The 72089-nt window shown below is 36.6% G+C and overlaps 2 protein-coding genes and 1 long non-coding RNA gene across 3 annotated transcripts; 2 read left to right on the plus strand and 1 right to left on the minus strand.

The window, feature by feature from the left end:
- The first annotated feature begins 20440 nt into the window (after positions 1-20440).
- Positions 20441-34867, plus strand: LOC109019192 (conserved oligomeric Golgi complex subunit 5). Its single transcript, XM_019001438.2, has 4 exons — positions 20441-21545; positions 31715-32188; positions 33495-34549; positions 34663-34867. The coding sequence occupies exons 1-3, from the start codon at positions 20478-20480 to the stop codon at positions 34422-34424; spliced, it is 2472 nt and encodes an 823-aa protein (XP_018856983.1). The 5' UTR covers positions 20441-20477; the 3' UTR covers positions 34425-34549; positions 34663-34867.
- Positions 34868-36398: 1531 nt separating this feature from the next.
- LOC118344263 lies at positions 36399-37285 on the minus strand. Its single transcript, XR_004797990.1, has 3 exons — positions 36849-37285; positions 36718-36758; positions 36399-36611 (listed from the first exon to the last, which is right to left on the minus strand). It is a non-coding gene; the product is annotated as an uncharacterized LOC118344263 (long non-coding RNA).
- A 9675-nt stretch (positions 37286-46960) lies between these two features.
- Positions 46961-51266, plus strand: LOC109019008. The gene is made up of 10 exons (XM_035690689.1): positions 46961-47002; positions 47280-47465; positions 47834-47868; positions 48053-48272; positions 48653-48844; positions 48898-49016; positions 49060-49750; positions 49837-50070; positions 50283-50645; positions 50730-51266. Exons 1-10 carry the CDS (start codon positions 46961-46963, stop codon positions 51264-51266), a joined length of 2619 nt encoding a protein of 872 aa, XP_035546582.1.
- The last annotated feature ends 20823 nt before the right edge of the window (positions 51267-72089 follow it).

Consider the following 72089-nt stretch of genomic DNA (forward strand, 5'->3'; position numbering starts at 1 on the left):
AAATGTCTTTAGTTGCAAATGGTTATATAAACAAAAATATTATATAATATTATATATTATATAATGTATTATATATATATATGATCCATTATAAACTAATGAAAACAACATTAGAACCACAAACTCTTATTACTAGCCCAAAATGATATACTTCATTATTACAATCTAATACCCAAAATTCTAGTGTACAAATTTCTAAATAGATTGATTGGAATCAAATTACTCTCCTTAATGAATGACAATTATATTAATTGGTTTTTTTTGAATTTGTGAGTGCTAGTTATATTTCTAAAGTTTAGCAATATGTTTATACATATTGTTGTGATTTTATGCTAACTCTTGAAATAATTGTGATTATTATTTGTGAATTTTGTGAATAGTTTGTGAGTTTATGGTGTTCATTGATGAATTAGTATGTGTAGAAATATTGTTATGGGAATATTGTTGTTGTTGTGATATGGATTTAAAATATTGTAATTATTATTTTTGGATTTTTATTGAACATGTTTAACAAGAAAATTATAAGTTTAGGATCTTAATTTAAGTAAAGATGGTTGGATGAAGTTGAAAATCATATATTTAGATGAAGTTGAAAGTTATATAAATTATGACCCTCAGAGATGATACCCAAATACATACTTTTTGTAAAGAAGAATTTAATAAGTAACAAAGAATATCTTGAATAACCGGGTTATATGAAAGAAGAAAATAGTGACAAGAAGTTAGTTTTGTTTTCAACTTTTTAAAAGAAAAATTACATTGAAGAGAATATTATGAGTATCTAAAAACAAATACATATATATAACTATTATATTAAAGAATACTAATTATTGAATAAAATTGACGTTTGAACATGATTTTTTAATGTTCGAACTTTAATAATGTATTCCCGCTGGATTTTTTCATTTCTGTGATGATCATTACACGTTCGAACATTTAAATTTCACGTTTGAACGTTAATGGAGATACATGAGAGTTCATTTTCATGTTCGAATGTAAAATAATAATACGTTCGAATACTAGAAGAAAAATGCGGGAAATTTCCTGCTCGATTTAGACACCTCTGTGATGAGTTGAAACTTTCAGACGTTAAAAGGGTACGTTCGAACGTAAATTTCTTAACGTTCGAATATGAAAATAAAAGTGTGGGAAATTTCTTGATCGATTTAGGTATCTTTGTAATGATCTGAAAGTTCAGACGTTTAAATTTTACGTTCGAACGTTAGTCGATGAAAATCACTGGGAATTTATAGACGTTCGAACGCTAAATTTCTTAACGTTTAAACATGAAAATAAAAGTGCGGGAATCTTCCCCCTAGATTTTGGTCGCTATCATAGGAAGATATGCTCGAACATTTATAGAAAACGTCTGAATGTTCAATTATCCTCTTTTTTTAACGTTCAAATGTTATCTAAAAATTGGGCGGGATAATATAACATTTGAACGTACAACTTAAACGTTCAAACGTTCCATCTAATAATTTTCAAACTTAATGAATACACGCACGGGATGTAGCGGCTCATTTCTACTTCTCCTGTGCACGTAACAGAGAGAGAAGTGAGAGAGGGCCGGTCTTCATGCATTAGAGAGAGAGAGGGTTAGAGTGAGAGAGAGTTGAGTGAGAGAGGGACATAGTTAGACAGAGCGAGAGTTAGAGTGAGAGAGAGTTGAGTGAGAGAGGGATGTGGCCAGATTAGAGAGAGAGAAACAGTTAGAGTGAGAGAGTGTTAGAGTGAGAGTTGAGTTTTGGTAAAGAAAAATTACTTTTCTTTTGTATTTTCTAGAATTTTATGATATTTGTCTTGTGCTTTTGTTATATATATTTCTGATAAGTTAGTATTGTGTTTTTTTGAAGGATTGGTTGTTTTGGCAAGTTAGAAGCTTTTGATTTGTAAGAGGATATTATGAGTGCCATGTATATTTCTAAAGTTTAGCAATATGTTTATACATTTTATGCTTACTCTTGAAATATTATGATTATTGTTTGTATAGTTTGTGAATAGTTTGTGAGTTTATGGTATTCATTGATGAATTAATGTGTATAAATATTGTTTTGAGAATATTGTGAATATGTTGTGATATGGATTTGAAATATTGTGATTATTGTCTGTGAATTTTGTTTGAATATGTTTACATGGTTAATTAGAAATATATTGTCTTTAGGTTTTGGATTTATGTGAAAATCTTTATATAATATTTTTTGGTTTTTTTGAATTTGTGAGTGCTAGTTATATTACTCAAGTTTAGGAATATGTTAATACATGTTGTTGTGATTTTATGCTTACTCTTGAATTTTGTGAATAGTTTGTGAGTTTATGGTGTTCATTGATGAATTAATATGTGTAGAAATATTGTTGTGGGAATATTGTTGTTGTTGTTGTGATATGGATTTGAAATAATATGATTATTGTTTGTGAATTTTTATTGAATATGTTTATATGGTTAGAAATATATTTGTTTAGGTTTTAGTATTTATGTGAATTTTTGATATAATATTTTTTTTTGTGTTTTTTGAATTTGTTCTTTAACAAGAAAATTATAAGTTTATGATTTTAATTTAAGTAAAGATTAAAAACATTTAATATGAGACTTAATATTTAACATTTAATAAATATATATAATATATTCATACTAATTTAGCTAGAATATGATTATTATTCAAATTATAACTATAGTATAAAACTTGCTTTTAAAAAAAAGAAAAAAAAAGTATATAACTTAAGTATATATAAAGTATAATATATACATACAATAACTATAATTAATAATTACTTATTAAATATAAATAACTCACTCATTTAAAATTATGTAATAACATATGAAATTAAGTATAACAATTAAAATGATACTTTAGGAATGATAATAATTAAAATTATATTATAACCTTTGAAATTAAATATAACAATTAAAATGAGACTTTAGGAATGACAATAATTAAAATTATATTATAACCTTTGAAATTAAGTATAACAATTAAAATTATATTATAACTTTGAAATTAAGTATAACAATTAAAATTATACTTTAGGAATGATAATAATTAGAATTATATAATAACCTTTGAAGAAATTATATATAATAACTATAATAACAATTAAAATTACATAGGCATCAATTAACAATGTCCTAATATATATAATAACAATTAAATTATAATTGTGATGCATCCGAGATCAAAAAATTAATATTTCGTATATGATAGCCCCAACCAATCCAAAATCACTATAAAAACTTTGTTGCCTATTGAAAAATCTGAAGTTTCGATTCCGTAACTATTCATTTTTATTTTATTTTATAAGTATAATAGTATCACCTTCGTATTGTGCTATATTGTTAAATTAGAGAGAGATGAAAGAATATGTGAACAAGTTTCGTGTCTTGTAGACAACGAGGGAGTATGATCTTGAAGAAATGTTGAAATTTTAGTTTAATTGTTTGACTGTTAAAGTCTCCCCGGCCTTTAGAGTTGCAAGGTCGGACAGTTTGTGACGGTTAAGTAATTAGACTAAAATTCAGACATTTCTTCAAGATCATTCTCCCTCGTTATGTACAAGACACAAAACTTGTTCACATAATCTTCAATCTCTCTAATTTAACAATATAACACTAGTACTAGAAGGTAACATTGTTAATTTAAACAACATGGACATATTGTTTGTAGTGTTTTTTGATAGATATGGTGTGACATTGCATAAATAACCTTAGACCCGTTTGAGAATTAGTATACATTTATGTGTCCACTAATTCCTGAATTGTCCATTGTGGACAGTTTGAGATTATATTATCTGTATTGCACATTTTTGTTACTCCTACTTGCCACGTTTAATATGAAGTTTTGGTGTCTTCTTCTACTATTCTTCGGGTATACTGTTCGGAGGGTCACAATCCCTCTATTTGAACATGTATACTTGGAAAACTATGGGGAGATACTGCCGAAATTTCCACTAACGTAGAAAGTAGTAGAGTGACGAGATTTGTGCAATATGGAGAATATAATCTCGATTGGGATAGGTCCAACTACCTTATAAAAAAAGCAATGAGAATTGGAGCATGACATGCATGTGAATTTCAATGTACGTGTTATTAATAGATAGATGTTTTTAGAAATTGACAAAAATTGGATGCGTTTGGGCAATAGACCTGGAAAGGATTACTTACCCTATGTGCGTGGAGTAAGAACCTTCATTGATTTTGCACAGGCCTCTACTAATAGTTGTGGTTACATTAAGTGTCCATGTCGAGGGTGTAAAAATTTGTGTGTGATAGGGTTGGATGAAGTAGAAAGTCATATATTTGTGAACGGTATGGATCTGGGGTATACTCGATGGGTACTGCATGGTGAACTGTATGAACAGTCAGCACATGTATTGGTCGATCATCACAATTATTTGCGGCACATGGATGATGATTATGAGCAGGATGAGATGGATGAGATGTTGGGTGACATTAGAACGGGGATGTTTATGGATGAGGTTGACGACAATGCCTCAAGTGGTGGGGGGATTGATTGTGATAATTTTGCTTCAATGTGGGAAGATGCAAAGTGTGAGCTTTATCCAAGCTGTACAAAACATTCCAAAATGTCGTTTATTGTGCGGTTGCTTCACATTAAGTCATTGTGTGGGATGTCGATGAAAGCAATAAACATGGTATTGGACTTATTTAATGAGGTGCTTCCCGATGGGTCTGCATTTCCCTAGAACTTTTATGAAGCGAAACAGTTGAGAAAGAGATTAGGATTTGAGTACAAGTCCATACATGCATGCAAGAATGATTGTGTTTTGTTTTGTTTTGGAAGGAGAACGAGGAGAAACAAGCATGTCCTGTATGCAGAGAGTCAAGGTGGAAGGATAAGAAAAACGTGCCGGTTAAGGTGTTGCGGTATTTTCTCTTGAGACCTTGGTTGCAAAGACTATATATGTGTAAAAAAACAGCACATGATATGAGGTGGCACGAGGAGAACAGAGTTAAGAATGACGCATATATGAAGCACTCAGCTGATTCACTTGCATGGCAATCTTTCGAAAATCAATATCCAGAGTTGGGATAAAAGCTCGGAACGTGCGCTTGGGACTCACAACCGATGGCTTCAACCCTTTGGGAATATGTGTACAAGTTATAGCACTTGACCCATAGTGTTGATTCCGTACAATCTTCCACCATGGAGGTGCATGAAGGCGCCTAACTTTTAGTTAACTTTAGGGCAGGTTTGGGACCAAAAACAAAACACAAAATTCTCATCTCATCTCATCTCATCATTACACATTTTTCAAATCCCCATACAAAATATAATAAACAATTCAACTTTTTCAAATCTCAATACACATTTTTCAAATCCCAAAACAATAATAATATTAAAACTTAATATTTTAAACTTCAAAACAAAACACAAAATTCTCATCTCATCCCCCAAACCTACCCTCATCCCAGGCCCGAGATCACCTGGTAATGACATTAACGTATTCATGCAGCCGTTAATTGAAGAGCTAAAAGAGTTATGGGAAACAAGCGTTAGAACTTATGATGCATCCATGTTGACATCTTTTCAGATGCATGCTACGGAAATGTGGACCATGAATGATTTCCCGGCATATGGGAATCTTTCCGGCTGGAGTACGAAAGGGAAGTTAGCATGTCCGACGTGTAATAAAGACACTGCTAGATGTAACAGCCCTCTAGAAATTCATTGGTGAAATTTCTATTGACTTTAGGAATCTCGTAAAAACCCCATAAGTTTTTATGAATCAACCAATTGCATAGGTTTTAGTCTGTCAACATAGTCAGTGTTATCACTCACTATGGTGCTAGAAATATAAGTTTTATTTATTTGAGGTGGTTAGAAGTGTAAGAATGCATTATCGTCCACGCCATTAGACTCAGTGGATTATTTAGGATTTTATGGTGCAATAGCTTATTTTCATAATTCCGGACGAAACGTCTGTTGGAAATTGTGAAATTATTTTTAGGGGCACTTCGAGGTTGAATTTCGGTATAATATTTTCACTGTAGGTTAATATGAATATTTAGGAATATTTAGTGTTAAGTTTATGATTCACTTTTTCGGAGTGAATAGTAACCTCGATAAGCGCACCAATTGCAGTATTTCAAGATCATAGTGTGGAATGTCCAAATTAGATTAGAGAAGTTTTATTTAGATACTTGGCAAGATCTTAGCCACACTTAGTGAATAATATTAGACACTTGGCACCATGATGAATGTTTGTTGGATTTGAAGGAATCAAGGTATGAGATCATGCCACTTAAGCAAAACCTTGTTTCATCTGCTCAACCAAATTGTGCCAGACCAAAGAGGTTTTCAATCCTAGTGAAACCCTAAATGGTGGGAATCCAATTGAAAGCCCAAAAGCTTTGTTGAAATCGAAACCCTAAACGGTTTCCCCAAAACCCTAAAGTTGGCCTCTAAACATTTTTCTAATCCGATTTATAGCATTGTGTTTAATCACTTGATTAAATCACTTCCACATGCTATTAATCCTTCAAATTTGTGTTTGAACATCATTATCCAACCTTGTTAAACTTGAAAATTTGATTGGGCCAAGTGATATTGGATTTGGGCTTGATAACAACCCAAACCCTCTTTAAACCCCAAAATTTAGGCCCATTCGGTGTAGGCCCATTAAGGCCCACGAAATTGGTCACCATTAGCATTGCTTCATGGCTAAGTTTTGTACCCCCACTTGGCTGGCCAGATCTATACAAGAAGGGCCTAGAAGGTTCTTGAAAGACAGCTAAAGGGCCACCTCACTCTTTCACTCTCACACTCCACCTTGAGAAAAGATCTTGGTCTGATTTTTATGAGAAGAAAAGGCCAACACTCAACCATTCTTTCAGTCCTATAACTTTACATAGCTTGTGTAAGAAGCTCTCCAGTCCACTTCCCACGAAAAACAGCTCTCCTTTACACTTTTCCTTCATAGAACACAAAAGACACTCTTGGACAGTTTTTCGTACCTCTTTTGAACGCCTGTTTCGAAGCTTTTGTAAGTGTTTTCTTGCAAATTTTCCTTCATGAAAGTTCTTTATTTTGGAGTCTAGTTTACGTGGATACCTTATTCGTTCCATTTGGAGATCATTTGATCGGTCAAAAGTTGTTTAGACCCCAGAAAGGTCATTCTGGGCGATAAACTGGAGAGTGTGTTATATTTTGGAGTTTTTGACCAAGCTAATGAATAGATCTTGGTCCGAAATTTTTATGGAGTACTGTTAACATGTGTATATGATTATTGGTTGAGGATTTGTTGCATGATTAAAAGTTTTGGTGAAATATTTTCTTAGGTCTAGAAACTTAGAAACTGGAAGAGGAAAAACAGTTTCTGTTTTGAGAAAGTTTAAATCTTTTATGGTTTAATCTTATTCCAATGGCTTTGATATTTTTATTGGAAGATCCTAAGCCTCTTATATACATGTTAGAATGTTATTTTGAAGATATTTGATGTTAGTTTTGAAGATATTAAATTTTATGCAAGGAGATATTTGGTTAGGCCAAAGTGATGATGTTCTTGGCTAAATTTATGTTTTGGTTGATGTTTAACCATGTGATCTTGAGTTTGAAGCTTGGATCTGTTTTAGGACACCTTTTTAAACCATGTGAGGTTTTGGTTTGAAGATCACTTCTTTATAACTCATGGATCAAGAGGTTGATCAAAACAAGTTAGAAACAAAATTCTGTTTTGAACTTAGAAGACAAACCAAAAAGTTCAAGTATGGTTTTAGTGATTTTGATGACTTTTGTTCGTGATTCAAAACATGATTATTCTTAGGAATATGTTATGTGTGTAGTAGAAGAAAAATTTTGGTTTAATCACGAGTTTTGAGATTTGAAAGAATTACAACAAAAAGCAAAAGAATTTGCCTTGTAAGTTTCGGCCATATAGAGTTTTGATGGTTGTATTTAGTTTTAAATTTTTCTGAATTGATATTTGAGCTTAGGACAAAATTTACATAAGGTGTGTAAATTTTGGTGATTTTTGGAGTTAGGATGGAAAATCCTTAAGTTAGGGGTAAAATAGTCATTTTCCCACATAAAGAGGGTAAAATGGTAACTTTACTCTAAGTTGATATTTTTCCATATTCATAATTGTTAGTGATTAAGTTCTAATTTTTAGAAATCACTACTTTCAGTTTTTCATGATTGCAGTTGAGTTTTGTCTCGAAGCACGAAAATCGAGGTAAGTTAGCTTTTAACTTACTATCAATTTAATGTGTATGTGTGATAAGTAAGGAAACTAAATTGTATGTATGCATGTTATCATATATGCCATGCCTAGTTATTACATATTTATCTGTTACATAGAATTTATTCTGTCATGAATTATTCATCTGTTACATAAGATATTCTGTCACGTATTGCTTTACATTGCTATACATTCAAGTATGTCATGTTAAGTTAAGTATGCCATCTGTTACATGTATTTCATGTCACTTAATATTCACTGTCACATGTTATGCCATGTTAAGAAATGTTGTCTGTTACATGGTATGCTATGTTACGAAATGTTGCCTGTTACATCTATGCCATGTTATGAAATGTTGTCTGTTATATTTATGTTTCAAAGTATGTCATGTCTGTCTTCTTACGTTCATGTCACGTTACGCTACGTCAAGATTTATGTCTTTTATGTCATGTTCATATTACGTCACGTTACGAAATGTCATGTCTGCCGGTTAAGTCATTTATGTCAATCACGACCCTAAGTGCTAGGATGGGGTAATATCCTAGTGGAACTCCTTTGTTCATGCTGGAGTGTCTAAATAGGTGTGAAATTCCCTGGGTTGACGAAGTACAGTCAGCAGGTTACGAATGAGACCTAATTAGCTGGTCATCGGAGCACGCCAGACACTAATGTCGATGGTGTCACACATTATGTTACGTGTGTCCACAGCAAGTGTGGCACAAACAAATAAGTCATGGGGCCAGAACAATTGTGGAGCATGAAGTATGGGGCCATAACAACTGTGGAGCATACACTACGTGAGACACAGCAATTGTGACACGTAGAATACGTGGGGACACAAGAACTGTGGAGTACGTATTAACGCACTCATAGCTGGTATAGAAACCTGTGATGTGATGCGGTAATCGGCAGGGACACACGGCTCAAGGGGACCTGTGTAGCACCCATATGGTCACATTAATGGTTAAGTCTATTAAATAAGATTCCAAGTTCAAGTCATGTTTCACGTTATGTTATGTTCAAGTTTACGTTCACGCAATCATGGTAATCCCATGAGACAAGAATATGTTTTAAGTTCATGTTATGTTATGTTCACGTTTACGTTATGTTCCAAGTTCACATTTATGTTATGTCATGCTCAGGTTCAAGTTATGTTCAAGTTCATGTTCACGTTCATGGTATGTTTCAAGTCTATGTAATGTTTCAAGTTCACATTCATGCTATGTTTCAAGTCCATGTTATGTTTCAAGTCACGTTCATGCTAAGCTTCAGTTTCAATTTAAGTTATGCCAGTTATGTTATGTTGTATGTCAAGTTATGCTATGATTACTTATGATTTGATTATGCATTTATACTTTTACTGCCATGCATGCATCATTAACCTGTGTGGAAGTTTCCTGTTAACTTGCTGAGATTTGTAATCAAATCTCACTGTGGTAGTCCCAACTACCATTCTCCCGAATGGTAGATCTTATTACAGGATCTGAAGGAGAATCGAGAATCGACCAATCTGGAAATGGTCGACTAAGCGACGATGCGATGTAGGTGTTAGTACAGTAGTTACCTCAGATTACTACTTGTATTTGTGGAGTTCAATCTCCATCACTCTTTTGATCACAACCTTTTCGGACTAGTGTTGTGATATCAGTTTTTGAGTATGTCATTATGTATGAAGAATGTTTTAAGTATTTGAGATATTTCAGTTTGGTGCATAGTATTGCTGAAGAAAAAAAAAAATTATCCGCTGCGAATATTGCATAATGCTAGATGCATGTTAGGAATATTGCATCTTATATGTCATGAACGGGGGCAGGTAACCTTGTGTTGCATGTCTCGACGCTTCAAATGTCCGTCCGATCCCAAGCGGAATTTGGGGGCGTCACAACTTTCCACTGCGATATACTGCATAATGCTAGTTATCACTAAGTGCATTGCATCTTATCTGTTATGTACAAGGGGTATGTAATCTTGTGTTGCATGTCTCAGCGTTTCAGTTTCCGCCAAATCCCGAGGCTGGGGGCGCCATAATGCCCCTGCCACATTTATAGACATGATGAACTGAGTGTTCAAACCTTATCTGGATAGTTTTGTAGTCATATTCATTGATGACATATTGATCTACTCTAGAAGAGAATGAGAGCATAGGCAATATCTCCGTTTGGCTTTGGAAAGGCTGAAAGAACATATTGTACGTCAAATTTAGTAAATGTGAATTTTAGCTTAAGGAGGTGAGATTTAGTCAAGGAGTATCAGTTGACCCCAGCAAGGTCAAAGTTGTGGTAGATTGTAAGCATCCGACTAGTGTGCATGAGATCCAGAGTTTCCTAGGATTAGCTGGCTACTATCGACATTTCGTAAAAGGATTCTCCAAGCTATCAGGACCTCTTACTGCCCTAACTAAGAAAGATGCTAAGTATATTTGGACAGAGAAGTGTGAGCAGAGTTTCTTGGAACTCAATGAAAGACTCACAATCGCACCAGTATTAGCTTTACCTAAACCCCATAGGCCTTACGTTGTACTTTCGATTCGTCCAAATTAGCACTCGGATGCGTCCTTATGCAAGATGAGCTAGTGGCTACCTAAGCCTCATGGAAACTGAAGAATCACGAGCAAAATTACCCCACTAAGATTAAGCTACATAATGATTTGAAACTTATGGTTTAATCAATATTATTGGGATGATTTAGTTATTTTAGCATAAGTTCTTTTTCACCCTTGCTTTTCGCTACGATTATTGCATATTGCTAGCTGCATTTCTAGGATGCATTGCATACCATGTGACGCCCTCAAATTCTGTTTGAGATCGGACGAACATTTGAAGCGTCGGAACATGCAACACAAGGTTACCTGCCCCTGTTCATGACATATAAGATGCAATGTTTCTAACATGCATCTAGCATTATGCAATATTCACAGCAGATAATTTTTTTTTTTAGCAATACTATGCACCAAACTTATAATATCCCAAAAAGTTAAAACATAATCCATGCATACTTAACTAAATTAACAAAATAAACATCCATGATTATAGCACGAGTCTCAGAAGACTGGAATCTCAAAAGAACGGAGATTTGGCTCCATAATTACATTGCCAAAATATACTATTTGGATAGTTCGTTGAATAACTTGCGTAACTCGACTAACAATGTCGAAATACTATCCAAAGACCTAATTATGGAGGCTACAAGTTTCGTGTTGCATCTACGATGTCTAGTCAACCTCTTTCAGCCTGCCAGTGTCTACTCCCTGCTATGATCCTGACACATCACCTACCATTCGGGGGGAATGGTAGTTGAGACTACCATGGTGAGATTTGATTACAAATCTTAGCAAGTTAACAGGAAACTTCAACACAGGTTAATGATGCATGCATAGCAATAAAAGAATGAATACATAATCAAAGTCGTAAGTAAGCATAACTTAACTTGATATATAGCATGGCATAAATGTTATAACTTGCACTGAAACTGAAACTTAGCTTGACGTGACATGACATGTATGTGAACTTAAAATATAACATGGACTAGCAACATAGCATGAACGTGAACTTGAAACATAACATGGACTTGAAACATAGCATGAACGTGAACATGCATAATTTGAATATGAACTTGAATATAACATGAACCTGAGCATAACATGACATAAACGTTAACTTAAAACATAAAGTGAACGTGAACATGACATAACATGAATATGAATATAACCTGACATGAACGTGAACTTGAAATATAATATGGACTTGAAACATAGCATAAACGTGAACATACATAACATAAACGTGAACTTGAACATAACATGAACGTGAACATAACCTGACATGAACATGAACTTGAAACATAATATGGACTTGAAACATAGCATGAATGTGAACTTGAACATAACATAACATAAACGTTAACTTGAAACATATTCTTGTGTCATGGGGTCACCATGATAGAGTAGCCATATCTTATGGGGTTACCATGATTGCGTAATCTTATCACATGGGGTTACCATGATTGCGTAATCTTATCTCATAGGGTTACCATGATTGTGTATTCTTATCTCATGAGGTTACCATGATTGCATATTCTTATCTCATGGGGTTACCATGATTGAGTATTCTTATCTCATGGGATTACCATGATAGTGTATTCTTATCTCATGGGGTTACCATGATTTAACAAAACTATGAACTGAACAATAACTTAATTGTACAAAGACGTACATGAACGTAAGTTGAAAGGCATGACGTACTTGACAGAAAATATTTTGTAGCTTGACATAACATGTGACAGACAATATTTCATGGCATGACATAACATGTAATAGTTAATGTTTACATGACATGGCATACATGTAACAGTGAACATTATGTGACATGGCATACATGTAACAGATGACATAACGTAACATGATATGCTTGCAACTTATAGCAATACGTGACATAATAAACATGTAATGACATGACATGGTATATATAATAACATATGAACATAAATTGTAGTTTTCTTACTCATCATACATACATAGTCCTATAATAGTAAGTTAAGAGTTAACTTACCTCGATCGTCGCGTTCTACGATAATAAAGCGCAAAACATGAAGAATTGAAAATAGTTATTATAAAAATTAGAAATTTAATCACTAACAATTAGAAGCATGAAAACAAATTAACTTAGAGTAAAATTACTATTTTATCCTCTACATGTGGAAAAATGATTACCCCTAACATAAGGATTTCACATCCTAACTCCAAAAATTTTTAAAATGTACATTCCTCATTTAAATTTTGTCCAAAACTCAAATATCAATTTAGAAAAATTTAAAACAAATCACAACTATGGAAAACACACTATGGCCGAAACATCCATAGGATTTTTCTCCTGATTTTTGTTGCACTTCTTCTAATTTCAAAACTCATGATTAAACCAAATTTTTGCAACAAAGATTTTCCTATCCTAAGTTTAAAAACATACTTATAATATCCAACAAGAACTTTCTAATCATCAACCCAAAACTTTTTAGTAAAAGGATCCAAACTTTTTAACTAAAAACAAACCCTTGAATCATAAGTTTTAATCTTATTCAAAACATCTCTAAGAATTCTAAAAAATCAAATCTTACTTCTAACATATTCATAACATCATCCTAAGATCAACCATGCTTTAAATTATCAAACAAAAGTCCCCAAAAATCACAAAATAACACTTGGAGTTTTTGGTTTTACACTTAATCCAAAAACAGAAACTTTTCTCTCAACTAACTTTGATCAATCTCTTGATCCATGGCTTAAAGACGTGTGATCTTCAAAAAAAACTATCAAATGATTTTAAAATGTATCCTAAAGAAGATCCAACCATCAAACTTAAAATCACATGGCTAAAATTCAATAAAACATGGATCTAACCCAAAAAATCAAATCTTAGGCCTAATCGAAATCCTCTTGCATAAAAAAAATCATATCTTTAAAAATAATACTAAATATCTTTAGAATAACATTCTAACATGTATATAAGAGGTTTAGGATCATCACATAAAAATATCAAAGCTTTCGGAGTAAGATTAAACAATGAAATATTCAAATTTTCTCAAAACAAAAATTATTTTTTCACCTCCAGTTTTCAAATTTCAAGATCTAAGGAAATCTATTATCAAAAGTTTTAGTCATGCAATAAAACCTCAATGACCATTCACAAACATATGCTAACAATGCTCCATTAAATTTTCGGACCAAGATATGTCCATTAGCTTGGTCAAAATTTTCAAAACATAACATACTCTCCAGTTTCACTCTTAGAATGACCTTGTCATGGTTAAAAATATTTTTGACTGATCAAATGAGTATAGAATGAGACTAATAAGATATTTACGAAAACTACACTGAAATACAAACAACTTTTATGAAGGAGTCATTGTGCAAAAATACTTACAAAGGGTCAAAAATCTCCATGCAAAAAGATTCTGAAATATACCCGAGAGAGCTCTTATTAGTTTTTCTCTAAGAACGGGGTGAAAAAGTGATGAAATGGAGTGAAATTGTCTTGCACGACTTTAGAATTCTGGAGGGGGAAGTTATGGGCTTGAATGACCCTTGATTGGAGGTGGCTATGTGACATAAAGTGGAGAATAGTGATAGGCAAGGACTGCCTGCAGCAGCTGTGAGGTATGAAGGTTGATGAGGTGGATTTATCCTTCACATCAAGGCACTATTGGGTGCAGCCAAGGGCAGTGGATGGCCTGCCATGTGGGGGAGGAAATTTAAAAGGTTGGATAATGATGTCATAACAAGTATTTGATTAATTAATAGCATGTGGAAGTGATTTACTCAAGTGATTAAACACAATGCTAGAAATTGGATTAAAAAGGGTTTAGAGGCCAACTTTAGGATTTAGGAAGCCATTTAAGGTTTCGATTTCAACCAAACTTTTGAGGTTTCAATTGGATTCCAATCATTTAGGGTTCCGCTAGAATTAAAACCCTCTTTCGTCTGACACAATATGGTTGATCAGATGAAACAAAGTTTTGCTTAGGTGGCAAGATCTCACACATTGATTTCCTTCACAAATCTATCTAATGGTTACTCATGGTACTAAGTGTCTAATACTATTCTCTATGTGTGGCTAAGATCTTACCAAATGTCCAAATAAAACTTTTCTAACCTAATTTAGACATTCCATATTGTGATTTTGAAAACACTGCACTGTGTGCGCTTATCGAGGTTACTAGTCACTCCGAAAGAATGCATAATAAACATAGTACTGAAAAATCCTAAATATTCATATTAACCTATAGTGAAAATCGTTTACCGAAATTCAACCCCGAAGTGCCCCTAAAAAGAATTTCACAATTTCGAATAGGTGTTTCGTCCGAAATTATGAAAATGAGTTATTGCGCCATAAAATCTTAAATAATCAACTAAGTCTAATGGTGTAGATCAAAACACATTCTGATACTTCTAACTATCTCAAATAATTAAACTCATATTTCTAGCACCATAGTGAGTGATAACACTAACTATGTTGACAGACAAAAACTTGTGCGATTGGTCGATTCGTAAAAATTTATGAGGTTTTCACAAAGTTTCTAAAGTCAATAGAAATTCCACCAGTGAATTTCTAGTAGGCTGTTATCTACTAACTATCATGTATGTGAGTATGTAACCTTATGTTGCATGTTTCGACGTTCTAAGTTTTCGTTATATCCCAAGCGGAGGTTGGGGGCGTCACAAGACTCTATTGAGGGTTGAGAAAAAAAAATTAAAGAAAAAAAAACTGACACTTTGTGGAATCCCATAAAGGGATCTCTTTGTATCCCTAGTATTTCTCTTTTACTTGTATCTTATTGTATTTTCTAGGGAAAAAAACAAAAAAATAAATAGAACCACTTCTCATAAGTCACTGTTTCGTATCAGCCAAGACACACCTTACGTGGCAGCAATTTTATTTTTATTTTTTTCCCTCCTCCCTATCACACGTTCCTCTCTCGCCCATTTGAAATTTTTTGAGCCCCGTCGCCCGTCCCCATCTTCTTATCGCACCACCCTCGGATCTCAAACTCCGATCATCGTCACTGGTGGTGCTGCTAATACCAACAATAGAACTCCAAAGAACCGGATCCGAAACCCGGACCCAAGTTCTATCATTGGTACGTGGTATTAGAACTCCAAAGAACCTGGGTACCATCATCTCTCTCGTTCCGGGTCTGTGTTGGGTTAGTTTTGTGTGAGGTACGTGGAAACCATGACTGTGCAATATTCGTGATAAAATAGGAATGGTTAGTTTTGGTCATATATTGATGCATTTCTTGTAATCTCGTGTTTTGGTTATGCAATAAAAGAGGAATAATCAACGATGTTGATTTGGGATTTTTTTTATATATATATTTGGGATTTTGGATTATATATTCACATTCTTTGATTTTTGAAATCTAGAGGACAATATCTTTTTATTTTTGTTTGATACATCTTTGTTGTTCCTTTATTATCTGCTTTTAGTAGTTAAGAATGTAGAATGTAGCTTGGTGTACTCTGTTTAGGATCAATTACATTTCTGCTACATTCTTTTAAAGGTTTCTTATAACTGTGAACCACCTTGATCAACTAGTTTAGTTTACAAAAAAGCTGTGACAAAATTTGGATATTTGTTTCCCAAAGCGTTGAAGTGAAAAAATGAATTTAAATTTTCAGTAAATATAAAAGTCAGACCCATTGTGTGGATACTGATGTTGTACATTCATGCCAAGGAACAATATTTCAGGGAACAATTCGTTTTAAGAATCGTGTGCTGTTTTCTATTCTTATATTAAGAGGGGATTGAAAAGAAGATATTAAACAAGAATGAAATAAGAATAGCAACTAGCTCTAGCAAGAAGCATATAGGAGATCAAACAGTCACAGACAAAGACAGTGCTTTGATATAAATCAACAAATTATGTGAGACTAGTGTTTTATGGTCAAGATCAAGAAAGGAATAGATATATGTACTATTCTTTTTTCCATCTCTCTTTCTAAAATAAAATGCTCATCTTCATCCAAAATAGAATACATATATGTACTATTCCCAGTGATCGCATTATTATGATTATGGATTTTCCCTTTTCTTTTTCTTTTCCTTTTGGTTTGTTTACTTCTTGTGAGATTACTTCACAAAATGTCGTTTAATGTCTGCTTTTTTTTGTTAATTATTAAAACAATGATATTATAAATTAAATATCCATTATGTCTGCTTTTCGTTTTTTCATACTCTTTGGTTATTATTGTTTGATTATTTATTATATTGTGTTTGGTGGTTTTTATTACTCAATAACATATAGAAGAAGATTCTGTGAGTTGTAATATCAGTACAACCCAAGGGATTGGTGGTGACTCCTCATTTATTCCAGTGAATGTGGAGGAGCATGGGAGTCTTCCAACTCCTTCATCCACATATACACAACATACTACCCGTTCCATCCCACCTTTATCCAAGAAAAAAAAAAATACCTAGTAACCAATCGGTGATTTGGGAACACTTTACTAAAGTGTAACTTATTGACCATGATAACCCAAGAGCTCAGTGCAATTATTGCGCTAAGCTATACAGTTGCCACTACAAGAATGTCACTTCATCTATGATATACTACCTCCAGAATGCATGCGAAACTTCCCCTCTTAAATTTAAAGGAGTTGAAAAAAGTCAATCATCTAGTATTAAAAGGGATGTAGAGGGAAGAATGTGTAGCCCACAAGGTCTAGTGAAATATGACTCAAAAAAAACTTAGGGTGTCAACCGCTAAGTTTTTTAGTAGGTGTTAATTGCCTTTTAGGCTAGTGGAGAACAAAGAGTTTGTTGAGTTCGTGACTGATTTAGAATTTCGATTTACTTTGCCATCCCGAATCACTGTAAAAATGGATTGTATTAAGCTATATAATGAACATAAGATACAGCTAAAGAAATTGTTGGATGACCAAAGAATCTGTCTAATCACCGATACCTGGACATTGGTGCAAAATATGAACTATATGTGGATTACTACACATTTTATTGATTGCAACTGAAAATTGCACCAAAAAATAATAAAGTTTTGCCAAATTCTCAACTATAAGGGCGAAATTATTGGGAGGGTGTTAGACTTGGGATTACATAATTGAGAGATTAATAAAATTTTGACCATCATAGTTGATAACGCCTCCTCTAATGATGTTGTTATTGATTACATAAGAAGAAGGATAAAGGAAAGTGATTGTACGATATTGGGAGGTGAGTTTCTTCACATGTGGTGTGTTGTACATATATTGAATTTGATTATTATGGACGGTTTGAGATATGTTTATGAGTTTGTAACAAGGATTAGAGATGCCGTTAGATATGTGAAGTCTCATCGTCAAGGTTTGTCAAGTTTAAGGCTTGTGCGACAAAGGAAAATATTAGTGGGATGATGATTTGCTTGGATGTTTCTACTAGATGGAACTCCACATATTTGATGTTAAGTACTGCTGAAAAACACAAACAAGTCTTTGAACACTATTATATGTATGTGGATAGTGAATTTGTAAACCCCACTATTGATGATTGGAAAAAAACATATATTTTTATAGAGTTGCTGAAAATATTTTATGATGTTACATTAAACGTTTCCGGTTCTTTGTATGTGATGGCTAATGTATACTTCCAATAACTCTGCACAATTGAAGACATATTAAATGATATGTGCAATAGTTATGATATTATCACTATGACCATGAACATAAATATGAAAATTAAGTATGAAAAGTATTGGGGTAGCACAGATAGGTTCAACTTGATGATATATATTACTTTTATACTTGATCCACGATATAAAATGATAGTAATGAAGTTTTGGTTGAAACAGTGCAAAGGGAATGAGTTGACGGATAAGATAGAGGCCTAGGTTAAACTTTTGTTAAACCGCTTGATTGAACAGTATAACAAATTTCGTGTGGGTAGTGAGGGGAGTTCTAATGCGGCTCAAGAGAGGCCAAGCACTACTTCTACTTCCACTACTATATTGACTAAATTTGATATCAAGTTAAAGGAATACCTTCAGGAGCAAGGGTTTATAGAGTTTAGATCAGAACTAGATGAGTATTTGTCGAAGTGGTGTGCACAAAAATCACTCAATTTTGATATTTTGGATTGGTGGAAAGTTAATGCCACCAATTATTTTATTCTTGCTGAGGTAGCACGTGATGTGTTAGCCACCCTCATTTCCACTGTTACCTCGGAGTCTGCATTCAGTATTAGAGGACACATCTTGGATTCTTTTAGGAATTTATTGTCTCCAGAGACTGTTGAATCCCTCATTTGCATTCAAAATTGGTTAAGGACCAAACTTGTCGACATTCGAGAATCGGAAGAATACATATAATCGATGGACCTTGAAGGTAAGTTTGAAACTTGAAATATTGTTTTAATATCTATCTATCTATCTCGGTTTATTATATATCTAACTCAAATTTTAATATTTTTTTAGATGATCATCAAGTTTCATCTTTAATAGAGGCTGTTGTGAGTCTCTCTTCCTATTAATGTTGAAAAAAATTTAGAGAAAACACTTTCTCCTTTTTATCAAGAAAGTATGTATAAATAGTATACTGAAAATCATGTTTTTCTGGTTTGATGATTCCACTTTTGCTTAAAATTACTGGTTTAGCTACTGCAGAAAGAACTAATTGTTGGAACTGTGGACAGCTACCCGTGCTGCAACATGTAAGCATTTCAGTGCATCCTAGTGAAGTGGTTGCAATTGTAAGAAAATATTTCTATTTTACTTTATTTGATTTCTTGCATCCAACAATGAAATTAGAAATAAACTATTGTTCTGATATTGCTTAGGTTGGTCTTAGTGGCAGTGGAAAAAGCACATTGGTGAATATTTTTCTTCGTCTTTTTGAGCCCACAAATGGTCAGGTAGTTTCTCTAGTCTTGGTTTAAGCTGGACTCATGTTTAAACAGTTTCTTTTAGTTAAAAGAGAAAAGGTTCTTAACAAGGACAAATAAATACCATGACCATAAACGAATTATCTTTAGATAGTGAAGTCAAGAGATTTGAAGAGATTGAAGGTAGAAATTAATGAACTTATTTTGTTAGTTAGTTTTAAAAGTTAAACATTTTTTAGAACTCATTTTGTTTTTTTAGGTTCATTTCTCGTGACACTTCAAGAGCACAAAAACAGTTGAATAGTTTGCCAGTTTCCAACTTTCAATTAGAATATTTTGTAATTTTCATATATTATAATTGTGTTTTGTAATGTAATGTAATGTAATATAATTTAATATGTAGTGAATTATATTATTGCATACATTTTACGTGATAAATTTTGATTTTTTTTAAAAATGCATTTAGTTAAGAAGGCAATAATTGTTTTAAATATAAAAATATACTTTTCTACATTTTTTTTTTAAATAATTGTAATTGAATATAAGCTCTTAGATTTAAAAAAAATAAATAAATAGATGAGTTTTACTAGGCACAAGTAGTTTCGCTAATTAAATTACGTATTAACATTTACATAATTTTTTTTATTAAAAAATAGAAAAAATTTAAGAAAAAAATAAAATTATCTATCTCACAAAAATTATTTTTATTTTTAATTTATATTATTTCATTAAACAAATTTCTCATATTTAACATTAGTGTATAGTTTGATGTACGAAACTACTTGAAAGAAGATTTTTCCTAAATTTAAAAACAGCAGCGGAGGAAACGAATGCCATACAGCTGTAGATATTGGATATATATATATATTTCTGCCCCCGTCTCAAAGAAACCTTAAAAAACATTTTGCTAACTCAAAAATGGCCTCACCGGCATCACCACTCCAAAGAGCCTCTTCCCCTCTCCAACGCCTCTCCACATTCAACAACCCTATCACTTCCTCCTCCGCCGCAGCCTCCGCACTAGACTCCATCGCCTCCGACCCCATCCTCTCTGCATTCCTCTCCCCTTCCTTCTCCACTACCTCCTTCTCATCCGCTGCCCTCTCCTCCGGCTCCCCCGCCTCCACCGCCGAGAAGCTCCACTCCTCCATACGACTCCTTGACTCCCAGCTCCGCCACGAGGTCCTCTCCCGCCATGACGACCTCCTCTCCCAGCTCTCCTCCCTCCACCACGCCGAGCTCGCCCTCTCCACCCTCCGCTCCTCTATCTCCTCCCTCCATTCCTCCCTCCGCAAGGCTCGCTCCGACCTCTCCGATCCCTTCCGCTCGATCCACGCCCAAACCCTTCAGCTCTCCAATCTCCACTCCGCCTCCCATCTCCTCAATCACTCCCTCCGCGCTCTCCGCCTCTCCCGAAAGCTCCGCAACATGGCCTCCGTCGATGAACCCGAAAAGCTGGATCTCGCCAAGGCCGCCCAGCTCCACTCCGAGATCTTAACCCTTTGCCACGAGTATGACCTTGCCGGTATCCGCGTCGTTGACGAAGAGCTTAGATTCGTCAAAGAAACTGGAGATAAACTCCGATCCGAAGCGATGAAGGTATTAGGAAGAGGAATGGACGGCTTGAATCAGGCTGAGGTGGGGACCGTTTTGCAGGTTTTCTTCAATTTGGGCGAGTTGAGAGCCACCGTAGATCAATTGATCAATAAGTATAAGGGGATGGCGTTGAAGAGTATCAGCACGGCCTTGGATATGAAGGCGATAACGGCGGGCTCGGGTGGAGCGTTTGGGCCGGGAGGGGTGAGGGGCAGCGGGACACCGCAGATAGGCGGAGGGGCGAAGGCGAGGGAAGCACTGTGGCAGAGGTTGGGGAGTTGCATGGAACAATTGCATTCCATTGTTGTAGCGGTCTGGCACTTGCAGAGGGTGTTGTCTAAGAAACGAGATCCGTTTACGCATGTTTTGCTGCTCGATGAAGTACTTCAGGTGAGTGATTTATAGTGAATTTTCGTGCGTGCGTTAGACTAGATTTGCTTATATTCTGAGTAATGCCAGAAAAAGAAAAGGAACTGAGAATAAATATATTGTATTTAGTCGCTTTTGCTTCTCTATGTTTAGCTTATATATTTATTTTGGATAATTTGTAACAAGAAACAACTAAATTTCACAACTCTGAAGATGAATCCTTGCCCACATGAAAAAATGGATGTACAGATGAATCCTGTGGTAACTCCAACTTATATGCTACTTCCCCAATACACTCCAATACTTTGAAAGGCCCACAATACCTTGTTGCTAACTTAGGATTAGCCACTTGAGTGAAACTCTGCTGCTTATTCTTCTGCAACTTCAAATACACCAGATCTCCAATCTGAAACTGTCTCTGTGTGTGATGGTTATCATATTGTTGCTTCATGTTGGTTTGAGCTGCTAAAAGATTCTTCTTTAGGACTGCTAAAATTTCTTCCCCTAACTTCAACTCAGAATCCATTGCCTCATTTTGAGTTGTACCTGCTAAAAGATTTTGCATTGTACCTGTTATACCACCACTCTACCCAAGGAAGCCAATTAACCTACTATTTTGGCCTCTCATACACAAAGCACCTAAGATACTGCTACACACACTTATTGACTATTTCAGTTTGCCCATCTGACTGAGGATGATAGGCAGAGCTTAAATGCAACTTAGTGCCATGTAGTCTAAACATCTCCCTCCAAAAATTACTAGTAAAAGTAATATCTCTATCTGTCACAATAGTTGATGGCATACCTTGCAACTTGAAGATCTGGGACACAAAAATCTTGGCCATTGAAACTGCGTTGTAAGGATGAGATAAGGGCAAAAAATGAGCATACTTTGTAAATCTATCAACCACAACAAAAATAACAGAGAATCCTTTTGAAATAGGAAGGGCATCATTGAAATCCATGGAGATATCACTCCATGATCTCGTGGAAATTGGCAATGGCTATAGCAAGCCAGCAGCTTGTAAATTCTCCACTTTACACCTTTGACAGATTGCACATTCTCGAGTAAACTTCTTGATGTCTCTTCTCATACTAGTCCACATAAAATCAGCCTTGGATTTATGCAAAGATTTCTGATAACTAGAATGCCCCCCAAAAACACTGTTGTGAATAAACTACAACACTTGTTGCTTGAGAGGAGATAGGTTGACAGAAACAACCTACCCTTCTTAAACAGTAGCCCATTCTTCACCTCGAAAGATTGACCTGTAGCCAACCCTTGTTATAGCTTACTGCAAATTCCAAAAACTTCCTCATCATGCAAATAAGAGCATTAGCATTGGATTATGCAAATGCAAATGTAAAATTTGCATAATATGACATCATTTTGCATTTGGTTATTCCATTCAAAACTAATTCTCACATTGGATTATCTATCTATTAGTCAAAATAATAATAAAATATTATTAATTTAATATTTTTATTATTTTTTTACCTAATTTATTTTTATCATATTTTGCAATTCTATAACTCATATCTTAATTAATAATCAAATTATAATTAAATTATTTCATCTAATTGCACCAATTCAAGCAAAACATACAACCTTTAGAATTTAAGCATCAATTCAAGCAAAACATATTAGCTTCATTCAATATGCAATTAGAACCTGAACTCTCCAGTTTATAACGGGAGAAGTGAACATAACAGCATGCCGACTTACAAAAAAACTACGGAAATATAATTGACAAAAGAAATAACAAACGAATCGAAGGTTTCAAGCAAGATTGACTCTCACCAAGAAACCAAAAGCTACCAAACCCAGTTATCATCTGAACCGTGCAATTCTTTAACTACCGTGACTCGTTTTGAGGAATAATCTTGGACTGTGAGCTTGGCCGCGTGAACTGCTAGTGACGAATAGAACGAAACAATTTCAAGTGGTGGATCGGGTAGAATTTGTATTAATCAGGAAAATATGGAGCTGAAACTTGAGAAATCGGTCACACCCTTTCGATATTCAGCCATGAACCAGTGGATGGACTCTTGCAGCATGAGTTGGTATGGGTCTGCTGGGTTTGGGTAATTGGAAGGCTTTAATTGAATGGGCACTTCTTACTCACAAGAGAAACAAAATACTGAAGCAGGTAATTACCATAAACATCAGAAACAAGTAGGATTGCAAGCTTGGAATGACGATGGCCACTAACGTAAGCCTTGTGGCCTCCAATTTTGTGTACTGACCCAGCTCCATAGCTGGAGTTAATTACTGGAGGGTTCTCCAAGCAATGATGGCTTAAGGTGCCGTCCTCAGAATAGAAACCGAGAGGAAGAGAAAGAAGGATGGATGTGCGTCGATTTTTCTTTGAGAGATGGATGTGCAGAAATTGGAGAGAAGTGGGAGAGAAATGGGGGACTTTGTGCGGAAATTGGAGAGAAACGAAGAGAAGAGGGAGGGAAAGAGGGAGGCTTGGGAGTTGGGAATACGAGGGAAAGGGGGAGAGAGGGGGAGTTAGTCTGGACGGTACTTTTTTTTAATAAAATATTCATTTGGTCTGTCTACAGTGTTAATCCAAATATGACCAGTGGAAAGAGATCACTGTAGCTCAAAGTCATAATATTATGCATTTGGCTAATTCAATGCAGACATTTTTAAGATAAGTTATGCAAATATTTGCAAATACTGGCATTTGGATAATCCAATGTCAGTGCTCTAAGAAGCCTTCAATTGCTCAAGCCATATAGGATCCAAAACTATAATAGCTAACAAACCAGGCTCTTCTTCCACCACCTCATCCCTTCTTGAAAGAGCATCTACAACAATGTTTTCCTTACCCTTCTTGTACTCAATGGTAAAGTTATACCCAAGTACCTTATTGATCCACTTCTGCTATGATGGGGTTCCTATCTTTTGCTCCAATAGAAATTTAAGAATCTGCTGATAAGTTTTAACAACAAAAGTAGACCCCAAAAGGTAAGGCCTCTACTTCTTAACAGCTAACACCAAGGCTAACAAATCCTTTTCATATGTATAGATCTAGTGCTTTGCCTTTCAATGCCTGACTAAGGTATGCCAAGGGCCTCTCATTTTGCATCAATATAAACCTAATACCTCTTCCTGATACATCACACTCGACTATAAAAGGACTAGAAAAACCTAGAAAGGCTAAAGTAGGTGGGCTAGTAAATGTCTGTTTTAATTGCTAAAAAGCTTGTGAAGATTTAGGGCTAGTTTGGGTAGTGGAGTATTTTGACTATTCGTTATTTTATTATTACTTTTTACCTACTTTTCATTATTATTCACAACTATTCAATATTTTATCATTACTGTTTCACTATTATTCACAGAATACCTGAGATCACCTCACTACCCAAATGCAACCTTAGGCCTCCAAACAAATGCATATATTTCTTCAATAATCCAGGTAATGGAGCAGCAATCAACCCATAATTCTTCACAAATTTTCTATAATAGCCAGTTAATCCAAGGAACCCTCTTAAGGATTTAATGGATTTTGGCACAGGCCATTTAATCATGGCCTTTATGTTGGATGGATATGCTCTTACCCCTCTAGCAGATAGTAAATGTCCAAGATAATCAATCTCTCCACACCCAAATTTTCATTTACTTTTAGCAAAAAGAGTATTATTTGCTAAAACTTCCAACACAATTGATAAGTGCTGCAAATGCTCCATCATGTTCTTTGTATACACGAGTAAATCATCAAAGAAAACTATAACAAATTTTCTTAAAAATGGCTGAAATACCTCATTCATCAATTACTGAAAAGTAGTTGGAGCATTGGTCAAGCCAAATGGCATAACCAAAAACTCATAATGACCTTAGTGTATTTTGAATACAGTCTTCTCAACATCCCCTTCCTTCACATAAATCTGATGGTATCCAGATCTGAGGTCAAGTTTAGAAAAAACTGTTGCTCCCCACAGCTCATCCAATAAGTCATCAATGATTGGAATTGGAAACTTATCCTTCACAGTTTCCCTATTAAGAGCTTTCTAATCACTACACATACGCCATGATCCATCAACCTTACTCACTAAAAGGACAGGTGAGGAAAATAGAGATTAGCTACTTCTGATCACTCCAGCATCAAACAACTCTTTAACTATTTTTTCAATTTTTGATTTTTGATAAAAATGGTATCTATATGGTCTTACCGAAGGTGGCAAGGTGCCTTGAGAATGATTTGGTGATCTTTAGATATTTAGTCAATACAGTCTCTATATTTGAATCAATCTGCCCCACATCTTTGCATTGCTTCTGCTGTACAATCTATAACAACAACCCTTTCCTCTCAATGGTAGTTAATTGGCATATTTGCAGATCTTCCACTAGTTCAAACTTGTTAGAGTTCATACCTTAACAGTCACAGATTTCTTGTTATGTTCAATGGACATAGTAAGACAATTAAGGTCCCATAATACAGGATCCAAAGTCCTTAACCATTGCATTCCTACCACTACATCACAATTTAGGGCTGTACGGGAATCGTCCAAACCGGTCAGAAACCGATCAAACCGACCACTAGAGCACGGAACTGGCCAAAACCAGTGGAGAACCAGTTGGCGTGCGGCAGCAAATAGAGAAGACCGATATCGGCCGGTTCGGCGCCTGTTTGAATCATTTGAACTTGGTTCAAATTGCTGAGCTGGCTGATTAAAGAAAAAATATATGTTTTTATATATATTGTACTCAAAACAACGCTGTTCCACTTAAGTTTAAGTGGAACGACGTCGTTTTAAGCTTGTAATTGTGTTTTAAACACAATTGAAACAACGTCATTTTATTCATAACGTATCTAACCAAATAGTGTTCGAAATTAGATCGTCTTCTTCCCTCCCTTCTTCCCCAATTCACTTATCATTTCTCTCATCCTCTCTCTCTCTCTTCTTTGCAACACTCTCTCCCTCTACTCTCTCAGACGAAGCTCGTTGCTAGGGGGCTCGAGAACCAACCGTGAACTGCCAGAGTCGATATAGCCAGTGTTTCTCCTCCCCATCGACCAGTTACGGTCGGTTGTTCCTCCCTTTTTCTCTCATCGGTTGGAGTCGGTTTTTCCCAAAAATTTCACCGAAGGGGTCAGTTTTTAGATAGCCCTTAAAAATGCTATTTGAAAACCGCGCCGAATTGTCCAAACCAGTCGGTTTTCATCTTTTAAGCCACTTAAAAAACAACTCAACTTATAATTCTCAGATAGCCCTTTCAATCTATTCAAGATTACTTCAAACCGAGTCTTATGGGCAGCAACTGTAGAATTTTGCCTCAGTTGTGTAAGTACTTCTATGCGATCATCATAGGATGAATTCCCAAATCTCATTTGTAAAGCCTCTACAAAAGAACCCCCTGTGTTGAAATTTTGAGTCTCCTCAGCATCCTGGAACCAGATCAACGCATTGCCCTCTATATAAAATGAGGACATTAAAATTTTCTGCCCATCTTGCATGGGGTGTAAGGCAAAGTAGTGATTCGCCGTATAAATCCATCTAGTTGGATTTTCCCCACTGAATCTTCGAAAATCTAACTTGATGGAACGAAATTGCGTACCTACAAAAACTCCCGAGAACTCAGAATTGATACCCTCCTCATGTCTCCCATTGCCATTGTTGAATCCATTCCTTGTTCACAGCTTCTAGCAATACATCAATCTTTGAATTCAACATCTCTAATGAACCGTGATGATCCTCAACCCTCTTCTCCTAGTGTTCTTGGTGTTACCATAGTACCCAGAACGAGAAATTTTTTTTTCCCAGAAATACGAATTGCTCTAATGCCAATTGTAACAAGAAACAAGTAAATTTCACAACTCTAATCTTCGAGGGATCAAATTCCTCCAAGAAACTCTCTTTATTACTTCTTCGATGCTTATTACAGGCGAAAACTTAAGGCTCATTTGGATGATGAGATGAGATAGGATGAGATAGTTTTAGATGAGTTGAATAAAATATTAGTAGAAAATTATTTTTTAATATTATTATTATTTTGAGATTTGAAAAAATTGAATTGTTTATTATATGTTGTGTGAAAATTTGAAAAAGTTGTAATGATAAGATGAGATGAGTTGAGATTGTTTCTGTATCCAAATGAGCCCTTAGTATAAATACTAGAAAAATTTTATTATTATCGTTATAGGGATAAGGGAAACATTGTAATCTACCCTAAGTAAAAGAGGCTAAACATGTACATTCACATATTAAGGTATCATGTGCTCCTTAGCTGCTTAGTAGCCCACAACTCTCTTGATGTCCTTCACGTGCCTCGAATCTCCTCTTATGCTTACACTCCCACCCATGTCATTGCTATTGTAATGCCCATAACATAATTACATGATAGATCCACTGGTCTGACCTTGGTTTTTGATCGAGATATGAAGTTTCGATGGCATCAATGACAATCTTATAGTTTCAGGATTGTTGCAACTAAGAACATTAACAAAAGTTTCAAATCCAGCATATCCAGATTTTGCACTAAATTTTTTGTTTTAAGGATCGATCTAAACAAGGAGTTTATATGATTAAAGTATTGATATACTGAGTAGTATCATGTAATGCCCCAATGAAAGACTCAATCCACATGACTTGTACTCTAAAAGGACTAGTCAATTGTAGCCCCATTAGAACCTTATAAAGAGCAAGAATTTTTTCTTCCCAAGTAATGTGAGATCTCATTCACTACCTACTCTTATCCTTATCATATGCGGTATCACAATCTCCCCTTAAATTTCGATCGTTCTCATCAGGCCTGTCCTTCGTAGGTGGCACGGCTCAAGTCCCACATTTCTGGTTGGGATAGGTTCTGATACTATTTGTAAAACTCTAATGAAAGACGCAGAGCGCATGGACTATATTCCAAAAAGACTAGTCAATGATACCATTGGAATCCTATAAAGAGTAAAAACTTCTCATTCCCAAGCAATATGAGATCTCATTCACCATCTACCCTTATTTTTATCATAAGGGTTATCACTATAAAAATTTGGACCATTTCACGATTTGTGCGTGTAATTTTCCTTACCTGTGACATGCAACGCAAGAGAGAGAGGGAGAAAGGAGACTAATCGGGAGAGAGAGTTTGGCTGTGAGAGAGAGGGAGAGAGAGATAGAGATGGATTATTGAGAGAGAGCTGGCTTATAAGGTACCGAACCGAGAGAGGGGAAGGGTGGTTTGCGGCTAGCGTACGTCAAGCTTGCTTTTCTGTGAGTAACAACAGCTTGATGCAGCAGTGGCAATGGCACAATGGTGCAACGCTCGTGGTGGTTGGGCAGCTTGCGGAGGAGCCGTGCTTGACAGAAAAGTCGTGCTTTGTTTTTCCTGCTTAGTATAGGGGCCTCAATGATGGTGGTTTTCGTTTGGATTGAGGTAGCATTTTTGTGTTGGACGACTGAGGAGGGCTGTTGGATTTCCATGGTGACGGGCAGCGCACAAGAGGGTTGATCCTCGGTTTCTACAGGTTGAGTAGCAGGCGTGTGGTTGGCCACGAGATTTGGGTGGGGGGTGGGACAATTGGTGTGGAGGCTGGTTCTCAGAGAGGCACATGGTTGTGCTGATTTGGTCATCCACTGTTTTCGGTGTTGTCTCTCAGTGCACACAACTATGCTCTGGAGGATGGCCTTGGTGGCTACGGTGTAGGTTAAAGCGGCTTATGGTTTGGGTGTGCAATTTCTGGCTTGAACAACGGAGGTTGGTGGTCGTTGTTGTGGAGGTGTTGCATGAGGAAAGCATGGCAGTCCTTGGTGCTACAGTGTCTGTTATTGGGTTTCTTTCGATAGTTGGCTTAACTTCTTTGCACCAAGGAGTGGGGCTTGCTGTGTGAGGTTCTAGCTATGCGGTTTGAAAGGAACTGACATGCGGCTTGCATGGGGAGGTGTGGTTGCTGCGATGACTTGTGGTGGAGAGAAACCATAGGGCTGCGGCAAGGCGAGGAGTGAGGCATGTGCTGATGATTAGTGCGGCAGTATGGAAGATGATTCCGCTGTGTATCATGTGGTGTACTTGGATGGAAAGGAATGCGCGCTGTTTTGAAGACAAGGAACGTACAGTGGTGGAGCTGAAGAATTTCTTTTTTAATACTTTATTGCTTTGGTTTTCTGCTATTGTTTTAGTTGGGGATAATATTCATGACTTCTTGTCTTTAGTTCATCACTCTTAGAATGTATTTTTAGGTGTTCTGTGGTATACTACTTGTGTACATGGCTTTGGCTTTTTTCATTAATAAAATTTATCTCTTACGTATCAAAAAAAAAAAAGATAATATTAAGGCAACGAAAAATAATACAGATGAAATCTAACTAGGTTCGAGTTGTCACATAGAAGGTATTTCAAATTTGAGAATAGTGGTTAAAAGCAAAAGGCTTTGTTGATTGGGTGGGACAGTGGCAGTCATCATACCATTTTCAAGGAATTCCAAGCTTGATTTCGGTTTGAAAACTAAAGGCCCTGAGGAATGACTTAAAGACTTGGAATGAACAATTCTTTGGCAATGTGGAGCATCGGAAGAAGTCTCTCTTGGAGGAGTTATAGGATTTTTATTGGGTGGAAGAGGAGGGAGAGTATTGCCTGAGGAAGAGAATCTAAGAAAAAACCCAGTGTGCATTGATCTACAAATGGTACATGTTAATGGAAGAACTGTCTTTGAGGCAGAAAAGAAGGGCCTATGGTTAAAAGGAGATAAGTTTGATATGTATTTGTCCGTGTTTTGGATTTTGTGGATGGTTTGAGACTTTTAACGATTGTTAATGGGTGTCTCTTCCTCTGTTTTTCTTTTTGGTTGCCAATTATTCATCAAAGAAGGAGAGAAGTGTTCAAAATTTTCCATCAAGTGGTTACCTCAAATGGGAGAAACAATTCTATTGGATTGCTCCTGGTTGATGCCTCATCCTCCTCAGATCAAACCAAGGTTAAGAATCACATTAAGCAGTATTGCGAGCATCTGTTCTTTGAGTGGTTTGCATGGAGTCCAAATCAACAGGTTAGCACTAGAGTCTTTAGACGAATCGCTGGTCATGTTATTTAAGAGGCCATTTGAAGAAGGTGGAATTCACAAAGTGGTAAAAAGTTTGACTAGTGTTTATACATTGGGGCTGAATGGCTTTAATATGGCTTTCTTTCGAGCTTGTTGGGATCTGATTGAAAAAGACATTATGAAGGTATTCCATGAGTTTCATACAGTAAGAAGTTTGGGAATAGTCTTAATGTTATCTTCATAGTGTTTTTTGCTAAAAAAGCGCGGCAGTGATGTTTATGACTAGGCACATCAGTCTTGTGAATGGCATGGGGTTTACAAAATAATTGCTAAAGTCCTTGCTAATCGGTTGAGGGTTGTTGAAAAAATTATTTCAAAGCCACAAAATACGTTTGTAGGGTAGGAAAATGTTAGACTTGGTGCTTATCGCCATTGAATGCCTTAATAATATGCTGAACTCATTTTTTTCCTCCACATTACAGCCGAGTAGTACATCGAGTCCTCCAAGTTTTAGTGATGGGGATTTCAAGGTGGTGTGCTATTGAGTCCAAATCTTTTGAGTTGGCGGTGGAGAGTAGATGTTGTGTTACGGGTATTCAAAAGATGCAGGGTAAAGTCCATGTGTTTGGGAAAATGGTGGGGGATCTCCTGTGAGGGTTACTAGGAGCAGTTTATGTCTCTTATGGCATTCATCAAAGCGAGTCATTTCCAAGAGGATTCAACTCTCAACATCTCGACAGAGGCAATAGAGATCTAAATAGACTCGCATGCTTTGTTAATTGGGAATCCGAGGGCAGAAGTTCAATTTGTGGAAGAGGCAAGGGCAAGGGTATGTGATTTCTCAATGGAGCCTAAGCTGGTGGTTATACCTGGAAGTTCTGGTTTGTGGGCATGGTTTTATGTGGATTGTCTTGATGCTAGAACAGTTTGATTAGTGTTGCTTTTCAGGGGCTTCCGGTGGTTTTACTTTTGTGAGTAGCTTAATGTAGTCAACATTTGTATTGAGTTTTTGTTTCTGAAATGTCATATAATCTTGTGCATGCTTGTGTTTCTGTTCCTTTTGACTTGCAGTAGCATCATCCATAAGAAATCTAATCTGCCTTAATTATGTTAATGTGCGTGCCTCATTTATTTTCTATTAGATTCTATTATTCCATGACCATTCATTTTATTTCCTATGCTTACATTCAGCTGTTGCTTGCTTAGGAAGGTGATTCCATGTTAACAGATCGGGTCTGGGAGGCTCTTGTAAAGGCTTTTACAAGCCAAATGAAGTCTGCTTTCACCGCATCAAGTTTTGTTAAAGAGATATTTACTATGGGGTATCCCAAACTCTTTTCCATAATAGAGAATCTGCTTGAAAGAATTTCGCGTGATACAGATGTGAAAGGGGTTTTACCAGCTGTCAGTTCAGAAGGCAAAGATCAAATGATTGCAGCTGTTGAAATATTCCAGACAGCATTTTTGGCTCTCTGCTTGAGTCGCCTGTCAGATCTTGTCAATACCATATTTCCTGTGTCTAGCCGTGGAAGTGTTCCTTCCAAAGAACATATCTCAAGGATTATATCACGCATTCAAGAAGAGATTGAAGCTGTCCAGTTGGATGGGCGTTTGACTCTTCTTGTTTTGCGTGAAATTGGCAAGGTTTTGACCCTGCTTGCAGAACGAGCTGAGTACCAGGTAATTTCTTTTGTTTACTTGCAAAAAAACTGATGATAGTGACAGATGTGGATTTCTTCTTAATAACTGGGTTCTTAATATTTCACTTTCACCTGAGAATAATTCATTCAGTTTGCCCACTGAAATATTCGAGGTTTTTGAGTGGTGGAAAGGAATGTTTGGTCGATACATGTATAATTGTTAGGTGGCTGTTCCATTATGCCTTTTGTGGACTATTTCGAAAAAACAAATAGGTGGACTTTTGACGGAGGTGGAACATATGGTTTTTGTCCCATAAATAATTTTTTTGGGAGGGCTGTTTGACAGGAGGTGTGCTCTTCATAGAGTGCTTTTGTTCTCATTATCTTTTCAAATTGACTGGCTGTATGAGAATTCTTTATGGGACTTTCTTTTGTGCATTCCTTTTGAATTAAATTGTTTTATTTGGGTAATAATAATTTCTATTACTTGTCAAGAAAGGTACATACTAAAATAATGCACCTATCGATAAGGATTGGTGGTGCATGCTGCCATGCTCCATATATATGTTTCATTTTTTTATGGCGAGGAAACTTTGAGACCGTGCAGATGCAACATGTCTTTTAACCATTAAATCCCAGACACTTGTGTAATGCACCTATATTACACGGATCAGGTAAATCATTGGTTTTTCATCAATGGGATGGAGCCCTTAGAGATTGTTTACACCTAAGGGTTCAAACCTTAGATCTAGGGGAGCATACCCACCAAGACAAAGGCCCTTACCACTTAGCCAATCCCCAGGGTTATATGTTTCATTGTTTATTTATTTTTTCCTGATTGGCAAGGGTTTTCTTTTAGGGTTAGATGCAGAGTAGTAACTGAGTTTTCACTCATTTGCAAAACATCCCTGAGTTTTCATTTTCTTGTATTACTCTATTTTTCTCGAAATTTGCAATAAATTCATTCCAACTTCCTTTAAAGTTTTCATCTTGTGCAACCAGCGGGATTAGTCACCACAACCTGACTGTGAAACATTGTTCTTTAGTTTTCGTAATAATTTTTATTCATCTTACTGGTTTTTATTTAAAAAGCAATGAAACTTGTATCGATCTCTCTGTCTCAAGAATCAAAAGATCAAGGATGTGATGTGGCATGCACTCTCTTTAACTAGAATCATGTTCATTTCTAGTATTTTTCTTTTTCCTTATATATTCTTTCTACAATCGGTAATTTGGAGCTCATTCGCAAATTACGGGAATCGAAACCCACACATGGTGGAATCCCAACCTTTATTTTATTTTGAGTCGGGTGGGAATAAGGTCTGAATTTAGTTTTCCTTGTACAGATATCCACTGGTCCTGAAGCACGTCAAGTGAGCGGTCCAGCAACTGCAGCCCAGCTCAAGAACTTTACGTTATGTCAGCATCTACAAGATATTCATACACGGATATCCTCAATGATTACAGGATTGCCCAGTATTGCTGCAGATGTATTGTCTCCCTCTTTAGGTGCAATATATGGTGTTGCATGTGACTCAGTGACATCATTATTCCAAGCAATGCTCGAGTGTCTCGAGTCTTGTATCTTACAAATTCATGACCAGAACTTTGGTGTGCTTGGCCTGGATGCTGCGATGGACAACAACACTTCACCTTACATGGAGGAGTTACAGAAGTGCATTCTTCATTTCCGTAATGCGTTCCTATCTAGGCTGCTGCCTTCAACGAATGCTACTAATGGAGGGACAGAAAGCATATGCACTAGGCTTGTTAGGAATATGGCTTCAAGGGTTCTAATAGTCTTTATCAGGCATGCTTCTCTTGTCAGACCCCTTTCAGAATCTGGCAAGCTTAGGATGGCTAGGGACATGGCAGAGCTGGAGTTAGCTGTGGGTCAGAATTTGTTCCCAGTAGAGCAACTTGGTGCACCATACCAAGCCCTGCGAGCATTCCGACCTCTTATTTTCTTGGAAATATCTCAACTGGGAGATTCTCCTCTTCTTCAAGATTTGCCATTGAGTGTCATTCTTCACCATCTTTACTCCAGAGGGCCTGAAGAATTGCAGTCACCGCTGCAAAGAAACAAACTTACACCTCTGCAGTATTCTTTGTGGTTAGATTCTCAAGGGGAGGATCAGATCTGGAAAGGTATCAAAGCAACCCTGGATGATTATGCTGCAAATGTTAGGGCCAGAGGAGAGAAGGAGTTTAGCCCTATATATCCCCTTATGCTTCGATTAGGATCTTCTTTTACAAAAAATACTCCTGCATCCTAGAAACCTTGATTTCTAGCTTGCATTTAATCATTTTCAATCCGGATGGTGTTTAGTGAGGTTTGTTCTTCTAGGTAGTTGCTGCAGATGGGGAATAGTTTACTGAAATTTCAAAGGTCATATTTGAGGTACACAAGCTTTTGGCTTACATTTTTTTCGTATTTAGATTCTTTTTGCAGCTGAGCGGAGCCTAAAATTTATTTTCCTTTCTTAATTTCTTATTTTATTTTATTTTCAATAGGTTCATAAATGGCAGCTCAAATCTGCAGAATGGCCGCGCCAACTTCATTTGTGTCACTGAAAATATTTTAAGTTTGGTGTTGTATCCTTTGTTTCACCTTTTGGTTACCCTTTCAGTTCAGTTAAAATGCTTCCTAATTGCGTGTAAAATATGAAAATACTTACTTTTTTTTTTTGTCTATTTAACTACAAATTCTTTCATTTAACAGCTTCATGACACATTTAGGTTGTGTTTGGATGTTGGAGTGAGCTCTACTCATCCCAAACTAATCATTGATGAGACTTACTATTTTTTCAGTTTCTCATAAAAAAGTTTACTCATCTCAATTTATTTCATACATTTAAACACATATCTCAAGTTATTTATATTCAAATATATTTCAATGAGATTCATAAAATATTACTATTTACATATTAACTCAAATCATTTGAGATTATCTCAGTATCCAAATGCAGCCTTAGATGTAATTGTTGTATTATATGAACTTCGGAAAAATTGAAAATAAAAATAAAAATAAAATTCGTCTTGGGACATTATGAATATAATATCAGTTATATTTCCCTTTCTCATATGCAACTATTGCCTTCGCCACATTGCATAGACAATAATACTAGAGATATATGCTTGTTATTGTTGCTCGGTTTACGAAGTTCAGCAATGCGAAAGAAGCTTGAGAAATAACAAGATGGGAGAAGATTTTCCTACGAAAAAGTCTTTTTTGTTTTAGATAATGACTTGGTAAAAGGATTTGTAGTATTTCTTTTCTAGTCAGCAATGTAATACCCTAGATTGTGTAGAGAAAGGTGGTGAACGAATTTCACATTGTTGAAAGGAGCTCTTGCATTATATAATGATTCGAAGGGATTCTAGTTTTAACATTGACTAGTTTTTTGAGTATGACGATTAAGCCTTGGATCATTACAATCTAATACAAAGATGTGATTTACAAGTGCAGTAAGGAAATCCATACATTTTATTGGGAGCATAAAGATAGTTGTGTTTGGTATAACTCTATTTAATGTGGATTGTTGCTCATGAAGGATGTGGTGATTTTGTACAGCTTTCATGCATATGCAAAACACATATCTGAGGTTGTTTTCTGATTTTTTTTCAAAAAAAACATGCATATTTTCAAAAGCAACTTCGTTTCATTTTATTTTATTTTATGTAAAGTATAGCATATGAATCTTGCTTATCTAGACTTTTTAGCTTTTCAAAATTTTTCTCAAAAATTTCGAACAACTATTAATCGCCACCTATAAAATAATCACATAACTTCCATAAATTTCCAATCTATGTATTTCAATATCTAAACCTGAAATACTTATTTTAATACATCAAAACCTAAAATTTTCTTAACTCTAAAATATCATCATTTTCTAAATTCTCTCGATATAAAAAAAAATACTTTTGAGTTATACATTAATATAATAATTAATTAGATCCAACAAAAATGAATATCATTTAACAAAAACCTTTATTTTAATGTAGTTCAATATAAAAAATGATATCTTTGGAATATAATCCAATTAAACACAGTTTAATTTAAATAAAATACAATCTGCACAAAATATAAATTTTTGACTTAAAACAAAGTCCATAAAAAATTATAACTCTGCCATGAATTAATACTAAGGATAAAAAAAAAATGAAATTAAAAACTGTTGGTAGTTTTATAATTGGAAAGACAAAATTTGAAAAAAGAAAACACTTGGTTTGAGGTGCTTTACGGAAAAAATCAATGTCCAAAGGCTTGATGGCATTTTCGTAAATACTAGGGATATTATGACTAGAGTCAAAAAGGCATAAACGTTGTTTATGAAGGAACAAGGAAAACAAAACAAAAATAAAGAAAGGAGACCGAAAGGGGAACGAAGCTCACGTCGAGATGCAGAGTTTACCTAGAGGCAGATGCGGTGGTCGTGGGTGGAGCAGGTTGGCTGGACGCACTGAGAGAGAGAGTGCATGGAGGCAGAAAGAGAGCAAAATTGATGAGAGAAAGAGAGTGAACACTACAAACCGAGAGAAATCGAGAGAGAGAGAACGGAAGTTCACCATGAATGGAGGAGTTGCGTGCGGTGTGGAGATGCAGGTGGCTGTCCCGGCAGCGGAGCACTGAGAGAAAAAAGTGACGAGTGAGAGGGAGAGATATGAGAGCACCGAGAAGGAGACAGAGGGCTCCTTACCGAGAGAGTTACGGGCGGCGACGGCCTGGGTGGCTATCGACGGTGGCGTGGCTAGGCGTGGCTGAGATGTTGGACCATGGCTTCCCTTTGCGCCGCGAAGGAGACGTCCGAAAGGGTTGGTCAAAGCTCAAAAGTTGTCGTGCTTGGAGGAGCAACCATTTGCTCTGTTTTTGGGACCCAAAACAGAGGAGTTTTGGTCCACTAAGCAGGTGGTTGTTCTCGACACTTGGTGGTGGTGCAATGGTAGAGAGAAATAGACAGCAGAAACAGAGTGGCTCCAGTAAGTACTCTTTAAATGTTGCAGAACCGCGTTGGTGACGGGTACGTGTGCTGCCGGCTTGGGGTATGTTTACGTGACCAAGGCGGAGGAGTTTTCTACAGTGGGCTATCTTTCGGTGTTGGTGGTTTGCGGTGGAGGGAGTCTGGCTGAAAAGGGCAGCAACTGTGCTTCAGCAGTCTCTCCGTGCATGAGATGATAAGGGCATAAATATATATAAAAGGGCGGTATGAAAACCCTAGAGAAAAGAGGGAGACGGGCTTGGGCTTTATGGTCCATAAAAAAAATGTAGTGAATAAAACAAAAAAAAAATGGGCTCTTCCTTAAATTTTCTCGGCTCATAAAATAGTACTTGAAAAAATTTTAATTAGATTTTTCACATATTTAAGCCAAAATATGTAAAAAAAACAAAAGGCTTGGCTCTAGGCCCGGGTGTTACACTTTAGGCCTCTAATTCCCTAAGGATGTGATGAGTTAAGAATAGGTACTATAAGCCTCAGACCAATTTGAGAGTTATAAGAATATATGTATTTCTTATAGAACCTTAGAAGTTAAGCCCAATGTATAGAAGGCTTAAAGCCTTTGAGCCTAACTTGGTGAGAGTGAATGCCTTTGGTCCAACCTTAGAAAGACTTGGCTTTTGGACCCTACTTGGTAGGCCTTTGAGGCCTTAGATGAGCCCACAAATCTGGACATAAGGTCCATATAATAACTCACTCCAAAGCCCACATCCTAATGGCCCAACAAGCCCAACCCAGAAGGCCCAAAAGCCTTGTCTTTCAATTTTTATCCTTCTAATGGAAGCATACATACACCATACCATTGGTTTTCCTCGAGCCCAAGAAGTGTCACACGCCCCTAAGGTTCCCACTTGACCATAACTAGGCTTCTAACTTGAGTTAAGGGTATTAATCAACTTACACATGATTGATAACCTCTAAACCATGTTTTTAGTTTAATTTTTTTTTTAATTTATTTTCCCATTTTTATAATCGGAAATTTTAGTTTTTATTATTGTTTTGCTTTATTCTTAGACTAATTTAAGTAGAATCTTGATCCAACACATGTCAATAGAAGCAAAGCCATGTCAATGCCCAAATCACCACCAATCGGCACCTAGGTGCACCTTCATGTGCATTACACCAAATCAGCCCCTAGCCCATGCCTTTTACACCATTTTCTCAAGAAATATTTCATCATTTACAGCCCCACCTTAACCCTCCTAGTTAAGTTCTAGCATTGGACGAATTGGTTCCAAGAAGTCAAGCCAAGAAACGCAACCAATTCCATTACATGCCTAGTTGAAACCAAACTGAGTGGCCTTTGGTTTTCATTGAATTTTCTGCTCTTGGTTGAGCCACTCCCCACGCCACCACCCATGTCCCTTAACCATCTGAAAAAGACACTCAATGGTGTAATAATGCCCCCAATTCAGGCCAAGGAGAAGAGACAAGAAGGGAATGAAAATTTGGACAGTTTTTATTCAAACACATTGACATCCTTTGTATTTTTCTCTTTTGATTTTTTTTGGTTTTATTTTCTGCACCAATGCAGCCCCCTGCACCTATAGACTCATTCTTATACCTGACTTTGAAGAAATCATGAAAATATAGGGCACTATTCAGCTGACCAAGCATGACACAAAGCTGAAAACTTCACTCATCACTCCACCTCCCACATCCACCAATCCAAAGCCTCATCTTCATACAAGGTCAACGTCCCCCTCCCCTCTTGAAGCCTATAAATACCTCACTCATTTCCTCATTTCTCCACACCTCTCCTCCAAGCCTTCTCTTGAGTCTTGAGAGCACTTATGTCCCTTAGTGAGCAATAGAGTGAAACCTAGTGAAGTTCTTGAGTGTTCTTAAGTGAAGTTGTTTTGGGAGCTTTAATGAAGTGTTATAATGACATGTTAGGCTTTAATTTATGGCATGAGAATGAGGTTTTGATTGATTTTAGTAAACGTTTAGCATGCTAATGTCAAACCGGGTCAAATTTGATGTTTTGATGGAAAAAAAATATATTTTGGGTTGAATTTTTAGACATGGGATGTCTTAGAATAATTTTATATGATTCATAAATGTTTTAGAATGAATTTTGAAGGTTTCATTTCAAATTCGGAAGCATGCCATAATATACTTTAATTCTATCTTGTGTTGATCATCTAGCATGCATCAGTTTTGATTAGTTTTATGCTTAACTTATAGAAGTTTTGATTAATTTACCTAGACTTGAATAATGTGCATTTATAAAATCCTTGTGATTGGGATAAGAATAAAAATACATGATTTAACTAAGTTTTGAAACGTCTTTGGATAAGGAAAGCTAGAAACATCATGCATGCTTAATGGATGGATTAGTGAAGATTAAGATCTTAAAGCCATGTTTAAGTGTTGGGATGAACTTATATGATCTGAGCCTAACTTCTTACTTTGTCCCTAAGGTTATAATTACTATTGGCACTTGATAAATTTGAGTACACATGCATCCATAGAGGTTGAATAGTTGAAATCACATATAGGCCTTAATAAAATGCATGCCATGGGTTGAGTGTAATTGGCATAGTTGCACTTCAAATCTTACAATTCTAAGGGCATAGATGATTTTAGAATATAGGAAATATGGGGTTTGTAAAGTTCGGTGAATTTTGGGGCCCAAATGTAAATAGTAAAAATTTAAGGCCTTGGTGGAAATTTTGCAAAGTATAGAGGCAGTTTTGTAAATACTAAATACTTGAATCCTTTGATTATGAATATATTCCTTAGATGTTCAAATTATAACTTAGTATAACTTTAATTATAGACACTTGTATTCTCAAAACTCAGGAAGTTTGTAAGTTAGCTTCTAACTTACTTTTAGATAATTTATTTATGATTCTTGTATAAACACCAAATTCATATTATAAATATCATTTTGAGCATGAAACAACATATGATACATCATTGAGCATTTGATTACTTGTTTACATGACATGTGAAATTCTCACCATTTTAGCATATTGCATCTATAAATGTCATTTTCACATGAAAGCTCGTTACATATCCTCATGAAATGAAATATATTTTTCAAGCATAGCATGAAAATGAATTTATCACGATTCCAAAGGCTAGGATGAAGAATTATACTAGTGGAACTCCTATATCCATTCTGGAGTGAGTAAAAATGGAGTGGTAACTCCTAAATTGACAAAGAACTGTCAGTGGGTTTCAATGGATTCCTTTTAAAAAATGCCAGAGCTAAATCGTATATGGCACCTAATGTTGGTGGGTGCACATGTTATGATGATGATATGTTATGATGATATGTTATGATATCAATGCATTGAGAACTATATCTGCAGACAAAGAAGTAGTGTCAACGTGACTTGTGCTATGGTTACCGGCAGGTTCTCACGGTACATATGGGGAATCGTGTTGCTACCGTACGTTATGTTAATGATGGCTTTAATAAAGATGAAATATTATGTTTTTGAAAGCAATGAGGTATGAAATGTTCTCTTTCAAAATATCATGTTTTTGAAATGAAAAAATGAAAAATGTTGAGGTATCTGGATGGGAGACAAAATATGGATTTTTTTCCTGCATATCATTGCATGCATCTCATGTTTATCATTAATCATGTATATCTTATCTCTGTGCAAGTTGGTTGTTTAATTTACTGAAATTTTAAGGAATCTCACTGTGGTAGTCCCATTACCATTCCCACTGGAATGGTAGAAGCTGTGTCAGGATCGGCATACGACGAACATGATGAACCACTAGCTTCAGATGGTTGAGGAGGAGCCCGTTCTGGAGAGGAGGCTAGATTTGATTTGAACTTTTGTAGCAACACTCTATATACTATAGAGCATATGCGAGAGTTCGTCTGGCCATGTAGATTCAATTTTATGGAGATTCTAAACTCAAGTGGACCTCTTATGTGAGGAAGTACCTATTTATGATTTATAAATCATTGGGATGTTTAGTTCATGCTGGCATCAATTATTTTTGTCACCATTATTTCCACTGCGATTATTGCATACTGGTAGTTGCATATTAGGATGCATTGCATATTAACAGTATTGAACGAGGGTATGTAACCTTATGTTGCATGTCCTAATCCTCAGCCTTACCCTCATCTTGCTCGTCACGTTCTGGCACCATCCTCTTCCCTTCTCTTTGTGCTAAACTCGTGCTGGCGTGATCCAGCATTTCAGATATTTGATCCCTGGCTCGCCAAACACTCTCCTCGTCTCAGTGACATTCCTCCTAGTGACCTGTTTATAGCCACGTCCTTCTCAGCATATTCTCTATCTTACCACTACTTCGTGCATTACATCTCATAATTAGTGTTCGAATAAATATGGGAACTGCTCCTGCATGAGCCACTTGCTTTTCCATGTAAACTGCTCATTTCCCCGCATTCCCCCACTGCACCTTTACCAAGGGTACAACCTTAGACCTCAATCTCCGCTCTTTCCTATCTACGATACGTATCGGCCTTTCTTCATACGTAGGATTTTGTGATGCCCCCAAACTCTGCATGAGATTTGATGGAGCTTGAAGCATCAGGACTTGCAATACAAGGTTGCATACCCTCATTCATGAAAATTAAGGATGCAATGCACCTAGTATGCATATAACAATATGCACTATTCATAGCGAAGATTTTTTTTTTTAAACAATAGTCATTGTACTAGAATGCCAAATTCCAAAATATAATATATTCCCATAAATATTAACATATCCAAAAGTTATCCAATAAGTCTGAAATCAAAACATGTACTGGAGACAACACCTCATAAGTACAGTCATAAAACATAAATTGCTAAACCAAGCACCTAGTAGCTCACACAACTTGACAATGATCTCCAAAATATAATTCAAGAGCTGGAAGATCAACTCCATAAATGTGACGCTCCCAAATTCTGCTTGAGATTTGACGGAACTTGAAGTGTCGGGACATGCAATGCACCTAGCATGCATCTAGCAATATGCAATATTCACAACATATAATTTTTTCTTTCAGCAATACTATGTACCAGAAATAATATATCCCAAAAAATAAACATGCTTCACAAAATTCACATGATAACTAGTATCCAAAATGTTACAGTACTAGTCCAACAGGTTTGCAACATAAATAGTATTGGAGATAACGCTCCATAACAACAGTCTGGAAATAAAAACTATTGTACTAATTTGCTGAGCCATTCACGTAGCTTAACTATAAGATCCAAATTGACGTCCAGAAAATGGGGGGTTAGGCTCCAACTCTTTATCTGCTCCGCATTCAATTTGGCCTCATCCAATCTTCCATGCGTGGGTTCTCCAGATCTTGACACATCCTCTACCATTCTGGAGGGAATGGTAGTTGGGACTACTAAGTGAGATTTGATTATAAATCTCAGCAAGTTAACAAATAACTTAACATACAGGTTAAAGATGCATGCATGACAGTAAAAGCATGAGTGCATACATGATCATAATAAGTTTGACGTGACTTGACATTTAATAAGACGTGAATTGACACGACTTGAGCTGACATGAGAAGAATTAAACTAACGTGAACTAAACATGACATAAAGCTAGACGTGAAACTGAACATGAATTGAACTTGAACTAAACGTGAACTAAATTGAAACTGAACATGAACTAAACTAAAATAAACGTGGACTAAACTGAACAGGAAATGCTAGCTCGTGTAACTAAAATTATGCATTCTGATTAAGAAAATGAGACTACTCAGGTAGCTCCTACACCTTCACCATGAGTATACTTTTCGTATTTACGGCATATTATATTCCTCCATCGTAGTATCGGGTATCGCATATGCTTGGACACCGCAGTACTAGGTAGATCATATATTCCTTGACCGTAGTATAATTAACTGATAATATGAATTCAAACTGAACGTGAATTAATAATGCATGAAACTGAACTTGAAATTGACTTGACTCAAATGAAAATATTGTTTTCGAGACACAATCTGTACTCGAGACATGACGTGACATAAAACAAAATGACAGATGACCTGATGTAAGGTAATATGACTTGTACATGAGATGAATGATATGACATAACATGAAACATGCAAATATTTCATGACATGGCATAACATGTAACGGATAAATGTTTCAACATGACATAACATGTAATAGAAAAATATTTTGTGACATGGCATAATATGTAACAGACAAACATCTCGTGACATAACATAACATGTAACAGACAAACAACTCATGATATGACATAACATATAATAGATAAACATTTCGTGACATGACATAATATGTAACAGATAAATATTTCATGATATGACATAACGTGTAACAAATAATATTATATAACATGACATAACGTGTAACAGATAACATTACGTGAGATGGCATAACTTGTAGCAAATAACTTTACATGACAAGTATATTGTATAACAGATAAATATTACGTGACAAAATATATTATGTGACCGATACATAGGTCGTGATAGAATATAACATGCGTAATTGATATTCATGATGTAGCAATATAGGATAACATAAGTACATAAATAGTAGTTACCTTACCAACATACATACACAATAATCTGACAAGAAGTTATAAGCTAACTTATAGAGATTGTCGCATTTTACGAGGTAGAGCACGAAACACAGGAAACTGTAAGTAGGAGTTCTAAATATTAGAAACTTAATCACTAACAATTAGAAATATGAATAAATGCTAACTTAGAGTAAAATTATAATTTTACCCTCTACATGTGGGAAAATGATCATTTTATCCCTAACTTGAGGATTTCACATCCTAACTCCAAAAATACCAAAATTTACATTCATCAAGTAAATTTTGTCCAAAACTCAAATATCAACTTATAAAAATTTAAAATCAAACACAACTATGCAAAACATGATAGGGCCGAAACTTCCAAAGGCTATTTCTCATAAAATTTTTCAATTTTATCCAATTTCAAACATTTGCTCAAACCGAAATATAGCAACAAAAATCCTCCTATATTAAGCTTAAAAACATGCTTAAAACACCCAACAAAATATACTTCTCATAAACACAAAACGTTTTAGTAAAAAGATCCAAACTTTTTAACTAAAATACAAACTCTTGAATTTCACGATTTGACCTTTTTTAAAACATCTTCAAGAACTCCAAAAATCCAAAACTTCCATGTAACATTTTCATAACACATTCCTAAGAACTAACATGCTTTGAATTAATACATAAAAGTCACCAAAAATCACAAAACCTCACTTGAAGTACTCAGCTCCAACACTTAGTCAAGAACATAATTTGTTCTCAACTTTGTTTTAATCAAACACTTGATCCAAGGCATTCTATTGTGATATCTTCAAACCAAAACATTATATGGTTTAAAGATGTGTCCTAAATTAGATCCAAGCATTAAAGTTAAAATCACATGACTAAAAAGAATAATTCAAAACATGGATCTCACTTAAAAAATCAAACTTTTGACCAGACCGTATAATCTCTTGCATAAAAAATTACATCTTTGAAACCAACGCCTAAAATCTTCAAACTAACAACCTAACATATAGATAAAAGGCCTAGGATCATCAAATAAAAATATCAATGCCATTGGAGTAAGATTAAACCACAAAATACTCAAACTTTTTTAAAACATAAACTGTTTTTCCTCTTCCAATTTCTACATTTCTAGATCTGAGAAATTATTTCATCAAAATATTTAATCATGCAACTAATCTCCAACAACCATTCATATATACATGTTAAAAACACTCCATAGAAATTTTGGACCAAGCTTTGTCCATTAGTTTGGTCAAAAACTTCAAAACACGACACACTATCTAGATTATCGCAGAGATTGACCTTTCTACGGTTAAAACAACTTTTGACTGACCAACGACCATGAAATAAAATAACCAAGATACCAACAAAAACTAGATGCAAAAAAGAACAACTTTCATGAAGGAATCATTGTGGGAAGATACATACAAAGGTTCCAAATATGGCACGCAAAAAGCCTTTGGAATCTGTCCAAGAGAGCTTATAAGGGTTTCTTTCAAAAAATGGTGGTGAAAAGTGGGAAATGAGGGAAGTGGTGACCTGCACACCTCAATTACTTCTGAAAAGGGAGGTATGACCTTGTATTACAACTTGAGGTATGGTGATTAGGTCATAAAAAGGTGCAAATAGTGAGTAGTTTTCAACCAAGGAAAGTTCCAATAAAAGGGTGGTGGTGAGGTGGCCTTTGGCCTTCATATCATGCATGATTTTGGGGCTGTTAGGAGCAGTGGGTGGCCTGCATGGGTGGGTGGAAACTTCCTCAAGAAGCTTTGTCAAGGTGGCCAAAATTCGTGGGCCTTAATGGGCATTAAACTAGTGGGTTTCATTTGTGGTTTAAAGAGGGTTTAGTTAGGGTTTGAGATTCTATCATGCCCAAATCCAAATTTTCTTGACCCAATCAAATTTTCAACATTTAAAGGGTTGGATAATGATGTCATAAAATGAATTTGAGGAATTAATTTCATGTGAAAGTGATTTAATCAAATGATTAAGCACAATACTAGAAATCAGATCAAATGGTCTTTTTTTAAATGAAAAAGAGAAAAGTGTGTGACGCCCTCAGATTCCGCTTAGGATTGAACAGACATCCAAAGCGTTGGGACATGCAACACAAGGTTACCTGCCCCTGTTCATGACATATAAGATGCAATATTCCTAACATGCATATAGTATTATGCAATATTCACAACGGATAATTTTTGTTTTTTTGAGTAATACTATGTACCAAACTTATAATATTCCAAATAGTTAAAACATAAACCATGCATACTTAAAACATTCACGAGTACAACACGGATCTCAGAAGACTGTAATATCAAAACAACAGAGACCTGACTCCATAATTATATTGCCAAAATACACTATTGGGCTAGTTCGTTGAGTAACTTGCATAACTCGACCCGAAATACTATCCAAAGACCTAAGAGGCTGCAAGCTCCGCGTTGAGTCTAGTCAACCTCCTCCAGTCTGCCAATGTCTGCTCCATGCTTTGATCTTGACACATCACTTACCATTCAGGGGGAATGATAGTTGAGACTACCACGGTGAGATTTGGTTACAAATCTCAGCAAATTAACAGGAAACTTCCATACAGATTATTGATGCATTCATGGCAGTAAAAACATGAATGCATAATCAAAGTCATAAGTAAGCATAACATAACTTGATATATAGCATGACATAAATGACATAACTTTAACTGAAACATAAACTTAGTTTGACGTGACTTGGCATGTACGTGAACTTAAAACATAACATGGACTAGCAACATAACATGAATGTGAACTTGAAACATAACATAGACTTGAAACGTAGCATGAACGTGAACATACACAATTTGAACATGAACCTGAGCACAACATAACATAGATGTGAACTTGAAACATAATATGAATGTGAACGTGAACATGACATAACATGAACGTGAACTTGAACTTGAACATAACATGAACATGACATATACATGAACTTGAAACATATTCTTGTCTCATGGGGTCACCATGATTGAGTAATTTTATCTCATGGGGTTACCATGATTGCGTATTCTTATCTCATGGGGTTATCATGATTGACATGAATTTGAAACTTGACATAAACGTAAACTTGAACATAACATAACGTGAGACATGATTTGAATGTGAAATACATGAGCTTGGAATCTTATTCAATAAACTTAATTAATAAAAGTGATCATACGGGTGCTACACGGGTCCCCTTGAGCTGTACGTTCCTGCCGATTACCACATCACAACACAAGTATCTATACCAGCTATGAGTGCGTTAATACGTACTCCACAGTTGCTATGGCCCCACGTATTCTATGTGTCACAATTGATGTGTCTCATGTAATATATGATTCACAGTTGTTGTGGCCTCATACTTCATACTCTACAGTTGTTGTGGTCTCATGAATTATTTGTGCCACACTAGTTGTGGACATACGTAACATAAAATGTGGCTCCATCAGCGTTAGTGCCTGGCGCGCTCCGGTGACCATCTAGTTAGGCCCCATTCACAACCTGTTGACTGTACTTCGTCAACCCAGGGAATTTCATGAAGAGAAAAATATTTCCTTTTCGTGAACGTTGCATGCTTTACTAGGGTTTACTCTGTGCGGCCCAGGTTTTTGTGGGCAGTGATGAGCAGCCCTCTGGTATCGGCGGGTTGGACAAGAATCAGGCAGGGCCCCCTCTGGTAGGGTTGGAGCATTCAACCGGTAATGAGAATAGTGAGCGGCGAACGTTTGTGGAGTCGTTGCAGCAGCCTATCCCTCCTCCAAAGTTTAAGCTTTCAGTCTGGTGTCCTGAGGTAATCAACGGATAACTTTGATTTATTTTCTCGGATATTGAGATGGAAAAGGCAGCCGAAGATTTAAAATTTGCTTTAGTTCTTAAGTTTTTGTCCTCCAGACCATCCATTGATGTTTTATGGAAACATATTATCAAAACTAGGGGGTTTAGTGAGGTGCCGATGATCAGTTTTATGGTTGACTTTCACGTCCTTTTACACCTTGCGAATGAGAAAGATTACTCCCATGCATGGTCACGTGAAGGCAAGGTGGTGGTAGGCGTTCCGTTTCGTTTGTTCAATTGGTCGGTGGGTTTTGATTTGAAAATAGAACCATCCATTGCTCCTCAATGGATTTTTTTGCCCGGTCTCCCTTTGCATATATATAGGTCGGATTGCCTCCTGAGTTTTGCTACACGTTTTGGTAAGTTTTTGGGAATGGATAATGCAACCGTATATAAAACACGAGCTATAGGGGCACAGTTGTGTGTTGCATTCGATCTCAGAGATGAACAGATAAAAGGCTTCCATGTGATGTTTGGAACACATCAGATATGGCAGTCGATGGTCTATGAGAAGCTAGGTTTTTATTGCAATAAATGTTTTAGGCAAGGTCAAATTGAGGTGGCTTGCAGAATGGTTCAGCGTGTAAACCGTGGTCATGACGGGAAAAAGCATAGAAAAGTGGATGGGAACAAGGAAGATGCTAAAACTTGGAAGGAAGTGGGTCGTAAGAGCCCTGCTGTTGTGATAAATCATGAAGAAGGCATTGCGAAATTAAATATTGAGACAAACCCAGAGTCTATGAACAAAGCCGAGTCCAGTAAGGTAGGGGAAAAACCAGAGGAGGGTGAAAAAGAAACTATGAATGTCAATCAACCGTATCCGATGACTAGTAGAGAAGGGGAGTGTGTTAATGGGCAGGGGGCTCATCTTCTCCTGTCCTAGGTTTCCCTGATGAGAACAACCCATCATCTGAATCAATGAAGCAAAGATCCGACATGTTAGATGCCTAACATGAGTCTGTTATTCAAATTCTTGTGGAGGAAAATGTGGTTGGTCATTTACTCGAGGAGGTTCACGCTGTTACACAAATGGATACTGGACAAAATTTGAATGATATTGGTGCCCAAGATAGTGACGATGATTGTGAGGAAGTTTGGTGCAATAGTATTCCGTAGGTGCAGGTTGATATTGAAAAGGTGTAGGAGGATTTGGAGAACTCTCGTAAGCAGGTTTACCAAGGGGAGAGGGCGCATGTTTATAATTCTGATAATGAAGAGGGTGTTATACATGCTGTGATGGGAAAAGAAAAAATTTATGATTCAGATGTGGACCATATTATGGCAAATGGGAAATCAAATCCGAAGGAGGATAAGACTCTGAGAAAATCACAACGGGTTCACACCCGTTCCCAAAAGTTGAACTTATGATTGATACAATTTTTTTCTAGAATATTAGAGGGCTGCGCAATTCTAGAGGGAGATTGAAGAAGCTGCTTATTAAATTTATGGTCTCTTTATTTGCTATATCGGAACCTTTTGTTGATGATAATCGTATGGCTTCTCTTGGGTGCTTTTTGGATTTTAATCATTATGCCTCAAATGCTAATCAGAAATGCTAATCAGGCTGCTAAGTTGTACGTGTTCTGGAATAATCCAAACATTTTTGAAGTTGTGCTTTGTACGTCCCAAACCGTGTCTGGTTGGTTTAAATGGAATGCTCACCGTGTTATTGTTACTTTTGTCTATGCTAAGTGCTCATATGTTGATAGAAGAGAACTTTGGCATGACTTAGAAGAGAGGACCGATATGGATCAGCCATGGTTAGTTTTGGGTGATTTTAATGTTATTCGCAGGGATTCGGAAAGAGTTGGTGGGAATCCTCGGCCTCTTATTTCGATGTTAGAGTTTAGCGATTGTATAGATCGTTGTGGTCTTTTGGAGATATCTAGTTGTGGTCAGAACATGTCTTGGTGTAATGGGCATGGGGGAGTGTCCAGAAGTTGGGCAAAACTAGATAGAGTGCTCATGAATAATGTTTTTGCCAACCTTTTTCCTTCTGTTCACTTCAATTATTTGAGCCGTAAATCTTCTGATCATTGTCCGATGGTAGTGTTCTCAGATCGTCCTGCTACTTCCTATGGTCCTTCTCTGTTTCCTTTTCTGAATATGTGGTGTTTACATGATGGGTTTTTAATGTCTGTGAAGGAAGCTTGGAATGAATGGGATGCGGCGTCTGGGCTTCTTAAGCTTTCTATTCATCTGAAAAGAACCAAGCTAGCGCTTCGTGCTTGGAATAAAAATGTATTTGGTAGGTGGATGTAAATATTCATGCGCTAGAAGAGAGGTTAGATTTACTGGAAAACCAGCTTCAATCTGGTTTTTCTTAGGAGCTTGAGGATGATTTTGTGGCTACTAAGATCGAGATTGAAATATGGGAGAAAAGGGAAGCTTCTCATCTAGGCCAAACTGCTAAAAAGAAATGGTTGACTGAGGGAGATCAAAACTCGAAGTTTTTTCATTTAGTTATTGACCAGAGGAGCACTAAGGGGCATATTAATAAAACGGTCCTTGTCGATGGGAGAGTTTTGTATACTGCTGAAGAGGTTCATGAGGAGGCTGTGGTTTTTTTTTTCGTAATTTCCTTTCCGATATTTCTACGGTGGAACATTGCGATTTGTCAAGGATTATTGAGAAGAAAATTTCGGATGAAGAAAATCGGTGGTTATGCGCGGCACCTACTGAATTGGAAGTGAAGCAAGCTGTTTTTTCTATTCCAAAGAATAGTAGTTTGGGGCCTGATGGTTTTGGATTGGGTTTTTATATGTCTTGCTAGGATATTATCAAAGAGGATGTGGTGGAGGTTGCTAGAGATTTTTTTAGGGGTGCTCCTCTTTCCAGGTTTTATTCTTCCTCTTTTATTGTTCTTATTCCGAAAGTGCCTGAACCTTTCGGTTTTGATAAATTCCATCCTATTAGTTTGTGCTCTGTGGCATATAAAATCTTTTTGAAGATTATTGTGAATCGTCTTAATTCTATTCTTGATAGTTTGGTCTCTCATGAACAAGGTGCGTTTATTCCTAGGCGTAATATTTTTGAGAATATTACTCTTGCTCAAGATATGGTTCAGTTGCTACATAAAAAAACTATTGGTGGTAATGTTTTGATAAAACTTGATATGGCCAAGGCTTATGATAGGGTGAATTGAGATTTTTTAATGCATGTGATTCGAGCTTCTGGTTTTTCTGAAAATGTTTGCCAGATTATTGCTAATTGTGTGCAGTCTCAGTGGTTTTCTGTTATGATGAATGGTACATTCAAATATTTTTTTCAGTCTGCTAGGGGTCTTCATCAAGGGGATCCTCTTTCTCCTTATCTTTTCATCCTCATGGAAGAAGTGTTGACGAGGCTTCTCAGAAACAATTTTGCGGAAGGTCGGGTTGGCGAATTTAGTCATCCTATTGGTGCTCCTTTGGTTTCTCATTTACTTTATGTTGATGACATCCTTGTTTTTGCTAATGGGGGTAAGAGGTCTATGAAAAATCTTATGCATACTCTTGATATTTATGAGAGGTGGTCCAGTCAAGAAATTAGCATGGACAAATCTGCTCTTTTTCTATCTAAGTTGATCTCGACTTCAAGAAAGAGAAGTTTGTTGAGTCTTACGGGCTTTAAGGAATGTAAGTTTCTTGTTACCTACTTGGGTGTGCCGTTGGTTTCTGGTAGATTGACAACCCGGATTTTTGAACCGTTAATTGATCAAGTCAGGAAAAAGTTGCCGGTTCGAAGTTTAAACTGTTATCGCCGTGTGGTAGATTGATTTTAGTCAAGCATGTTTTAAACAGTATGCCAATCCACTTATTGACTGTGATGAGTGTGCCTTCCATATCATTGTCACGTATTCAAGCTTTGTTAGCTAATTTTTTTTGGAGAGAGAATGATGGTAAAAGAAAATATCATTGGAGGTCGTGGAGTAATATTTGTTTGCCTACTAGAGAAGGAGGGTTGGGCGTGAGAGACCTTAAAGAGGTTTAAAAATATCTTCATATGAAGTTTGCCTTCCGTATTTTGTATTCCAATAATCTTGGGACGAGGCCACTACCATATGGCTACCGGCTTGTAACCACGGTATTCATCCGCAATAAGTGAGGGTTTATTAATAAATTTGGGAAGGGGCCACTATCATATGGCTACCGGCTCTTTTTGAAAAAAAAAAAAAACCAGGGAATTTCACACCTCTTCAGATACTCCAGCGTGAACAAAGGAGTTTCACTAGGATATTACCCTATCTTAGTATTTAGCATCGTGATTGACATGAGTAACTTAACTGGCATATATGACATTTCGTAACGTGACGTGACATGAACGTCAGACGACAGAAATGACATACTTTGAGACATAAATGTAACAGATAACATTTCATAACATAGCATACATGTAACAGACAATATTTTATAACATGACATAACATGTAACAGACAATATTTTATAACATGGCATAATATGTGACAATAAATATTACGTGACATGACATACATGTAACAGATAATATACATAATGTGACATACTGACAACAGATAGTAACATGAGACAGAATATATTATGTAACATATAAGTATTTCGTGATAGAATAATTCGTGTAATAGATAAACATGTGATGACATGGCATATATAACAACATACGAACATAAACTATAGTTCCCTTACCCATCACACATACACAGTAAACTAATAGTAAGTTAAGAGCTAATTTACCTCGATCGTCGCGTTCTACGAGAATAAAGCGAGAAACACAAGAAACTGTAAGAGGGTATTCTAAAAGTTAAAAATTTAATTACTAAAAATTAGAAAAGTGAAAAGGGACAACTTAGAGTAAGATTATCATTATATCCTCTACATGTGAAAAAATGACAATTTTACCCCTAACTTAAGGATTTCAAATCCTAACTCCAAAAATTATCAAAATTTACATTCCTCATGTAAATTTTGTCCTAGACTCAAATATCAACTCAAAAAAATTTAAAACCATTCACAACTATGGAAAAATCACAATGGCCTAAACATTCATAGGTCATTTCTCTTGATTTTGGTTGCAATTTCTTCCATGTTCAAAACCCATGATTAAACCAAAATTTTGTAACAAGGATCTTCCTATCCTAAGTTTAAAAATACACTTAGAATATTCACTAAGAAAAGCTAATCATCAACACCAAACTTTTTATAAATAGACATAAACTTTTTAACAAAAAGTAAACCCTTAAATCACAAGTTATGACCTTAATAAAAACATTTCCAAGAATTCCAAAAAAATTAAATCTTACTTCAAACATGTTCATAACATCATCCTAAGATTAACCATGCTTTAAATCATCAAACAAAATTCACCAAAATCACAAAATGACACTTGGAGTTTTTGGTTTTACACTTAGTCCAAAAACAAAAATTTTTCTCTCAACTAACTTTGATCAATATCTTGATCCATGGCTTAAAGACATGTGATGTTCAAACCAAAACATCTCATGGTTTAAAAATGTGTTCTAGAGAAGATTCAACCATCAAACTTAAAATCACATGGCTAAAACTCAATAAAACATGGATCTAACCCAAAAAATGAAATCCTAGGCCTAACTGAAATCCTCAAAGATGAACAACTTTTATGAAGGAGTCATCGTGAGAAAATACTTACAAGGGGTCTAAAATCTCAACGCAATAAGACCCAAGAATTTGCCCAAGAGAACTCTTTTGAGTTTCTCTCTAAGAACGGGTGAAAAAGTGATAAAATGGAGTGAAATGTACCTTGCACGACTTTAAACTATTGGAAGGGGAAGTTATGGGCTTGAATGACCCTTGATTGGAGTTGGCTATGTGACATAAAGGAAGTTTGGTTAGGGTTTGAAATGCTATCAAGCCCAAATCCAATTTTTCTTGACCCAATCAATTTTCCAAGGTTAACAAAGTTGGATATGATGTTCTAACAAAAATTTGAAGGATTAATAGCATGTGAAATTATTTTAATCAAGCGATTAAACACAATACTAGAAACTGATTCATTTAGGTTTTGGAAGTCAACTTTAGGGTTGGGGAAACTGTTTAGGGTTTCGGTTTCAGCCAAGCTTTTCTCTTTTGAGTTTCTCTCTAAGAACGGGTGAAAAAGTGATAAAATGGAGTGAAATGTACCTTGCACGACTTTAAACTATTGGAAGGGGAAGTTATGGGCTTGAATGACCCTTGATTGGAGTTGGCTATGTGACATAAAGGAAGTTTGGTTAGGGTTTGAAATGCTATCAAGCCCAAATCCAATTTTTCTTGACCCAATCAATTTTCCAAGGTTAACAAAGTTGGATATGATGTTCTAACAAAAATTTGAAGGATTAATAGCATGTGAAATTATTTTAATCAAGCGATCAAACACAATACTAGAAACTGATTCATTTAGGTTTTGGAAGTCAACTTTAGGGTTTGGGAAACTGTTTAGGGTTTCGGTTTCAGCCAAGCTTTTGAGATTTCAATTAGACTCCAACCATTTAGGGTTTCACTAGGATTGAAACCCTCTTTGCTCTGGCACAATTTGGTTGATCAAATGAAACAAAGTTTTGCTTAGATGACATGATCTCACACCTTGATCTCCTTCACAAATCTATCTAGTGGTTCCTCATGGTGCCAAGTGTCTAATACTATTCACTATGTGTGGCTAAGATCTTGCCAAGTGTCCAAAATAAAACTTCTCTAACCTAATTTAGACATTCCAAACTGCAATTTTGAAAACACTATACTGGGTGCGCTTATTGAGGTTACTATTCACTCCAAAGAAATGCATAATAAACTTAGTACTGAGAAATCTTAAATATCTATATTAACTTATAGTGAAGATCGTTTACCAAAATTCAACCCCGAAGTGCCCTAAAAAATAATTTCACAATTACGAACAGACGTTTCGTCCGGAATTATGAAAATGAGCTATTATGCCATAAAATCCTATATAATCAACTGAGTCTAATGGCGCAGACCATAACACATTCTGACACTTATAACTACTCAAATAATTAGAATCTCACTTAAGGCACTATAGTGAGTGATAATATTGACTATGTTGACAGACTAAGACCTATGCGATTGGTCGATTTGTGAAAACTTATGTAGTTTTCAATATGTTCCTAAAACCAATAGAAATTCCACCTTTGAAGTTCTAGCGGGTTGTTACAAAGTATCTAAAAGTTTTTATCATGACCCCAAATGCTAGGATGGGGGAATGTCCTAGTGGAAGTCATATATCCACTTTGGAGTGCTTAAGAATAGAGCGGTAACCATTAGGTCAACAAAGAACTGTTGGGGTGCCTCGAATGGATATTTTTGGAAAGGATGTTGGAGCGAGGCAGTACCAAACGCTAGTGGATACCATGATTAAGGCAAATAACTCGACTAAGTACAGTCGTGTTATCGTGATATGAATTTGAATAAGAAGTAGTCACCACGGTGTATGGACTGTTGGTGGTGCGGTAACTAGCAGGAACACGCAGTGCATAGGGGATCCGTTATGTGTCCACATGTGTTATAGGAACAAGACAATGACTCTACATGATACGGATCATGTGATATGAATCACGTGATATGATATGAAATGATGATAAAAGAATCTGTTATGTCTTTTGAAAAAGGTCAAGTGCATAAGTCAAGTTTTTGGGTCATGTCATGTGTCAAGTACATGTTTATGCATTCATTCCACAGTTTGCCCCTTGTATGCTTATGTTAATCATTGTATGTTATGTGCTTACTTGATGAGATTTCTCGAAATCTCATTATGGTAGTTTTCACAACCATTCCCTACCTAGAATGGTAGAAGTTGTGACAGGTATAGATAACAAAGCGCAAGAGGACCAAGGTAACCCCGACCTGCGATGAGGTGCCTAAGACTAATGAGAGCTCGTCTGAGCCCTCTTTTTTGGATAAGATAGAGAATGTCGACCGAATCATTTTCGAGGCCTTGCATCTCATAGAGGAGACCAAGAGGCTGAAGAATAGGGACAATGACCGCTTCCTGGAGAAGAGGAAGAAGCAGACTAAGAAGGACTTTTGTTGAAAAAAAAAATATAAAAGGGGGACCATGGGAACTTAGAACGTTTTGTGGAAAAGACACTTGAGATTTAACTTTTGTGGAAACAATTTTTTATGGTCCCATGTTTTGGGAAAAAGAACATATCCACCTTTTGGGTTCATTTTGAAATGAAATCTTTTGACGATGGCAATATTTGGGTTATGCATAGTTTTACGATACCATGTTCTAAGGCAATTGCTTTAGGCATTGCCTAGTTTCTCACAAACCATATATATTCCACTGCATTACTTATTGCATACTACTAGTATATCTAGGAGCATTGCATATTATATGTCATGTACGAGGGCTGGGGGCGCCATAGATCATGGTATCAGAGCAATTACATATCTGGGTAAACCCACACATTGTCCTCGGAATACATGGTACCACTCAACTAGGTTTGAGATCTGTAGTTATAGGCTTGAATCTTGGAGGAAGAAGAAATAGAAGGAAGATACGCATGTAGGATCACGAATGCATCTTCAAGAAAGATAACCTTGCTTTAAGAATAGGACTGACACACGCTGGTTTTTGTACGTTTTAGGAGAAAGAAGGAATTATGGTACAAAACCAACATGATGATACTTCTTTGAGACATAGTGATTAGGAGGCTGGAAACCCTCCACTGGAAGGAGGATAGGCAATTGCGGAAGCTATTCGCCAGATGATTGAGGTAATGCACAACCAGATAGTGCAAGGGGAGAACATTAGGCAAGAACCACCTAGAGGAGGAAATCAAGGGTGTTCGTATGAGAAGTTTGTAGTTTATAGATATCCTAACTTTACGGGAACAAAAGGACCATTGAAAGCCAACAACTGGCTAGTAGACTTGGAGAGAACGGAACATAAGGTCCAGTATGCCGTGCACATGCTCCAAGGAGAAGCCAGTATATGGTGGGACACTAAGCGAAAATTGATGATTCGAGAGTTAGGAGATCTAGTTGGACTCACATGGGACTGATTTAAGACTGAATTTGATAACTGTTTCTTTCTGGAGAATGCCAAGCAGCAGAAAGCCCTAGATTTTGGGAACTTAACCCTAGGTAGCATGATGGTCAATCAAAATGCTGCTCATCTTATGGAATTAGGGAGATTCGCGCCTCATCTGATCAATATGGAAAAGATGAAGCAAAGAAATTTTAGGATGATTTGCAACCTTGTCTTAGAAATCAAGTAGCCTATCTGTGAATAGAAAATTTTCAAGAATTGGTTAATGTGGCTTTGATAGCAGAAGCGAAACAATGAAGACTGATTTCTTAGGCTCAAGCAGATCAAAAAATAGGATTGTCTTATTCTTCTGGAGGAAGTATGGAGAAAAGAAAGGTCCCCTCTACTTTGAATAAAAGAAAAGGCGTTGTAGTAGGGAACTCAGCACTCGTCGCACCACCACCTTGTCGACGATGTGGAAAAAGGCACAACAAAGAGTGTCGACTGGCTATGGGAGCTTGCTTTGAATGTGGTCAGACCGAACACATGATCCATAATTGTCCTCAGAACACATCTGGAGGAGCAGAGATGCCAGATGGCAGGGTAAGTACCCCTGTGAAGGCTAAGGTCTATGCCTTTATACCAGGAGAAGTAGACCTGGAAGCTGACAAGACGATAGATGCGAGAGTCATTACTGATAGCATTTCGAACTTTGCCTTAATTAGTAGCTAGCGTATGTTTGAGAATCTTTGAGTAACCTTAGTTATCCTTTTAGGTAAGGTTACATTGAAGTAACACTTGGTAACGATGTGAGCTAGATGCGGAACCTTTGTTAGAGAGAGTTCTGGTAGCCATTCCAGATAGGAAGATAGTGGGATGCATCCGGATAGTAAGGAATTGTTCGTTGGAAGTTGCAGATTTGACTTTGACCACCGACTTGATTGTTTTCTATTTCATGGAACTCAATCTGATCTTAGGAATGGACTGGTTGTCTAAGCATTATGCTAAGATAGATTGTCGAGAAAGAGAAGTGGTCTTCGACTTACCTACAAAGGATAAGATCTTTTACAAGGGGGAAACTGTTAGGTTAGACCCATCTGTAGTAACAATAGGACAAGTCAAGAAGAGCTTGATGAGCGGAGCTACCGCCTATCTTGTGATGATGACAAACACGATAGAGGAATCTAAGGGAGTTCAAGGAATACCAATGATAGAATACTTTCCTAGAGTTATCGTCGATGATTTACTTGGATTTACCCCGGACCGAGAGACAGAATTCGTAATTGAGCTTGAACTGGCAACGGACCTAGTGTACAAGGCACTATACCGAATGGCCCTAACAGAATTAAAGGAGCTTGAGGTGCAAATCGAAGAACTGCTAAAATAGGGTTTTATCCGCCCTAGTTCATCGCCTTGGGGAGCACCGGTTTTGTTTGTTAAGAAGAAGGACAAAACTCTAAGGATGTGTATAGATTATTGAGAATTGAACAAAGTGACTGTCAAGAACAAATATCCCTTGCCAAGGACAGATGATTTGTTGGATTAGTTACAATGAGCTTCGGTATTCTCGAAGATTGACTTGCGGTCGGGATATCATCAACTCAGGATTAAGGATCAAGACGTACCTAAGACTGCCTTCCGAACTTGTTATGGACATTTCAAGTTTTTGGTCATTCCTTTTGGTTTGACAAATGCTCTAGCAACATTTATGGATTTAATGAATCGGATCTTCAGGCAGTACCTAGACAGTTTTGTAGTGGTTTTCATAGATGACATAGTGATATATTACCGAAGTGATGAGGAACACAAAGAGCATTTAAGGATTATGTTGGAAACATTGCAAGAGAATCAACGTTACGCCAAGTAAGTAAATGTGAGTTCTAGCTTAAGGAGGTGAAATTTTTGGGACATGTCATTTCTAGCAAAGGAGTGGCAGTAGACCCTGCTAAGATTGACGCAGTGACAAAATGGCAAAGGCCAACTAATGCACATGAGATACGTAGTTTCCTTGGATTAGCAGGATGCTACCAGAGGTTTGTGGAAGGGTTTTCTAGATTCTTTAACCCTTTGACTGCACTTACAAGGAAAAATGCTAAGTATGTGTGGAGCGAAGAGTGTGAGAAGAGTTTTCAGGAGCTGAAGAGAAGATTAACCTCAACACCTGTATTAGCATTACCTGAACCACATAAGTCTTATGTAGTTTACAGTGACGCTTCTAAGATGGGTTTAGGGTGTGTATTGATGCAAGAAGGAAGAGTCGTTGCTTGTGCTTCGCGACAACTCAAGGACCACGAATAGAATTACCCTACGAATAATCTAGAATTGGCTGCAGAGCCTTTGCTTTGAAAATTTTGAAGCATTACCTATATGGGAAAAAATGCGAGGTGTTCACGGATCACAAAAGCCTCAAGTATTTGTTCAGTTAGAAAAATCTGAATCTGAGGTAGAAAATATGGATTGAGACCATTAGTGATTACTAATGTGAGATTAAGTACCACCCCGGCAAAGCTAACGTCATAGCAGATGCTCTTAGTTGTACGACTCAAACTAAATTGTCATCTTTATCGACGAAAATGAGAATATTTTTGATTGGAAATCCGCCTCGTGATGCTACAATAGCAATGATTCAGGAGATCGTGCCTTTGACAAACGAAGAAATCTTAGAAGGCCAACGAAAGGACGGCAAGTTAGAAAATCTCCTACAGAAGAATTTGAAGTCTGAAGGACCACAACATTTCACCATCAGATGAGGTAATATGCTGTGTTATAAGGAGAGAAAAGTGATTCCTAATATCACTAAGCTAAAGGAGAGAATCCTGAGGGAAGCTCATTGTACCCCTTACACAGCTCACCCCGACAACACTAAAATGTATCAGGACTTGAAGAAGCAGCTTTGGTGGGATGAAATCAAGAAAGATGTGGCAGAGTTCATAGCAAAATGCTTCGTTTGCCAGTTGATGAAAGCCGATACCAAAGGACAGCGGGAGAACTGCAACCATTGCCAATTCCAGAATGGAAATGTGAGGACGTATCGATGGATTTCGTGATAGCTTTGCCAATGACATCATCAAGAAAGAATTCTATATAGGTCATAGTAGACAAACTAACAAAGAGTTTGCATTTTTTACCTGTAGCCAACATGGACTCTATGTATAAGCTCTCTCGGATTTATGTTAAGGAGATAGTACGACTGCATGGAGTACCAAAGACCATAATGTCGGACCGAGATACGTGCTTTACTTTGCACTTTTTGCAGAGTCTGCAAAAGATGTTGGGCACACAACTTAGGGTTAGTAGTGCATATCATCCATAGACTGATAGATAGACCGAGCGTATGATCCAAACTAACAAATAAAGAACCGTCAGCGTGCCTCGAATGACTCTTTTTAGAAGGGATGATGAAGCGAGGTAGCACCTAATTGCTAGTTGGTGCCCTGATTAAGACAAATAACTCGACGAAGTGCTGTCATGTTATCATGATATGAATATCAATAAGATGTAGTCATCACGGTGTACGAATCGTTGGTAGTGCGATAACTAGCAGGAACACGCGGTGCATAGGGGAGTTGTGATGTGTCCTCATGTGTTATAAGAACAAGACAATGAGCCTACATGATACGGATAACGTGATATGATATGAGATGATATGATATGTTCTGGATCACGTGATTAATAAGATATGAAATGATGACAAAAGAATGTTTTTCTGAAAAGTAAAAAAAAAACTGTTACATATCTTTTGAGAAAGGTCAAGGCATAAGTCAAGTTTTTGGGTCATGTCATTTGTCAAGTACATGTTCATGCATGCATTCCACGGTTTTCCACTTGTATGATTATGTTAATCATTGTATCTTGTGTGTTTATTTGCTGAGATTTTTTGAAATCTCATTGTGGTAGTTTTCACTATCATTCCCCACTCGAAATGGTAGAAGTTGTGACAAGTATAGATGACGAAGCACAAGAGGACCAAGGTACCCCTGACTAGAGAGAGGAGGTGCCTAAGACTAACAAGAGCTCGTCTGAGCCCTCTCTTTTGGATAGGATAGAGAATGTCGACCAGCTCATTTATGAGTCCTTGCAGCTCATAGAGGAGACCAAGAAGCTGAAGAATAGAGACAATGACCGCTTCTTGGAGAAGAGGAAGAAGCCAGACTAAGGACTTTTGTAGAAAAAGAAATATATAAGGGGGACCATGGGAACTTATAATGTTTTGTGGAAAAGACACTTGAGGTTTAACTTTTGTGGAAAAAGTTTTTGATAGTCCTGTGTTTTGGGAAAAATAACATATCCACTTTTTGGGTACTTTTTGAAATGAAATATTTTGATGATGACAATGTTTGAGTTATGCATAGTTTTACGGAACCATGTGCTAAGGCAATTGCTTTAGGCATTGCCTAGTTTCTCACGAACCATATATATTCCGTTGCATTACTTATTGCATATTGCTAGTATATCTAGAAGCATTGCATATTATGCCATGTGTTACATATCTCGACATTTTAGTCACCGTCCAATCCCAAGCGGGGGTTAGGGCGCCACAGGATCTCTGTTACATACTTTCGAAAAAGTCATATTTGCATGAACTAAATTTTGTGTCAAATACATGTTCATGCATTCAATTCATGGTTTGCCTTTATATGCTTATTTTATTTGTGGTATGTTGTTTATTTGCTTATTTAGATTTCTCTAAATCTCACTGTTATAGTTTTCACTACCATTCTTAACCTAAAATGATAGAAGTTGTTACAGGACGATAGACCAATTATGGGGAAGCGCAAAAGGCTAGCACCCTTAATAGTCATGGAGGCTCCGAAGAGCCCTTAGCACTTGGCAGAGCCATCTTTAGTGTATAGGTTAGAAGTCGCTGGCCAGTTCATCTGTGAAGTACTTAAGCTATATGGGGATGCACAAGGCAAAATAACGAAGGCCTTGTAGGGTTTTGAGTTGGATTTCAAAGTTTGATTGAAAATAGGGAAATGGCTTTAAACTTGTTATCTTTTCGGACCCTCTTGTACTTTGAGAAAATTTGAACAATGAAATCTTTTGGAATTATAGTTTATTGGTACCATTATATTCCGCAAAATTGCTCTCAACTTTACTTAGTTTTACATGAATTTTCATTTCGACGCTTTCGTCACCGTCCAATCCCAAGCAGGGGTTGGAGGCATCACATTTAGTCATTTGAATAGTTAGCTCCGTGCCCTCAATGCCCATCTATAATATTATATTTTATCTATATTCTAATACATGAAAACCATCCCCTTGAATTGACCAACATCGACATCTCCGATTAAAAACAAACCTCGGCATTTTCCTTGATGAGTCATGGTCGGATAGGGGGAGAGAGAGATAGAGAGAGAATGATATAGATTGTCAGGTGTGGTGTGTATGGATTCCTATTGATGTTCTTTTTTTGTATGATAAACATCATTTTCAGCATATTAATGTCTTCAGGTTTGTCTGTTTTTTACAACCTCGAACATATCTACTTCATTATACTAGGTATTAATAGTGCTTAGAACTCTCCGCTACAGCAAAGAAGCTTGGCGGTGATTCCTAGGCGCCAGTTGTAGTTTGAAACTATGGGGAAGAAAGTAAGTCAAGGGTCGCTGAAGATATCTAAGAATGGGAAGCAACTCCACAGTTTGATAAAGTTCTTGAGGCCCAAGGTCTACATCACTGACAGCTCGAGCTTCAAGAGTCTTGTTCAAGAGCTAACTGGGAATTTAAGCTCAATCACTAATTCCCCTGCGCCAACGAAACCCACCGATCTGGTAAAGAGAGTTCAATCTTCAAATACCGAGGATCGACAAGAACCCGAAAGCAACATCGAAGGATCAACCTTTGCATCTCCAGACTCACCTGATGATCAATTATGTCACCGAGAAACTTTGAGGGAAGAAGAATTTAATCAAGTGTCCAATCAGATGATTTTGGATGACTTGACTTTTGAGATTTCAACAAGAAACAATCCAGTGGATTTGTTTGCTTACCAGGATCTTGAGTCATGTCTTTTTGGAATAGATCAGCCATATCCATTCTACAACGATCTTGCACAGATTGAGCAGGGGGTCAGCATATATGACAACGAGTTGTTCGGGCTAATCTGAAATTCATTGTTTTATTGCTGAAACAACAAATAGCAATCCATGTATGATATCTGATCCATATTTAGTACGTATATTCTTCCTTTTCATAATGAGGAATAGAGATTATAGAAAGTTCATTCAGCACGTGTATATTCTGTGTAGATTGCAAGTGACTGTGTTCATTAGTATGTGTAAGTTGTACAAATTTAAGATGCGAGGATTGCAATATTGGTACGATAGAATCTGGTTTCCAGATACCGTGGGTGGCTTCGAGGAACTTGTGGTGTTGTGCTCCCGAACAAAGATCACTTGTAGGCCTCAGGAAATTATAATATTTTGTTGATATATGTTATGGACCTGAGTGTATTAGAATATTTGGTTGTTTATGTTAAATCACCACTTATCTTAAAAATTTAATTAAATTTATAAAAATAAATAGATTTTATTATTTATTTTATATCTATCTTAACATTCTCCCTCACTTGTGAGCAGACTTTCTCTCAATGAATAGGTCTAATAAATGAAATATTTAATTAAATGAGATAGAATGTAGAGTCAAGATTCGAACTCAAGACTTCTATTCTGATATCATATAAAATTATCACTTATCTTAAAAATTTAAACATATGACAATAAGTAGATTTTATTATTTATTTTATAAATAATCAATAAAAACTTCCTTATAAGAAAAATAACGGTACATATAAGGCAATTGCTTTCCTTTGATAGCCTTACCTTTATTCAAAAGAAAATTACTCGAAAATCATTTTACGTAATTTAAACTAATTAAAATACTGTTGCCATAATTTAGGTTCATAACAAAGAAAACATTATTCTCCTTAAAAGTAGGAATTGGGAGCCATTGGGTGTTGTCGAAGCCCAAACAATGGCCCACATGGCCAGATTGAAAACATTCCAGAGAATACCTCACAAACTACGAGGACGCGACAATATCTTACCAAAAGAGGAACCGTACAAGGTGGGCCCATTATCCGGTATATTAATTAAGCTAGCTTGAAAAATCCTTTGATATGCTCACAATATTTATGGAAATATAGTTAATCAGTTAGAAGAATGGAGATATGAGAGGATCAAGCCCATCTCAAGTATGGAGACTTTGAGCAATCCATTAAGAGCTCTTTCAATCTAAGATCTCCATTAAAAAAACTAACTTGGCATCAAAGAGTTCACTCGCCGTGCAGACTTTGGAAAATATTAATCTTATTGTGATTGGCATTACAGGTGCATGTGTGGCGACATGGCATTCATCAACAATTGGTTGTGTGGGATAGGAAAATGAGGAACTTTCAAACTTCCTAAAAATTAGTTTCAAACTATCTCTAACTGCATTGGAAGAGGAAGAGATCTCCTAACCTCTAAATTCTCAAGCTTATTGATGACAACGTGTTTCGCATGCCCGCCTTGGAAGTTTCACCTGCAAGATGTTTAGAAGAGTTGGGTCTCTGGGATCGCCATTCCAATGCCTAAGTCAGTACTTTTACGTACTATAAATTCAAAAGAGAACAAGGAAAGAGTCTGTACCCAAGTAAGTGAGGTACTTGACTTTCAACTCACTCTCTTTTTCTCAAGTTGCTTCTTGAATGTCATCATTTTGCCACATTACCTTTACCAGTGCTATCTTACAATTTTTTAATTCTTGTATCAAGGATTTGCACTGGTAATTCTTCATAAGTCAAATTAGGTTGTAATTGTATGTTGTGAGGATCAACCACTACAGGTGGCTGGTTTCCAATGCTTTTCTCCAGGGAGCAAATGTGGAACACATCATGTATCTTGTGAAACTCTTCTAGGAGATTCAACTAATAGGCAACCGAACCTACCTTCTCCTATCTCATAATGTCCCACATCCCTTGGACTCAATTTGCCTCTTTTACCAAATCGAGTCACTCCCTTCATAGGTGATACCTTAACGTGTGCCAGTTACCAACCTTAAATTTTAGGCTTTTTCTTCTATTATTGGCATAGCTCTTCTGTCTACTCTGAACTGCCTTCAGTATGTTTCTAATTATACATACTTGCTCTGCAACACTCCACTTCCTTACCCCATTAGGTTAACTCTTAGGTTAACCCTAGATCTTAGAAGGATAGCCGCTTACTTGGAAGAATACTGACTTTCGCTAGGTAAGCTTAGTTCGATTTCTTTCTTAGAGCTTTGATTTGAATTTTCCTTCTTTGATCATCCATTTCTAGCATTCATTAGCCATACTTGCATTTTTATTCAGCCTTAGTACTGTCATTTTGTGTGGTGGCATGTCAAACCCTAAAACTGTTCCATTTGACAACCATGTGTACTTTGTGTGCAATGGACCAAAATACCCTTAGCTCAATATATTTCTTCAAGGATAATTCTGTTTCAGTCCCATGATTTATGTGTGAAAATTTCCTTGTAGTTGATTTTGGAAAAAAAAAAAAACCGTAGCCGAAATCCAAAATATTTTTAATAGCAATTTTATCCTTGGGAATTTCGGTCAATCTCTTTTATTTTATTTATTTTAATTATTTTCCTTTAATTGTTTTATTCTTGGTCACCTCTCAACCGCCCAATCATCACCATTAAACCACCTTAGAGGGCATTTGAGTGTGCCTTACATAGCCACTAGAAACCAAGGGAGTAAGACAAGAGAATAAGACAAAATTGCTAACCCTTGTAGAAAACCCTAACCGCCGGTCATTAAGGGCTTAAACCCTAATATTAATTGCACCACCTTTACTCTCTCCACCACCTACATGGCAACTCTCTCTCTCTCTCTTCCCCTTTGGTTGATTCCCTTACAACCTAGACACCATCATGCTAGCCTACATGGAGGAGCTAAGCTTGAGAGGCATCATGAGCCACCACCCAACCCGCCCAATGAGGTAGCACCCAAACCCAAAACCATCCTCACCTCCATGGCCATATAAACCCCTTTTCACATCAATTCTTCCTCACTTCACTTCACTTCCTCTCTTCTCTCTTAAGTGTTCTTGGGTGTTCTTAGAGTTTGAGTGGGAAGCTTCGAGTGCTCCAATCTTTGTGAGTATTCCCTCTCTTGATCTTAGTTTCCTTGTATTTTTATGTTTAAGGTGTTAGTAGTCATTTTTGCTTGAGGATCCTTAGTAGCCGAGTTGCATATTTAGGATAAGGTTAAGATTAACTGCATTTTTTGAGGAAATTAGCTATGGCGTGATTAATTATGGTAAAGTTTGATCATAGGATTATTTATGGAGGTTTAGACTAAGATGAGAAACATGCCATAACTAGTTTTAAGTTCTATCTTGTTTTGATCATCAAAGCATGTATGGTTTGAATTTTAATCAAGCTTCATTTGAGGAAATTAGCTTATTTTACTTAGGCTTGAAATGTGAGCATTTAGAAAATCCTTCTGATTGGGATAAGAATAATGCATGATAATTAGCATGTCATTGGTGATAGGATCATACCATGCATCATTGAGGTTTAGTTAGCATTTAAGGATTTCATTAGGCATGACAAAGTGTTGGGATGAACTTGTTCAAACTTAGGATTTAAGTATGTCCTTGACGATTCTAGTGAGCATGTTCCTTGGAGGTTTTGTCTTGCATGCATTCGTAAGGATCGTTAATGAGTTCATTTAGGCATAAACTAGAATGCATGACATGCATTTCATGAGGTAGGTGATGGATTATTAGATAGCTTGCATCATTTAGATGTCTAAGGGCATTTTTGTTTTCATGTCACTGTTTGTTTTCCTTAAGAAAGTTAGATTCTAACTTAGCATAATTTATTTCACAGCCAATACTTCGCTTACAGCTCCAGTAGTCTGTAAGTTGGCCTTTAACTTACACCTTGATTGATTATTTATGAATTATTGATAAATGTCACTTTTACAACTGTCATTTTTCTAACTGTCATTTTAACATGAACTATCATATCATTTTTGCATTCAAGCATAATTTTTGTGCCACTCATATGCATTTCATAAATTTCATAAAACTCATTCTTTCAAAAGCCTTTGCGTGAAAATTATTTTATCACGACCCAAAAGGCTAGGATGGGGAAGTATCCTAGTGGAACTCCTCTGCCCACTCTAGAGTGATTAAATATTGAGTGGTAAGCCCTGAGTTGATGAAGAACAGTCAACAGATTTTGATTTGGTTCTTTTAAAGAACGTCGGAGCGAAGTTATACGTTACGACACCTAATACTAGTGGGTGTATATCTTATGATTTTTACGATGTTATGCTATGTTATATTACCAATGCATTGAGAACAAGTCTATAGACAACATAGTTTAAACATAAGTTGTACTACAAACACCGGCAGGTACTCATAGTACATATGAGGGAACTATGAGGATACCATACATTATGTTATTTCCATGATTTTATAATGAAAGACTAAGTTTTTACGACGAAAGTGCAATTACGTTCCCTGTAATAAAATGTGCATAAAAAATCCATTTTCTTGAAAAATCTGAATAGGAGACAAATACAAATTTTCTGCATTTGCATACATTTCATGTTTATCATTATTCATGCATAGTCTATCTTTGTGCACGTTGGTTGTCTAACTTACTGAGATTTTGAATAAATCTCACCCTTTGTGAACCCACTATCATTTCAGTTGAAATGATAAAAGTTGTAGATGTAGTTAGACCCAATGGACTAGTGGATCAAGAGGATTGAGGAGGAATTAGATGTCAACATGAGACTTGATCTTATTCTAATAATTCTAGGCCTAACCCTTCATGCTATAGAAAGAATGAAGCAACTAGTTTAGATCCTTTCGGAGAACTTGATATTTTGTACTAAGATTAAGCTACCTAATATTTTGAAACTTCTGCATAAGTTCATTTTCACCCTTATTTTTCGCTGCGATTATTGCATACTACTAGTTGCATTTCTAGGATGCATTGCATATTAGCTATTAGTTACGTGGAGTATGTAACCTTGTGTTGCTTGTTCTGATGCTATAAGTCTCTGTTACATCCTAAGCTGAGGTTTGGGGTGTCACAAGCTGGTATCAGAGCAATTACGTCTCTGGATAAACCCATATGTCCTTAGGTATGCCAGAATATAGGTTTTGATTTTAGATTCGGTAGGCTTGAATCCTAAAGTAAAGATTTGGATATAATGCACATACCTAATAGGATGGCACGTAAAAGAAGGGTAAGGAACCCCGAAGGATCCAACGTTCATCATGAGCAGGATCATGGTTTGGATGGAGGATGCGAGTTGGCAAAAATAATTCTTCAGATGATGGAAACCATGAAGCAACAACATGAATTAATTCTAAGACAAAACCCTTAGGTTAAGAGGTAGGAAAATCGAGGTTGTTCATATGAAAAATTTCTGATTTACCGATACCTTAGTTTTATGGGCGTTGAGGGACCCTTAAAGGCCAACAAGTGGCTATTAGATCTCAACAGGACCTTCAAGATCAGCGGCTATACGAAGGAGCAGAAAGTATAGTATGCAGGGCATCTGCTTCAAGGGGAAGCAGGCATTTGGTGGGACACTAAGAGGCAATTACTGATAAGGGTATTGGGTCATATCACTGCTTTGGATTGGGATAGATTCAAATAGGAGTTTGATAATCGTCTTGAATCGATGAAGACCAGAAGGCCTAGGAGTTTGCCACTTTGATACAAGGCAATCTCACTGTTGAACAGTATGCTGCAAAATTTATGGAATTAGGAACGTTCGCTCTCCACTTGATTGCTACACAAAAGATGCAGGCCCAAAAGTTTCAAGGAGGGCTACAACCCCAGATTTGTAGTTACGTGGCTGGATTTCGTATCAATAATTTTCAAGAATTAGTTAACGTGGCCTCGATAGCCGAAGTAGAGCAGCAAAACGTGGTAGCTCAAATTAACTTAGAACGAAAAAGAGCTTCTTCAAAGTCTTAGCAAGGGCAAAGGCATTACAATGGCCCCACCTACTACTTGTAAGAAATGTGGAAGGAATCATGGTGGAGAGTGTCGAGTAGGATTATAAGTATGCTATCGATGCGGTCAACCCGAGCATATGATATGCGAATGCCCTCAAAACACGCAAGGTGGAAACGTTTCCGCCAACCGGCCCAACAAAAGGCTAGCTGCCTAAGCTTGTGTATACGCTATCACCCTTGGCCGCAACATTTACATGCATGTGTAACTTGCTGACCTAGACGTTAGCTCAAGCTGTAGTAGTATCTTTTCCCGATGGACACTTGATCACTTGTAATCGTGTGATGAGAAGCTACTCGTTGAAATTAGGAGGAGTATTGATGGAAGCCGTCTTGATTGCCTTCGACGTCATTTTAGGAATGGACTAGTTGTCCAAGTATCTTGCTAGGATAGATTGTAGGAATAAGGAGATCACCTTTGAATCACCAGTAGATGGGCAAATTCGTTATACATGAGGGTCAGTGAAAGCTACCCCCTTGTTAATTTCGGCTTTCAAAGCTAGGAAGTGCATTGCCGATGGAGCCACGTCTTATTTAGCTTTCGTACTAGATGAAAGTAGTAATAGTAAGAAGATTCAAGGGATACCTATAGTTGAATATTATTTGGAGGTCTTTATAGATGATTTCTGTGGATTACCCATGATAGAGAGATGGAATTCGTTATAGAATTAGAACTTGCTACTACTCCTGCCCAGAAGGCACCCTATCATATGATCTCTTTAGAGTTGAAGGATCAAATAGAAGAACTATTGGTGAAGGGATTCATTCAGCCTAGTTCATCACCTTAGGGTGCACCAGTCCTATTTGTAAACAAGAAGGATGGATCTTTAAGAATGTGTATTGATTATAGGGAATTAAACAAAGTAACAGTGAATAACAAGTAGCCATTACCACATATTGATGACCTATTAGATCAATTGCAAGCAGCATCAGTGTTCTAAAAAATAGACTTAAGGTTGAGGTATCATCAACTCAAGATTAGGGATCAGGATATTCCTAAAACAACATTTCAGACTAGATATGGGCACTATGAATTTTTGGTCATACCATTTGGTTTAACGAATGCCCCTACTGCATTTATGGATATGATAAATCGAGTATTCAGACCCTATCTCGATAACTTTGCAGCCGTATTCATTGATGATATATTGATCTACTCTAGAAGCAAAGGAGAGCATAGGCAGCATCTCCGTTTGGCTTTGGAAAGGCTAAGAGAACATAGGTTGTACGCCAAGTTCAGTAAGTGTGAATTTTGGCTTAAGGAGGTGAAATTTTTAGGGCATGTGATCTCTAGTGAAGGAGTGTTAGTAGATCCTAATAAGGTTGAAGCTGTAATAAATTGGAAACGTCCGACTAGTGTGCTTGAGATTAGGAGCTTTCTAGATTATCTAGATATTATCAGCGTTTCAAGGGTTTTCTAAGTTATCAGGACCCCTTACTGCCTTGACTAGGAAGAACGTTAAGTACATTTGGTTGGAGGAATGTGAGATTAGTTTTGTGGAGCTAAAAAAAGGCTCACGCCCTAAAGATTTGGAGGCATTATTTGTATGAATCAATGTGTGAGATCTACACAGATCATAAGAGCCTCAAGTATTTGTTTAGTCAGAAAAACTTGAATATGAGGCAGAGGAGGTGGTTAGACACTATTAGCGATTATCAATGTGAAATCAAGTATTACTCTAGTAAGGCTAATGTAGTGGCGGATGCGTTAAGTCAGAAGTCTCGTAGTGATGATCCTGATTTGGAAGAAGGATCACTTCTGCACAATATGAGGAACTTGCTAATTAAGGACTTTCCTCAGGACGTATCTCTTGCTGCAGTACAAGAAATTGTACCTATTATGTGGGATGAAATAAGGAAGTAGCATATGGAAGATCCTAAGTGGGCAGAAGTTAGGAAGAAGGTAGAAAGGAAGGAAGGGCCAGAAGGTTCTGCCCTTAAAGATGATGGGTTGCTGTATTACCATAACAGAAAGGTAATTCCAGCAGATCAAGAGGTTAAGGATTAGATTTTAAAAGAATCCCATCAGACCCCGATATGGCTCATCCCGGAAGTATAAGGATGTATCAGAATTTGAAGCAACACTTCTGGTGGAAAGGTTTGAAAAAGGACATAGCCAATTTTGTTAATAAATGCTCTGTTTGTAAAACAGTCAAGGCTGAGCATCAAAGACTCGCAGTTCAATTGCAACCACTTATGATCCCAGAATGCAAATGGGAGGATATATTTATGGACTTCGTAGTCAGATTTCCAAGGACCTCAGGAGGAAATAATTCCATTTGGGTTATAGTTAATCGCCTAACTAAGAGTGCTCATTTTTTGCTGATAAAGAATACTGACACATTAGAACAACTAACTCAGCTATTTGTATCGAAAATAGTGTGTTTGCATCGACTACCAAAAACGATAGTATTAGATAGAGATCCTCGATTTACCTCTCGTTTTTGGCAGAGTCTTCAGGACGCACTAGGCACTAAGTTGAAGTTCAGTAGTGCCTATTACCCTTAGACAAATGGACGATCTGAGCAAACTACACAAACTCTGGAAGACATGCTGAGGGCATATGTTCTTTAGGAGAACGGAAATTGTGAAAAGCTCTTGTCATTGATTGAGTTTGCGTACAATAACAGCTTTCAAGCCACTATTCAGAAGCTACCTTACGAAGCTTTGTACGGAAGGAAATGTAGGTCTCCTTTATACTGGGACGAAGTATGAGAAGGGAAGATTCTTGGTGCAGAGATTCTTCAAGAAATCAAGAACCAAATTCGAGTAATATGAGAAAGGATGAAAGCTGCCCAGGATAGGCATAAGAGCTATGAGGAATGTAGACGTAGGAGCCTTAAGTTTGAAGTTGGCGATTGGGCGTATCTTAAGGTATCACCCATGAGAGGAGTTGTTCGGTTTGGTAAGAAAGGGAAGCTAAGTCTAAGATATGTAGGACCCTACATAATACTAGAAAGAATAGTAGTAGTTACCTATAGGCTAGATCTTCCCACGAAATTCTGAGGAATTCATAATGTATTTCATGTATCTTCTCTTAAGAAGAGTTTTGAGAAATCGATGACGGCGATCGTGGATACGACAGAGATTTCGCTACAACCCGACTTGACCAACGAAGAAATTCCTATTCAGATCATCGATTGCAAGGACAAGGAACTTCAAAATCGGGAAATTCCATTAGTTAAGGTTCTTTGGAGGAAGCTATGTGGGAAAATGAGGAGGACAAGAGAAACAAATACCCTTACTTGTTTGGCATGTGAAATTGCATTGCATCATTCACATCATCATGACATTCACATCCGTTCATGCACACATGGCATCCATATCATGTTCACCCTATGACCCATAATTTCTCTCATCATTTATAGTTATATCATGGCCGGACGAGACATGTGATAACCCAAAACTTGATTAGAATTACATCCTTGATTATTTTCATTGCCTTGGTAATATTTTAGGGCCTTGAGATTATATTTAGTTGAACTTAGGCCTTGGTTTTGTAAAACAGCAACCCAAGCCCAAGAAAAGGGCAACTAAGCCATGTAAATTTCGGCCACCATAAGAACCCCAAGCCCAATGACCCTATATGCTTTTGGCCCATGATCCAAAC

This window comes from Juglans regia, chromosome 1 (genome assembly GCF_001411555.2).
Source record: "Juglans regia cultivar Chandler chromosome 1, Walnut 2.0, whole genome shotgun sequence".
NCBI classification, from domain to species: domain Eukaryota; kingdom Viridiplantae; phylum Streptophyta; class Magnoliopsida; order Fagales; family Juglandaceae; genus Juglans; species Juglans regia.

What these genes read in the sequence shown, in the direction of transcription:
- LOC109019192 (XM_019001438.2), top strand. Translation starts at nt 20,478, where the DNA reads ATGGCCTCACCGGCATCACCACTCCAAAGAGCCTCTTCCCCTCTCCAA. An exon ending in TGCTCGATGAAGTACTTCAG is followed by an intron (nt 21,546 to 31,714) that starts GTGAGTGATTTA and finishes TTGCTTGCTTAG; the next exon opens with GAAGGTGATTCCATGTTAAC. An exon ending in CAGAACGAGCTGAGTACCAG is followed by an intron (nt 32,189 to 33,494) that starts GTAATTTCTTTT and finishes TTCCTTGTACAG; the next exon opens with ATATCCACTGGTCCTGAAGC.
- LOC109019008 (XM_035690689.1), top strand. Translation starts at nt 46,961, where the DNA reads ATGGCCCCACGTATTCTATGTGTCACAATTGATGTGTCTCAT. An exon ending in ACAAAGCCGAGTCCAGTAAG is followed by an intron (nt 48,273 to 48,652) that starts GTAGGGGAAAAA and finishes GAAAAGGTGTAG; the next exon opens with GAGGATTTGGAGAACTCTCG. An exon ending in AATCGTATGGCTTCTCTTGG is followed by an intron (nt 49,017 to 49,059) that starts GTGCTTTTTGGA and finishes AATGCTAATCAG; the next exon opens with AAATGCTAATCAGGCTGCTA.